Genomic DNA, 72089 nt, shown 5'->3' with positions numbered 1-72089 from the left:
CCTCTACAGCATCCTGTGTTAGAGAATTCTACAAGTTCACAACTCTCTGAGGGAAGAAATTCTTCCTCATCTCAGTCTTGAATGGCATACCTCTTATTCCTAGAGTGCTAGTTCTGGACTCTCCCAACATTGGGAGCATTCTTCATGCATCTAGCCTGTCCAGTTGCATCAGGATTTTATATGTTTCTACGATTCTTCTAAATTTCAAAGTTAAAAATCACACAACACCAGGTTATAGTCCAACAGGTTTAATTGGAAGCACACTAGCTTTCGGAGCGACGCTCCTTCATCAGGTGATTGTGATCACAACCAACTGATGAAGGAGCGTTGCTCCGAAAGCTAGTGTGCTTCCAATTAAACCTGTTGGACTATAACCTGGTGTTGTGTGATTTTTAACTTTGTACACCCCAGTCCAACACCGGCATCTCCGAATCATGACTTCTAAATTTCAGTTAGTGTAAATGCACTCCAACCACTCTTTCTTCATATGTCAGTCTTGCCATCCTGGGAAAGTTTAGTGAATTCAAATACATGCCAGGAACTTAACAACAGGGTTTCTTGTTGTTTATCCAATATATTTACCTGCTGAACAGTTAAGGGTAATCTACATTAATAAATGATGTGGAGGTGCCAGTGTTGGACTGGGGTGGGCAAAGTTAAAAATCACACAACGCCAGGTGATAGTCCAACAGGTTTATTTGGAAGTACAAACTTTCGGAGCACTGCTCCTGACTACAGGTAGCTAGTGGGACAGGTTCATAGGCCACAGAAGTTACAGTAAAAGATCAAAGCATCATTCAACTGATCAATACATCACATCATTTGTATAACACTTTGATCTTTTATTATAACTTCTGAGGCCTATGATTCTGACCCACTAGCTACCTGAAGAAGGAGCAGCGCTCTGAAAGTTTGTACTTCCAAATAAACCTGCTGACCTATAACCTGGTGTTGTGAGATTTTTACTTTAATCAAGCCACATTTAGCGCCACTCATACCAGGCCCTGTGGGTTACTGGCTTATCATTGAATAGACTGCGATGTGCTCGAGTGAGATGCTGCATAAAAGAAGCTTTCACAGTGGATCCACTTTGCAGCAAAGAGAGGCTGCCTTTATATTATTGACAATCTACAGCAGGCTCTTGGGGAACCTTTTTCCCATTATTTGTCCCTAGTGAATAGTTGTTATGTTTTAGCAAATTCTCAGTGGCAAATGGAAAAAAACAGCCAGTAAATGTCATTATTTTAAAAAGACATTGTGAGGAAATGGTGACTTGGGACTTGTTTTTGTAAATAAAAAACATCTATTGTATTTGCCTACTGAGGTTAAAGTTTCCTTTTCCTTTCTTGGATGGGATAGTGTTTCCTATTTAAATGTTTGAGCAATTAAATTGTACAATGAAAACCTATCTTTTTGACGATCCTTTTGGAACGAAGGTTCAGTGCATTTTGACTGGATTGCAATGTTAATATCTTGAACTTATTCCTTTTAAAACAGGATGACTTTCTATTAATTCATTACGATAAAGGACCTTGCCGTAACAAACTTGGTCACACTCGTGCCTCTGTCATTTGGCACAGAACCCAGGTTAGTAGAAAAATTCTATTTCCATCACAATGCATGAGATAGATTTCCTTATTATCCAATGGTGTCAACTATGTCAATCCTGATCAAAGGGAGAGCAGCTTTTAACTACATGAAAGGTTTCTGTTGATTCTGGACAAATTTCCGTACCAAAATCGCTTCTGATATCTTTATTGCCCAATCTTAATAAACGGTTGGTACGTTTAGTTTGCAAGTTTGGGCTCATAATTGAATCATAGAGGTGTACAGCACGGAAACAGACTCTTCAGTCCAAATCACCCATGTCTACCTGATATCCTAAATTGATCTAGTCCCATTTGCCAGCACTTGGTCTATATCCCTCTAAACTCTTGCTATTCAGATACCCATCCAGATGCCTTTTAAATATTGTAATTGTACCAGCCTGCACCATTTCCTCTGGCAGCTTGTTTCGGACACGCACCACCCTCTGTGTGAAAAAGTTGTCCTTTAGGTCCCTTTTGTATCTTTCCCCTCTCGCTTTCAATCCGTACCCTCTAATTTTGGACTCCCCTACCTGATAAAAAGATGTTGGCTATTCACACTATCCATGCCCCTCATAATTTTATAAACCACTAAAAGGTGACACCTCAGTCTCCGATGCTTCAAGTAAAATAGCCCCAACCTATTCACCTCGCCCTGTAGCTCAAATTCTCCAATCCTGGAAACATCTTTGTAAATCTTTTCTGAATCATTTTCAGTTTCGCATTTCACCAGCATTGAAGCTCATCAATTTACTATTACTCTTTTTTTCTCCCAGTACCATTTGCAGGAACCACTAGAAAAATACCCAAGAACAGTAGGTGTAAAGGGCAATAATTTCACCATAAATTACTGTCCTCCTATTGCTCCTCCCTTCCCAAAGAAATCAAAATCGAAGAGAATGATAAAGTGACTGTTATCAGATAGAAATACTCAGCATTTTATTCTTGACTTCCTTTTCCCGAGAAATTTGGTATCTTGAGTCCTCTTGAGTGAGCTACAGAGTTACCAGCAATATACAGGAACACTAGTGTTAGACACAGTACTCCTTATTTCTTATCCTACAGTTTTACCAAGAGAAAACAAAAGCTATACACATTGTTTTGATACTGTTGTTTTCTTCAATTTCTCTACCCTCTGATAAGCAGGAAGTATATTGCTTGTATAGGGTTAAATGTAGAACAACACACTAACACTCACCCTAATGGACAATGGCTAGAGAGGGGAGAACAAAATGATGAATCCCATAGTTAGAAACTATTAATACTTCCTATGAGATATAAGGCTTAATTCTTAAATTCAGTTTTCCACATTACTTTAGCAAGATTCTGGAGAAAGGAATTCTGTATAACAAAAATAAATCTTCCTCCACGTTTCCCTAACCTTAGATGTTATTGGGCATTAAAACTTGCATTAAGGTCTGTGTGATTTGTTGAGAAAGTATTCTATTGTACAAAGAGTTTGGCTCATTCTGAAGCAATATATCACTTTTAAGTTTCAGTCTCTATCTTCAATTAGATAATCAATCTGTAAATTCAGCACTATATCATAATCCGTAAACAATGATGCCCCTGTAACCAAGCATATCAGATGCTGTTAAATTCAGTGTCTGCACTTTGTGGCTAATTGAATACAAATAAGGATTTGGCTGTACTTTAGTGCTTTCCACTCTTTGTTACTACTGATAAATAAGTTGGGCTTGAAACTGTAATGCAGTAAATAACAAAACTGTTTCAATGCAGAAGGAGACTATTGAGCCCATTATGTCTCATCATGAGCAGTGTAATGTTATGCCATCTTCCCACTATTTTTCCATAATCCCACACATTGTTTCTATTTAAAATCATTGTCCATTGCTCTCTTCAATATCTCAATTGAACCTGCCTCCAGGTTCAATTGTTCCTTTGTTGCATTTCAGACCCAAATCCCTTGTTATGCGAAATTTCTTTTTTCTCACATCGCATTATCTTCTTTTCAAAATCACTTTAATTCAATGCTATCTCCTTCTGGATCCTTTTATGAGCAGGAACAGTTTCTCCCTGTGTACTCTATCCAAACTTCCCATGATTTTGTAAATTTCTATCAAATCTCCTTTATCCTTCTCCTCTCCATTGAAAACAGTCCCAAATTCCCCAGTATATCTTCATAACTGAGACTCGTCATTCCCTGAAAACATTCTTGTAATGTGTTCTGTGGTCACTTCCTTTCTAAAGTGCGGCACCCTGAACTGTACGCAATCCTCCAGTTGAAGTCTAACCAGTGTCCGGTATCAGGTCAGCATAACCTCTGTGCTTGAGTATTCCGTATCATAGTTATTCCCAAACAGGTTTCTTGATGCAATGGATTTTGTTTCTACTTTTGTACTTACAACAGTATCTTTTATAGAATACAGTGAAGCCGTTCAAATATTTTTGGTCAAAACTTGTTGTGGACAGAATTTGTGTTCGCTGTACTGCCTGTGGTAAAACTGTGTTTTGTGTGTAAAAGGTGTGTCTTTTGTTACCCTCTTAAGTGTGAATCCCAAAGTGGTAGCAAGCATTTGTAAATTTAAAGCAAAGAGTGTTATTTTTCTGACACACTTGTCCTGAATTTAAAACTCACTATCTTGCACACTTGTCTCCACATGCATGCTGACATGCACATACAGTTTGGTTATTGAGAAAAATCCTATAAAATTATGGTTGACACCTGTTTACAATCCTGTTTACAATTTCCAGTGTTCATGTGGCCGACCTAGTTTCTTAAATGATGTTCTTTAAAGATCAAATGAGCATCTTGGAAAGCGAAGGATTCTCAGCAGGCCAAGAGATTTCTTGTAATACGATTTCCAGAAGGTTATTTCTCTGGCTAGCTTGAGGTTTGAAGAGGTTGTCAGACGTCTGTTTCTTGACTGGGATCTCCTTACAAGCCATACTTGTTCATTGTCTTGGCTGCTTGAACGACTTACAGCTAGTTTGTTGGAACTCAGTCTGCAAAGCAGCTTATAGTTATTTTCGGAAAAAAATACAGTCTTAACTTACCCCACTCCTCATATGACACTTACAACTTCAAAAAACCTATTCCATATAAAGATGGTATATACTCTGAATACAGCATCTTGCATTGTTATCATTTTTTTTAGATTAAAATCTGTCATTTTTACAGTGGAATGATTGAACTGAACAATTGTTTGTTGGGATGGATTTAACAGAAGAGCTTAACAAAGTAGTTGTGACAGTAGTGTTTGTGCTTCTGTTCCTTGAAAGCTAATTAGTATTCATTCCCTTCCGTCTGCCAGAAGTTATGTTTCAATGTGCCCTTTTGTCCAGAATGAAATAGATATACATGCTGGAACTTCTGTAATCTTTTTGTGTTGGCTCATCCAAAAACAAAGAGAGATATGAAATGCTGGTTAGCTCTGAATGTTTATTTAATTATTACTATGCGTAAGATTTAAGATTATCTATACCTCAAATGCTAGAGATCACACAATTGGCAGTAGCCTTTTAAATGATGTGTATCCAGTTTTTGTCATACTAACTGAAAATTCATAATGTATTGTGGCATTGGTCAGCTCAGTTGGCTGGACAGCTGGTTTACAATGCAAAGTCGACCAAGAGTTTGGGTTGAATTCCCACGCTGGCTGAAGTTACCAACAAAGACTCAGCTTCTCAACCTTTCGCTTTGCCTGAGGCATGGTGACCCTCAGCTTAAACCATCGCCAATTGTTTCTCTCGATTGTGAGGGTAGTCTTATGGTTCCATTAGGCTACAGCGACCCTTACTTTTTACTGTGACACTGCACATTACAACACCTGAGATTCTTTATAAAGCTAGATATTTTGTCATCATAACCTGAGCGTACTTTAGTATTTATCCATTCTATTCAAAATGTATTCTACTGCTACAATATATAACTTTAAATCTGACTGTTAAAATTATACACAGAATCAAAAAAAAACCTGCATGGCTGTGATAGAATTTACATGGCGCTCTGATGCAGTTTCAGGGGGGTGGATAAGTTTGAGGTCTGTTGAACAGCAGGTCATTTTTATTTCCATGTGAAAGTATTTTCCACTCAAATCAGAAATGAAGCTTGTCATTCTAAAGTTGGAATAATATGGAAAAGATTTGTGTCAATTACTAAAGTCCTAACTGTACTGATATAATAATTCTCAGTTTTGTAGGAAGATTTCCAACTGATGTTTATCACGTCACCCACAGATTTGTCTGTAAAGTTCCCCATAGTGTCAACACTTGGTAAATGGTCATTTTCAATTGTCTCAATTTTTATTTGTTGTAACTGACAAATCATACATCATTCTGACAATAAAGGAATCTTTGTCTCAATGAAATATTTAAGATTGTGATTGATCCATCACCTTTTGGTGAAAGAAAATATTCTAGTTTTATTACACTGTGTAATAATCATGTTTTTATCTTCTTTCCCCATTTAGGTAGTTGGAATATTTGCAGGCTTTGGTCTTTTGCTGTTAGTAGCGTCACCTTTCCTCCTACTGGCCACACCATTTGTTCTTTGCTGCAAGTGCAAATGTAACAAAGGGGATGATGATCCTTTACCCACATAGACCTGATGCTCGGAAACAGGACAACAATATTTAATGAACATTTTTGTTGTTTTAACTGCAATTTTAAACTGTCTTATTTTAGCCCATCATATATCCCAGTGCCAAAATTTGCTTTCCTGGTTTCCACCATTTAATCACACTCCAGAATCTGAGAGTGCCATAAGTTAAAACACAAAATTTTAAACCCGGTTTCCCAGACAAATTTACTTATTCAAATTAATGAACAGAAATGTGATACTCTGCACGAAGGCTCTGGAATATGAATGGTAAGCTCAGAAAAGTTCTCATTTAAATGGTTTCAAAAAAGCAATATCCTTAACAAGGTACTGCTCTTCACTTAAGTACAAAACATAGGTTATATGAAGGATGGAAAAAAGTGCAATGTTGTGTTAAACAGAAAATGCACAGCAGCTGCTTCAGATTTTGTAAAAGCAAAAGGCACACTAATATTTTAGACCTGATATCAGATTAGAAGGTTGTAATAAGTCAGGTCATCTATTTATCAAAATAGGTGCATTCTTATATTGCAAAAAACACACATATCGCTGACTCTAAAAGACCAATAGTCTAGTTTACTGTATAAAAGCCATCATAAGACATTTTGTTGATTTGAATGAAACATTTAAATGTTTCTTAATTATTAGGTGATTTACAGCTGCTTTTTACCTGAATCCATCTATAGTATCTCCATCTTTATATGTTTTTATTTTTTAACTTTCTAAATTTGTAAAGGTGTGCGGAATCTTAATAGTTACCTGCAATAAAAGGCTGAAGTTTCCTGGTACTGTAGAGATGTGTTTCATGGCAAATGTCAGGGAAAATGGGGGAAGAACATATTCCCAAGACCTTCCTGCCCTTGGGGTGGGGGAGAGGCGTTTGCAGGAGGGAAATGGGAATAAGATGGGTAGCTCAGCCATTGGGGCAGGCAGCCAATTAAGACTATAATTTCAAGCTATTTTCTCAAGATGCAGGTAGGATTTGGCATCTCTACTGCCAACATATTATGTGTCTTACCATGTGGTCTCAGTTGATATTCTAGATGTTGGACATGTACTTCAGCATCAAGGGTTGCAGCTGTAACTTTTGTTACATTTGTTCTCACTCCCTCTCACTGCCTTAATGGTTTCATCCAATGATTTTGAGCCTGTTTCTCTCCTAATCCAGTCCTTGCAATTTACTAATTTATCTGTGGGGAAGAGTTGGAGGAGTGACTAGTAACTGGGAAAAGAAACTAAAGGGAAAGGGAGTGACGAGGACAAGATTCCCAATGGTTCACCATTAGTTTGATGAACCAAATCTTCCGGCACAGAAGAATTGATAATAAATATGATACAAAATAAAAATCAAATTGAAGAGCAAAATCGAATCACTAAGTTCGGTGTTATTGTCAATCAGTTATTTGCTATCAATTTTGCTCTATATTAACATCACATTGTGATATGTCTATGCTGTCAATCTCTACCTTACAAGCCATTTTATTATAATGGCCAAAACTAATCTCTATAATGATTTGTGTAAAACTATGAGTTACAATCACCAGCAAGAAAGAAGTCAAAGTCCTTTGTTTTTATTAAGTACCGAAAGTGCAATGGGCTATTCAAACATGTTGTGTTTGTGCCTTTTTCTCAATTCAGTTGAGTCTTAGCATTTTATTTGTTGTCATATGAAAGAATGGGAAGATGTAGACAAGCAGTTAATTTGTGAGGAAGTATAAATTAAGCTCAGCACCAGGTAATGAAGGAGGTGAGGGACAGTTGCAAAGTGGAGTTGAAATATGAAACGGAATGAATGTTTGAAAGTATTCAGGGACATCTGGCTTTCATGTGTTGAAGCTTTAAAACCTGTCTTCACTTGCTGTCAGAACAGTTCTCCAAAAGAATTCTTATTTAGTAATGTTCAATTAACCATCCAGAAGTGTGCACTGAGCAAGGTAGCATTGTGAAGACCATTTGTTACATTTTTTATTTCCCTGAGTCTTTTTTTTTGGGGGGGGGGGGTTCTCCACCAGGTGAGCCTTGACTCCAACTGTCACAAAGATAGCCTTCACTTGATCAGATAGTCAGATTGATTAATTACATTCCCAGGGATGGAATGGCATTTCACTTTGTTTCAGCCTATTTATTCCATGATGCAGACCATGTTTTGGCCTTTGATGCCAAATGGTAAAAGACTGTTAAAAATTACAGTGACACAAAATACATATTTCAGTAGTTACTAAATACCTTTTGCAAGCAGAAGACAGTTAATGATCATGCCTGTTGTGTTACGATATATTTTTGTATTTTTTTTTGGTTCTACCCTCGACAGAAACTACCTAGTCTGACTGTTCTATAAAGGGGCTAGATATTACTTGCTTCCGCCAATGAGGAGGGTGCCCCCAGCCTTGCACCTTTCCCGTCATCCGTGAGCTCACCTCACCCCCATACTTATGAAGGTTGGCATATGTCAAAATCAGCAAACCAGCTCCTGTATGTGAATAAATAAGAGTTAAGTTCAGTTGACTCCAATATTATCCTGACCAGATGGTCATGGGGCTGATGTGGCAAGAAGGTGGGAGACAACAGACCATTTTTCTTTAGAGAAGTTTGTCAAATGCAAGGAAGGAAGGATGTATATGTCAAGGGCACCACATTCCTCCCAACCCCCACAGACGATAGTGCCGCTACCTTCCTCCCACATGACCTTGAAAATCCACCCTTCCAATCTCCCAAACTGGTCAAAATCTCTCCCAACCACATCCCCCTGGTTTATCTGGGTAGGGATTACATTGAACTGCCTTTTTAGGATAAGTTGCCACGATCAGAGAGTGGGAGTTTCTCTCCACGAGGGGTAATTCTGCACTAATTTAGCCCATCCACAGTGTGATATGGCTGTGACACCCACACGTTCTCTGCTTCTCAGCTGGCTGCAAATGTTTTGCCCCCAGGATGGATCATCTGCTTCCCCTTGACCAAGACATAGTACAAACCTAATTTGAACCAGCCAAGTTAAGAAAGGCTGATTTAAATTAGCATATTAAAAAGGATCATAATTTGAACCAATCTTGAAGATGTTTGTATTTGTATTTAGTGATCTTATTTCCTTCCGTAGATTCCTGACAAATATTGTAATAATCCTTTAAAAAAAAGACATTTTTAAATCTATTTTTAAATCTCTCTCTCTCTACCAAGGTAGAATTGTATAAGTCAATATCTTGCAAATAAGTTTTTTTTTATATAATTTCTTTGGCCTGAAAGGACTAATGACACTATAACCTCCATTGTTGCCCATGAACCGTCTTTATACAATAAGTGTTATTGTTTATTGTTATACAATGTGATCAAATATTGCAATAACAAGTTGCAACACTTATTTGGAGAATCATAAAATCCCTACAGTGTAGAAGCAGGCTATTTGGCCAATCATGTCCACATCGACCATCCAAAGACCATCCCATCCAAATTCAAACCCTACCCCTGAATTTCCCCATTGCTAACCCACCTAACCAACATATATATCATTACAAAAATGTGAATGCAGAAAAGCAAAAAAGTTATTTATGAAAGGAACAGGATTGTGTAAAGCTAGAGATCACAATGTTTGGAAGAAATTCAGCTTGTTCCAGTTTCTAACGTGGAATGGGTAATGTTATCTGAACCTGTGCCTCAATTTTTAAGAAATTAGAAAGCATTAGAAACCTAATGGAGGCCTTGAGTCTTGCCCTGGTTAAAATATTAATGATGTAGAACAGCTATATGAACCATGCATGGGGAATTTATGCCATGAATTTGAATAAACACACTTGCAATGGGGTCAAATGTTGAGAGCTCAATTTACATATACAAGGCCACAACTACTGTTCATGTGAATGCACTGCCCAACACAGTACTCCAGAACAAGCCTCACTAATGTCTTGTACAACCTCAACCTGACATCCCAGCCCCTATACTCAAAGGAGCATTGAACAAAAGTGTGCTAAACACCTTCTTAACCACCTTATCTACGTGGGACACAAATTTCAAAGAATGATGTACCTGAACCCTTAGGTATCTCTGTTCTACAACACTATCCAGAGTCCTACCATTAATTCTATAGGTCATGTCCTTGTTTGTAATACTGAAATGCAACACCTTTCATTTATCCAAATTAAACTCTAGTCGCCCTCTTATAGAAACAAAATTATTAAACTGGAGACGATTCAAAAGATTTACTAGGATTTTGCTGGGAATGGAAGGTTTGATATGTAGAAACAGACTGGATAGGCTAGGACCTTTGTCACTGCAATGTAGGAAGTTGAGGGCTGACTGTATTAGGTTTATAAAATCATGAGGGGCATAGATAAGGTGAGTGATAAAGGATCTTTCTCCCCAGGGTGGAGATTTTCAAAACTAGGAAGCATGTTTTTAAGGTAAGCGGAGAAAGATTTAGAAAGGGCATGAGGGGGGTCCTTATCACACAGAAAGTGGTTCGTGTGTGGAACGAACTGCCAGAGAAAGTGGTAGATGCAGGTACAGTTACAATATTCAAAAGACATTTGGATAAGTCCATGAACAGGAACCATTGGACAGATATGGGCCAAGCGCAGATCGGTGGGGCTAGTTTAGTTTGGAAACATGATCAGTGTGGACTGGTTTGACCAAAGGGTCTGTTCTCCTGATGTGTTTCCTTATATCTCTATAACTGGAAAGCACCTGGGTTCCAGCTTAGCAGCTGCCACACTCCCAAGGAGGATCACTCTCAAAGTTAACAAATCAAGATCCACCCTTCCTGGCTTTATACCTGAATAAGAAACAGGACGTGTTCAACTTCACTCTGTAGAGTCATAAACATGTTGCCCTCCCTCCCTCCCCCCAGAATTGCATCCTCCCAATCTCCTTGGGTTTTATAGTTGCATGCTGTAGGGCTTTGGAGCGACATAAAACTTCAATTTATATTCCCATTAATTTGTATCAATTGGAAGTTGCTAAAACCTAACATATCTTAACTAGGATATCTGCCAGTAAGAAAATCTGCTCAGCACAGCACTTCACCAAACCTCAGATCATAAAACTCAAAACACAAAGAAAAAATCACTGAAGAAAGAAGATGTGTACAAATGGCTGGCTGGGTTTTGACAGCAGCATTGTAAGAATCAGTTCTTTTCCAGTGCTTGGAAAAAATATAGTTTTTTTTCCTGAAAACAAGTAAAAAAGAAATTGAGAAAGTCAACTTTCAAGTAGATGACTTCAGATTGATACAGTTGGAAATCACAGTGAAGTGTTTGAATTCTTGCTTGTCAATATATTGTGAGTCTGAAAATCCACTATTGTGAGAGTGGACATGAAGGAAGTGGGCTTAAGAAATTTCCCAGGCCCCACTTGTTCATTTAGTCATCACTTCAAAATCAGTGTGATGGTCTGGACTCACCTTCATTCAGCACCAAAGAAAATAATCCCTTTTATTTGTAGAAAATATACTGTGGAGTTGCTGCTCAGTTATCACATAAACCAGATGATTCATTCCATCTATCCTGATATGTTTCCCTACTATAATTTTTAAAGCCTTTAGAATTTTGAGAGAATTCTCACCCAAAACAGGAACCTATTGGAAATTCTTCTAATCAGCCTGTTCATTGGTGTTAATACAACCTACGGAGCAGGGAGCTTAAACCCGGGCGTCCTGACTCAGAGGTAGAGACCACTTGATTACCACTCTACAGTGAGAACCAAAGGAACCTATTGGAGGAACTTGTGCAGGATCTCAAAACCTGTGTGCATTTACTCTGGAAATGTCCTATCTTGAAAAGGACATATGATCTCAGAAATTGTGTCCCTATTTCAGACGTACAATTTGCAGAACACAAGCAGACATTCAATTCAACTGTCTATTTCATCTAAGCTTATCAGCAATATTGCCTGTCCCTTTTTCTCTCTCTCTCCAAGTACTTAACTATGCCTTTACTTCAAAATAAAGCCCCTGGCATTACTGAGTTTTCTTTAGTCATTATGCTAAACGTATTTTCTGTACACATAGGTAATAAACAATTTGATTTGTCGTGGATTTTTTTTTGTTTACAATCGAATATAAATATTACTTTAGGGAAAATAAGTACAAAGGTTGTCTGTGACAAACCACATCATTTAGCCTCAGTACTTTTTAAAAACATTGACGTATCTTACATTGTTGAAATTGCCCATTTTTCATTTATTTAAGTTCTATATAATCAGTGTAGCAGAATAGTAATGCTTGTTTTGAGAATGTTTAATGATTTCTTTGTGGCCTGTCGTTTAGTACTGAGATGTTGCAAAACAATGTTTTTTTTGTGCGCGTCTTAATGTCTTTTTATATTAACGATAAGGAATGTATAAATAATTTCAGCTTATTTTTCCTCCTTTCTGAGATATTTCCACGTGACTTAAACCCGGTCTCTCCTTCCAGTTTTGTAATCTAAGTATGTAATCTAAAGGGGTCAGTTATTAATGCCTTAAAATGTTTCTGTGAACTCCGTTAATGTTAGCAGAGCCTGTAGATAAAACCTAGAATGCTAATGCAGAGTATTTGCCTAATCTCATATGTTTGAAGATCTTGTTATCTCTGTCCTATGTATTGCTAAGCATGGAAGAAACTTGTATGTAAATAACTAAACGTATTCCTGCATTTAAAAAATATATAATTGGTATCTCATTTTCTAAAATAAAAGAATGCAAGTACCCATTATTCCTTTGTGTTGCTAAAATTGAATTTAATTATATACCTTTGCATTTCAAATTTGATCAAGTATTTCTGAGGGGTTTCCACTACATAGAAACAGTGGTACACTCAGTTCTGAAACAAGGTCTTGGTCATTTTCCACTTGTGTTTAGCTGCAGCTGAACAATAATGAAATTCTATTTCAGTGAGTCCCTAGACCTCAATCATACCAAAAGCTGCATACTTTATATTGCTCCTGATTTTATGCAGTAAAGGAAGTGCAACTTTCATTGTTGGTAAGTTTCTTTATTCATTCATGGGATGTGGGCATCACATGTGGGCTGGATGAGCATTTATTGCCCATCTAATTGCCCTCGAAAAGGTGGTGGCAAGCTGCTTTCTTGAACCGCTGCAGTCCACATGCTGTAGATGGACCCACAATATCATAAAGGAGGAAACTGCAGAATTTTGACCAGAACCTGTGCAGGAACGACAATTTATTTCCAAGTCAAGATGGTGCGTGGCTTAAAGGGGAGTTTGCAAGTGGTGGTGTTCCCATTTGCTACCCTCTTAATTCTAAATGGGTAATGATTGTGGGTATGGAAGTATATTCCAAGGATCATTGGTGAATTTTGACAGAGCATCTTTTTGATGGTACACACTACTGGTGCTAAGCATCATTGGTGGAGGGACTGAATGTGGTTGTGATGCCAAGGGTTGTTTTGTCCTGAATGGCATTGAACTTCTAGGCTTGAAACTGCACTCATCCATGCAAATGTGGAGTATTCCATCACACTCCCTGACTTGTGCCTTGTAGGTGGTGGGACAGGTTTTGGGGAGTCAGGAGGTAAGTTACTCGCTGCAGGATTCCTACCCTCTGACCTGCTCTTGTAGCATTGTATTTGTGTGGCTAGTCCAGTTCAGTTTCTGGTCAATAGTAATCCCCAGGATATTGTTAGTGAGGCATTCAGTGATGGTAATGCCATTGAATGTTAGAGGGCAATGGTTGGATGAAAACTTCCAAAAGAACTTGGGACAAGAAGTATGCTATTCAAATACAGCTAACATTTTGAGTCTATAATAAAGCCACAAGGATGAAAATATTATTCAGAAATAATAATTACAATCTGTAGACAACCCATAAACGGTGATTGTTGACATTTTTGTATTGGTCTATTTTATACTTACCTGTAGTGTTTGATTTAACACAGTTGATGAAATAATGAAAATGCTGGAAATACAATCTAAAAACAGAAAAATTGTAACAGTATTCAATAACATGAGGCACAGCTGAGGAAAAGAAAAAATTGGACTTTGTAATGCTACACCAACCAACCCAGATTTTGATCAGGACATGGGCAAGGCTGGTAGGTGTAGGGAATGTTGGATGATGGGAGAAATTGAGGTTTTGGTCAAGAAAAAAAAAGTATATGTCAGGTATAGCAGCAGAGATCAAGTGAATCCCTAGAAGATTATAAAAACAGTAAAAGTATATTTGAGAAAAATCAGGAGGACCAAAAGGGAATATGCGAAAGCTTTGGCAAATAAGGCTAAGGAGAATCCAAAGGGATTCTACAAATACATTAAAGACTGAAGAGTAACTAGCGAGATAGATAATAAGGCCCCTTAAAGATCAACAAGGCGGTCTTTGTGTGGAACTGCAGGACAAGGGGCAAGATACTAAATGAGTATCTTGCATCAGTGTTTACTGTGGAGAACAATATGGAAGCTAGAGAACTTGGGGAAATACATAAAGATATCTTGAAAAATGTCTGCATTACAGAGGTGGAGGTGCTGGCTGTCTTAAAATGTATAAACCTGGACAAATCCCTGGGACCTAATCAGGTGTACCCTAGAACTTTGTGGGAAGCTAGGGAAGTGGTTACTGGGCCCCTTGCTGAGATATTTGTATTACCAATAGCCACAGGTTTGGTGCCAGAAGACTGGAGGGTGGCTAACATGGTGATAACAAAAAGCCAGGTGAGCCTGACATCAGTGGTGGGCAAGTTGTTTTAAGGATCCTGAAGGACAGGATTTACATGTATTTGGAAAGGCAAAGGCTAATTAGGGATAGTCAACATGGCTTTGTGCGTGGGAAATCATGTCTCAATAACTTAATTGAGTCTTTGAAGAAATAACATAGAGGATTGATGACGTTAGAGCGGTGAATGTGATCTATATGGACTTCAGTAAGGCATTCAACAAGTTTCCGTATGGTAGACTGGTTAGCAAGGTTAGATCACATGGAATACAGGGTGAATGAGCCATTTGGATACAGAACTGGCTCAAAGGTAGGAGACAGGTGGTGGAGGGTTGCTTTTCAGATTGGAGGCCTGTTACCAGCGGTGTGCTATAAGGATCAGTGCTGGGTCCGCTGCTTTTTGTCATTTATACAAATAATTTCATTATGAACATAAGAGGTATGATTAGTAGGTTTATAGATGACACCAAAATTGGAGGTGTGGTGGACAGCAAAGAGTACAATAGGACCTTGATCAGGTGGGTCATTGGGTCGAAGAGTGCCAGATAGAGTTTAATTTAGATAAATGTGAGGTGCTGCATTTTGGAAAGGCAAATCAGGGTAGGACTTAAACACTTAATGATAAGGTCCTGTGCTGTGCTGCTGAACAAAAAGACCTTGGGGTGCAGGTTCATAGTTCCTTGAAAGTGCAGTCTAAGGTAGATAGGATAGTGAAGAAGACATTTGGCATGCTTTCCTTTATTGGTCAGTGCATTGAATGTAGGAGTTGGGAGGTCATGTCATGGCTGTATAGCACATTGGTTAGACCACTTTTGGAATACTGTGTGCAATTCTGGTCTCCCTGCTGTAGGAAGGAAGTTTGATTAGATTAGATTAGATTAGATTACTTACAGTGTGGAAACAGGCCCTTCGGCCCAACAAGTCCACACCGCCCCGCCGAAGCGCAACCCACCCATACCCCTACATTTACTCCCCTACCTAACACTACGGGCAGACACGGGGAGAATGTGCAAACTCCACACAGTCAGTCGCCTGAGGCGAGAATTGAACCCGGGGCTCTGGCGCTGTGAGGCAGCAGCGCTAACCACTGCGCCACCGTGCCACCCTTGTGAAACTTGCAAGGTTTCAGAAAAGATTTATGAGGATTTTGCCAGGGTTGGAGGGTATGAGCTATAGAGAGAGGCTAAATCAGCTGAGACTGTTTTCCTTGAAGTGTCGTAGGCTGAGGGTTGACCTTATAGAGGTTTATAAAATCATGAGGGGCATGGATAGGGTGAATACCCAAGGTCTTTTCCTCAGGGTGGTGGAGTTAAATGTAGGGGGTATAGGTTTAGGGTGAGAGGGGAAAGATTTAAAAAGGACCTGAATGGGAACTTTTTCACACACAATGTGGTGCGTGTATGGAATGAGCTGCCAGAGGAAGTGATGGAGGTTGGTACAATTACACCGTTTGAAATGCAGCTGGATAGGTCTATGAATAGGAAGGGTTTAGAGTGATGATGGGCTAAATGGGACTAGATGAATTTAATATATCTTAGCTCGGCTGTGTAGATGGACACCACTGCTTTTGCCAAATTGTTGGCTTTTTAAAATTCACATGTGGGACTTGGGCATTGCCAGCTGGCCAGCATTTAATGCCTGTCCCGAGTTGCCTTTGAACTGAGTGGCTTACTCCGCCAATTCTGAGGGCAATTAAGAGTCAACCACATTACTGTGGGTCTGGAACCACATGTAGGCCAGACCAAGTAAGGATGGCAGATTTTGTTCCCTGAAGGACATTAGTGAACCAGATGGGGCTTTTTTTTCCTGACAATCATCTCATGGTCGTTAATAGATTCTTAATTTCAGATTATTATTGAATTCAAATTCCGCCATCTGCCGTGGTTAAATTTGAATCCAAGCACACAGAACATTAGTTGGGTTTCGAGATTAATTGACTAGCAATAATGCCCCTAGGCTATCGCATCCCCAAAATAGTTTAAAATTATTAATATTATTAAACATTGCAAAGAAAAAATAGTGGGAAATGAAAAGCTAGTTTTTTGTCATTAAGCCTGAAATTGGAAAATCATTTGTATTTTTGTTTACCCTATTCTTCTAATCAACCTATTCAGAGATATCATTACACACTTCTGGAGCAGCTGGGAGCTGAACCCAGGCCTCCTGGGCCAGGGGTAGGGACACTACCACTGCACCACAAGAGGGACCTAACTGTGGGACACTTCACAAATTTATGAGTCATCCTTGTGGAGGGGCCATGCTAATCTTCTCTGTATCGTTCCAACTTTAGTATTTGTATGTTAACCTATTTCACACAAATCAGCTAATTCCCAATTTAAAATAGCTGCCAGAGGGACTTTGGATATCTAGTGTACTTGAACTCAGTGTATATTGTATTACTTGAAAGTGGGAAGTTTTTCAAGAAAGCATCAATTAGATGCTAGTTATTCTTTAAAATAGGGTAGCAATTTGAATTTAAAAAGACACTTCCACTGCAGCTTAAAGGGTTTCTTTGTGAGTTGTGCTAAGCATCTAACTTTATCTGCTCAACCCTCCCCCACACACACTCCGAAAATTTCTTCTTTACCATTGTTCAATGAAATGTATGACTGATGATGATAGGTCATTGCACTGAATACGGTCCTGTATTAGAAATGCGCATGTGGTATCCAGGCTCAAACTACTTGAAGCCCCTGAGGACATGCTCCTCTCTCCCCTCTTCTTCCATCCTGTAGATGACTATCTCCATTTACCCAACTCAATCCATGCTTCCTGATTCCACCTCAAAATCATTACAAATTTACACCCTCGGTATATGTGTCCTGCAGCTCCTTTTCCAGTGCACTAATTAAAAGATAATAGCTTTTGGGTTGGCATGGTGGCTCAGTGGTCAACACTGCTGCCTCATAATGCCAGGTACCCCAGTTTGATTCCATCCTAGGGGGACTGTCTGTGTGGAGTTTGCACAGTCTCCCTTTGCGTGGGTGTCCTTCATGTGCTGTGGTTTGCTCCCACAGTCCAAAAATGTATAGGTTAAATGGCTTAGCTATGGGAAATGCAGGGTTACAGGGAAAGCATAGGAGGTGGGATAGTCTTTGGGAGGGTGGGCGTGGACTTGATGGGCTGAATGATCTGCTCCCACAGTGTAGAGATTCTAACTGACTCTTCAACTGATTAGAAAAATGTTTCTGTTAATTTAAAAAGCATTGTTTCCAGATAATAGCTGGCACATCTTCACTGCCTGTCAGAAGTTCAGTTCTCTTGCTCATTAGAAATAATCTTTTCTCTTATAGCATGTCAACTGTTAAAATGTAAGCTCGTAAAAGGCTTCGGTTCTGTTCTTGTATCTTAAAAGTCCTTTTTAAATTTTGCACTTCTGGACAGGATACAAAAAGAAAATTGCATTTCTTGTATTGTGAACAATGTGGTTGATTCATAACCATCCTCTGAAATGACCTGTTAATTATAGTAAGATTCAAGTAAATCATGAAGGTACAACTGAATCTGACATCAATGAGAGGGTGGACGCCAATCTAGAATGAGCAGTGAAAGAGAGAGAGGTCTGAGACACTGCACTAGACAGCTGTATTTGATAACCTACCACATAAAGGTATAAATGAAGGTGTATTACAATAGGAGACAAAGTGAGGGAGTCACACTGAAAGGAGTAAAGTTACTGATCAAAATCATAAGGACAAATTGAAATTTAAGCAAGACTTCTTCAAAAAAAACTCTACAAGCCAGGCCAAGCTAAAAATGTAGTTTCACAGAGTGGAATTCACTGAATGAGTCCCTGAATGTCACACCTTATAAGCTGCTGAGGAAACTTCAAAGAGAGGCACCTAGATTTCGAAGGGCAATGATGTAAGGTTATCTAATTACCTTCTCTCAGCAAGAAAACTCTCTCTTAGAGTATTCCTCTCTTAAAGTAATATTCCAGACATGATATGAATTGAAAGATATGTGCTCTCGCCTTCCAGTAATATACACAAGGGGGGTTAAAGTCAATTGCAACCCCTGGTCTGTATGCATTAGTGGACTGATATACTAATGTATGTTGAAGGACACAGCTTAAAGATGACCATCAGGCATCATTGCACTGCAACTAAAAAGAAAAGATACTTTGTTAACCTGAATGCCAGAAACCAGTCAATAAGCCAGACACTGTCAAATATAAAGAAACAAGACAAAAGAATTTCAGCAAGAATCTCCAAATTGACTGCTCAATTGCCAATGTCTATGCTTCTGGTATTGCTCAACATAGCAGGAACTTTCCAGTACATATAATTAGGAACATGGGACTGGGATATCATAGCAATTGCAGACACATGGCTTAGGGATGGACAGGACTGGCAGCTTAATGTTCAAGGATACAAATTCCACAGGAAGGACAGAAAGGGAGGCAAGAGAGGAGGGCGAGTGGCATTTTTGATAAGGGATAGCATTACAGCTGTGCTGAGGGAGGATATTCCTGGAAATGCATCCAGGGAAGTTATTTGGGTGGAACTGAGAAATAAGAAAGGGATGATCACCTTGTTGGGATTGTATTATTGACCCCCTAATAGTCAGAGGGAAAATGAGAAACAAATTTGTAAGGAAATCTCAGATATCTGTAAGAATAATAGGGTGGTTATGATAGGGGATTTTAACTTTCCAAACAAAGACTGGGACTGTCATAGTATTAAGGGTTTAGGTGGAGAGAAATTTGTTAAGTGTATACAAGAAAACTTTCTGATTCAGTATTGGATGTACCTACTAGAGAAGGTGCAAATCTTGACCTACTCATGGGAAATAAGGCAGGGCAGGTGACTGAGGTGTCAGTGGGGGAGAGTAATTCTATTAATTTTAAAATAGTGATGGAAAAAGATAGACCAGATCTAAAAGTTGAAGTTCTGAATTGGAGAAAGGCCACTTTTGACAGTATCAAGCAAGAACTTTCAAAAGCTGACTGGGGGCAGATGTTCGCAAGTAAAGGGATGGCTGGAAAATGGGAAGCCTTCAGAAATGAAATAACGGGAGTCCAGAGAAAGTATATTCCTGTCAGGGTAAAAGGAAAGGCTGGTAGGTATAGAGAATGCTGAATGACTAAAGAAATTGAAGGTTTGGTAAAGATAAAGGAGGAAGCATATATAAGGTATAGACAGGATAGATCAAGTGAATCCTTAGAAGAGTATAAAGGCAGTAAGTGTATACTTAAAAGAGAAATCAGGAGGGCAAAAAGGAAACATGGGATAGCTTTGGCAAATAGAGTTAAGGAGATTCCAAAAGGCTTTTACAAATAGATTAAGGATAAAAGGGTAAGTAGGAAGAGAATAGGGCCTCTCAAAGATCAGCAAGGCAGCCTTTGTGTGGAGCCGCAGAAAATCGGGGAGATACTAAACAAGTATTTTGCATCAGTATTTACTGTGGAAAAAGACATGAATGATATAGAATGTAGGGGAATAGATGGTGACATCTTGAAAAATGTCCATATTACAGGAAAGGAAATGCTGGATGTCTTGAAATGCATAAAAGTGGATAAATCCCCCTGACCTGACCAGCTGTACCCTAGAACTCTGTGGGAAGCTAGGGAAGTGATTGCTGGGCCTCTTGCTGAGATATTTGTATCATCGATAGTCACAGGTGAGGTACTCGAAGACCGGAGGTTGGCTAACGTGGTGCCACTGTTTAAGAAAAGTGGTAAGGACAAGCCAGGAACCTGTAGACCAGTGAGCCTGATGTCGGTGGTGGGCAAGTTGTTGGAGGGAATCTTGAAGGACAGGATGTACATGTATTTGGAACGGCAAGGACTAATTAGGGATAGTCAACATGGCTTTGTGCGTGGGAAATCATGTCTCACAAACTTGATTGAGTTTTTTGAAGAAGTAACAAAGAGGATTGATGAGGGCAGAGCGGTGGATGTAATCTATGTGGACTTCAGTAAGGCATTCAACAAGGTTCCCCATGGGAGACTGGTTAGCAATGTTAGATCTCCTGGAATATAGGCAGAACTAGCCATTTAGATACAGAACTAGCTCAAAGGTAGAAGACAGAGGGTAGTGGTGGGGGGTTGTTTTTCAGACTGGAGGCCTGTGCCACAAGGATCAGTGCTGGGTCCACTACGTTTTGTCATTTATATAAGACCATAAGACATAGGAGCGGAAGTAAGGCCATTCGGCCCATCGAGTCCACTTCGTCATTCAATCATGGCTGATGGGCATTTCAACTCCACTTACTCGCATTCTCCCCGTCGCCCTTAATTCCTTGTGACATCAAGAATTTATCAATTTCTGCCTTGAAGACATTTAGCGTCCCAGCCTCCACTGGACTCTGTGGCAATGAATTCCACAGGCCCACCACTCTCTGGCTGAAGAAATGTCTCCGCATTTCTGTTCTGAATTTACCCCCTCTGATTCTCAGGCTGTGTCCACGGGTCCTAGTCTCCTCGCCTAATGGAAACAATTTCCTAGCGTCCACCCTTTCCAAGCCATGTATTATCTTGTAAGTTTCTATTAGATCTCCCCTTAATCTTCTAAACTCCAATGAATACAATCCCAGGATCCTCAGCCGTTCCTCATTTGTTAGACCTACCATTCCAGGGATCATCCGTGTGAATCTCCGCTGAACACGCTCAATATAAATGATTTGGATGTGAGCTTAAGAGGTATAGTTAGTAAGTTTGTAGATAACACCAAAATTGGAGTTGTAGTGGACAGCGAAGAAGGTTACCTTGGTTTACAATGGGATTTTGATCAGATGAGCCAATGGGCTGAGAAGTGGCAGATGGAGTTTAATTTAGATAAATGTGAGGTGCTGCATAAATGTGAGGTCCAGAACTAGAGGGCATAGGTTTAGGGTGAGAGGGGAAAGATATAAAAGAGACCTACGGGCAACTTTTTCACACAGAGGGTGGTACATTTATGGAATTGCAACATTTAAGAGGCATTTGGATGGGTATATGAATAGGAAGGGTTTAGAAGAATATGGGCCAGGAGCTGGTAGGTGGGACTAGATTGGGTTGGGATATCTGGTCGGCATGGACGGGTTGGACCGAAGTGTCTGTTTCCATGCTGTACATCTCTGTGAATCTATGACTTCCTTGAGCAATTCATCCCACATATGAACCACCCTCTGTGTGAACAAGTTGCCCATCAGGTCCCTTTTAAATCCTTCTCTTCTCCTTCTAAATATATGCCCTCTAGTTTGAGCACTTTATCTATGCTCCTCATAATTTTATAAACCTCTATAAGGTCATCCCTCAAACCGTTAAGGTCTAGTGATAAAGGTCATGGCAACATCCTGGTAAATCTTTTCTAAACCTTCTCTAATTTAATATCCTTCCTATAGCAGGGTGATCAGAATTGAACTCGGTACTGCAAAAGTGGCCTCGCCAATGTTCTGTACAACCTCAACATGATGTCTCAACTCCTATACTCAATAGTCTGGGCAAGCATGTTTAAGACTTTCTTAACCATCCTGTCCACCTGCAACTTAATTTTCAAAGAACTATGTACCTGAACCCTTCGGTCTCTCTGCTTTACAACACTATGCAGGGTCGAAAAGTGTGGTGCTGGAAGAACACAGCAGGTCATGTAGCATCCAAGGAGCAGAAGAGTCAATGTTTCAGGCATAAGCCCTTCATTAGGATTTTCCTGGATGCTGCCTGACCTACTGTGTGTTTCCAGTGCCACAGTTTGTGACTCTGACTCTCTTGCATCTGCAGTCCTCGCTTTCTCCTAACACTACCCAGGGCCCTACCATTAACTGTACAAGTCCTGCCCTTGTTCATTTACCAAATTGCAATACCTCAGTTATCTAAATTAAACTCCATTGGCCACTCCTCAGCCCATTGGCCCAAATGATCAAGATCCTTTTGTAGCCTTAGACAACCGTCTTCACTATCAACTATATACACTAAGTTGATGTAAGTTGCAAACTTACTAACCATGTGTCCTAAATTCTCATCCAAATTGTTTATATAATGACAAACAACAATGGACCCAGCACCAATCCCTGCGGAACACGGTTGGTCACAGGCCTCTAGTCCAAAAAAATCCTTCACTATCACTCTCTATCTCCTACCGTTAAATCAATTTTGTATCCAGTTGAGTAGCTCTCCCTGAATCCCATGTGATCTAACTTTACTAATCAGTCTAGCATGCAGAACATTGTAAAAAGCTTCATTAAAGTCCATGTAGACCACATCTGCTGCTTTGCACTCATCAGAACTAGGACATGAGACTTCATAAAAAGGACTGTAATTTGTACAGCATGAGAAGACAGTGCTGATTGGTTGGGCCACTATTGACCTGGAGATCCAGCAAGAACTGCTACCTGTCAATTTTAACTCTCAGACTAGGCAGGTAGATTCTGATTGGATAGGGTGTTGCCATGGGAATGGGACAGTGATTGATTATCTCCATGATCATTTCTGTTCATGGCAAAGGCACGATGCATGTACAAATTTGTGATAGGATTCTCCTTCAAATGAAACTCCTTCATTATTAATTGTATTATCACAAACCAGCATTTAACATGAGGCCCTGAAAGCAGTCATCAGTTCAGGCTCATGCATATAGTGGAACGTCTTAGGAGCAGACATATTTTCAGCTGCGATGTGAATAGCAGGTTGTGTTGAGTAATCTCAAAGTTTGAAAAGGAAATATTCACATATCTTGCAGCTGTTTCAAGAAAGCGGTCATGTCCTGCAATCCCATGGCAACACCCTGACCAGTCAAAACCTATGGGAATTAAGACTGACAGTTAACTGGTCAATGATGGCCCGGTCAATCAGTACCCCCTCTCAAACTGTATATCCTTTGGTCAAGTCTGTTATTTGTATCACAACCCTGATGAGTGTAAGTTGAAAACCTCAACTGTTTGTCTTCTTTCAACAAAATTCGAGTTCTGTATACTACCAAACAACAATGTGTTTTGGAGCTAATTTAACCAGACTTTCTGGAATAAGGAAAGAATGAGTTTATTATTTACTAAATGTGAAGAGAAGTAATACTTAAAGACTTACACACAGATTAGAAATGAGAAGTGGGTCCCAAAAATAAAGTAAATGGTATACAGTTTAGTCTCAGGATTGTATGTGAAGTCATAGAGTCTAACAAATGCACAGAAACAGACCCTTCGGTCTAACTCGTCCATGCCGATCAGGTAACCCGAAACAATCTAGTCCCATCTGCCAGCACCCGGCCCATATCCAGATGGCTTTTAAATGTTACAATGGTACTGGTCTCCACCACTTCCTCTGGCAGTCCATTCCATACACATACCACCCTCTGCGTGAAAAAGTTGCCACTTAGGTCTCTTTTATATCTTTCCCCTCTCACCCTAAACCCAAACCCTCTAGATCTGGACTCCCCGACCCCAGGGAAAAGACTTTGTCTCTTTACCATATCCATGCCCCTCATGATTTTATAAACCTCTATAAGGTCTCCCCTCAGCTTCCGATGCTCCAGGGAAAACAGTCCTAGCCCATTCAACCTCTGCCTGTAGCTCAAACCCTCCAACCAAGGCAAAGTCCTTATAAATCTTTTCTGAACCTTTTCATTTTCACAACATCCTTCCAATAGGAAGGAGACCAGAATTGCAGGCAATATTCCAACAGTGGCCTCACCAATGTCCTGTACAGCCGTAACATGACCTCCCAACTCCTGTATTTAATATTCTGACCAATAAAGGAAAGCATACCAAACACCTTCTTCACTATTCTATCTACCTGTGACTCCACTTTCAAGGAGCTATGAACCTGCATTCCAAGGTCTCTTTGTTCAGCAACACTTCCTAGGACCTTACCATTAAGTGTTAAAATCCTAATAAGATTTGCCTTACCAAAATGCAGCACCTCGCATTTATCTGAATTAAACTCCATCTGCCACTTCTCAGCCCATTGGCCCATCTGGTCAAGATCCTGTTGTAATCTGAGGTAACCTTCTTCGCTGTCCACTACACCTCCAAATTTGGTGTCATCTGCAAACTTACTAACTATACCTCTTATGCTCACATCCAAATTATTTAAGTAAGTGACAAAAAGTAGAGGACCCAGCACCGATCTTTGTGGCACTCCACTGGTCACAGGCCTCCAGTCTGAAAAACAACCCCCCACCACCACCCTCTGTCTTCTACCTTTGAGCCAGTTCTGTATCCAAATGGCTACTAGCTTCCCACAGAGTTCTAGGGTACACCTGATCAGGTCCTGGGGATTTATCCACCTTTACCCATTTCAAGACATCCAGCACTTCTTCCTTTGTAATATGGGCATTTTGCAATATGTCACCATCCATTTCCCTACAGTCTGTATCTTCTATATCCTTTTCCACAGTAAATACTGATGCAAAGTACTCATTTCGTATCTCCCTCATTTTCTGCAGCTCCACACAAAGGCCACTTTGCTGATCTTTGAGGGGCCCTATTCTCTCCCTAGTTACCCTTTTGTCCTTAACGTATTTGCAGAACTCTTTGGATTCTCCTTAATTCTATTTGCCAAAGCTATCTCATGTCCCCTTTTTGCCCTCCTGATTTCCCTATTAAGTATACACCTACTGCCTTTATACTCTTCTAAGGATTCACTTGATCTACCCTATCTATACCTGACATATGCCTCCTTCTTTATCTTTACCAAACCCTCAGTTTCTTTAGTCATCCAGCATTCCTTATACCTACCAGCCTTTCCTTTCACTGTAACAGGAATATACTTTCTCTGGATTCTCGTTATTTCATTTCTGAAAGCTTCCCATTTTCCATTCGTCCCTTTAACTGCGAACATCTGCCCCTAATCAACTTTCGAAAGTTCTTGCCTAATACCGTCAAAGTTGGCCTTTCTCCAATTTAGAACTTCAACTCTTAGATCTAATCTATCCTTTTCCATCATTATTTTAAATGTGATAAATGCTGTTACAGTTACAACATTTGAAAGACATTTGGATTGATACATGGATAAGAAAGGTTAGGGGGATATTGGCCAAATGCAGGCAAGTGGGTCTAGTTTAATTTGGGAAACTTGGTTGACGTGGAGTTGGACCAAATGGTCTATTTCCATGCTGTGTGCCTCTATGAATAGTTTCAACATGGTGGCACAGTGGTTCGCACTGCTGCCTCACAGCACCAGGAACTTGGGTTTGAATCCAGCCTCGGGAGTGTGGAGTTTGCACATTCTCCCTGTGTCTACGTGGGTTTCCTCTGGGTGCTCTGGTTTCCTCCCACAATCCAAAGATGTGCAGGCTAGATGAATTGGGAAATGCTAAATTGTCCATTGTGTTCAGGGATGTGTGGGTTAGATGCATTAGTAAAGGGTAAATGTAGGGAATGGGTTTGGGTGGGTTACTCTTTGGCGGGTTGGTGTGGATTTGTTGAGCGGAAGGGCCAGTTTCCACACTATAGGATTCTATGTTTAAAACAAATTTATTTGTTCTCCAGGAAGGTTATCCTTTCTTTTAATTAACCTCATCGTGACTGACTAAGGGGATGGCATTGAATAAGGAGGATAACCTCACCCAGTTTGACATAATAATTTGGGGAATCCCATCTGGAACCATAAGGGATCGTTGGCTGGGATCTGGTCATAAGAGTATGTGCAAACACCCAAAGTGCAGTATCTCCAGACCATGTGTCTGGAAAAGGAGCCCGCAATGTCTACCATTTCGCTTGAGCTGTTCAGGGAGAGATGGGCATCACAGGGAGTGGAGTGTATTATTTCCCCCTCCAACTCTATTTTGATTTAATCCCTGCCCTCCCCTTCACTGTTTGATCACGCAGCATTGCCCTTTGATGCTTATCACTGCTTGTCACTAGCCACTCGGGTGTTTCCTTTATTTGGAATGCAAATAAAGATTTACACACTTGCTTTTCACTGTGTCCAACACCTGCACACACCCAAAGAAAAAATAATACTCCAGACCAGCATCTCAATGTGTAGGCAGCTGTATTGGATTGAAGCACAGGTTAAAGCAGCCTAGTAAGCCTGCTTCGTGATGGACAACAAATAACGCCCACATCCCATGAAAGTATAGAAAAAAAGGTGAATATTACAATTCATCACAAGGTGCTAATTATTTTTTAAAATCCCTTGTTTAAAAATGTTCTTGGCCTTTTTCAGTCTTAACGGTTGTAGTTTTCAGCTTTTAAATTTTTCTCAGGGTGTTATCTAATCACTATTTTCTGATACACCGTTCAGCTTCACACTGTTTCACTTGTTTTGTTTGGATGACACCACCCTGCCCCTTGCCAAGTAAAACAAGGTGTGAGAATTTGCTCTGTCAAGAAAAGTGAAGATGGTGCTGAAATGTTGGTAAGTGCTCCCTCTAGTGTTTGCATGTTACCCAAATTCTGAGCGCATGAGATGACAAGCAGGTGAAGACCAGTTTGTTCATCAAAGCTGCTTGCGTATTATGATGACAACAGAGCTGTCTCCCACTGTACCAACGCCACCCCAATATGCTGTAACCTCTTCTGTTGGAAAGGAAAAACAAGGCCAATAGTGGAAAATTCCTCCCCAAACTCCAAACCAGTCCAGGAAACTATACAACCATGTGTTTTCTCCAGAAAGATTTACATTCTATAATCATGCAATCTCTGCCTCAGTCAAGAACCAGTCTACTTCCCTCTTAAAGTCAACATAAAAATAAGGTTTGATTTGCCAAGGTAGAGTTTAAATTCAATATCAGTAATACATGAAGATTAGTTAGTTTTAATAGTAAAGTTACCATTTGGGTGTCCTCCCTTAAAGTATTTTTTTACAAAAATGGCACCAAGTAGAAACTAATAGTGTTATGCCAATAGCATTAAGGAACGTAACCAACAATATACAGTGCTCATTCCTACACTAGAGCTCGACAAAAAGTAGCTCTGCACCAGCTGTATCTTGCAATCAGTGATCTGGCCTAACCCATTGGTAAAGGAAAATGATTTGATACTGGTGATAGATAGGAACACAGCACAATGGATTTTTACCGGACTGGTGGTCTCTCTATCAGCTTATGAGTGGTCCTGGTCTTCCCCAATCAGCTCAATTATCTTATACACAAACATACACACCACAAGCCCACCACCACTGTCACCATCTCCATTTACTGTAGACCTCTCAGCCTGGTTGTGTGAGCTTTCCCTGAAATGTGACGAAGGGAAGGAAGTGAATGGAAGAGCAGCTATTGATCATGCACAAGGAGGAGAGGGATGAAGTGTCCCCAGTAAGTGAGTAGGGAGTGCAGTGAACAGGAAAGGTTAGTAATGGTAGAGGATGAGATAGCTGGGAGCCCTTGAATGGTCAATTGTTCTGGCTCGTCACCCTTGGTGTGATGGTGTGTAATAGCAGAGTTAAGTGGAACTTTCGAGTATGAGGTAACAGACAGTGCTGAACACAGGAGATGTTTGACCTTCTATCTATATTGATGGACATCCCATTTTATGGTGGGGACAATACTGAACCTTACTGCTATCTCTGCCTACTCTGAGCATATCTGAGGGCGAGTAGTGGTCAACTGGAAGAATATTGACCTTCTCACCACTTCATCCACCTCGAGAGCTTTTTGCATGAATTGGGGAGTGGGTGTATTTTTCATCTGAGCCATGTTGTTGAGACATTAGACATAAACACCCAACGTGCAGAGCAGTTTCTGGTTTGCAGCATCCAAACTACTGTCCAGCTGATCTGAAAATACAGCACCAAAGCCTGGGAAGCTGGAAAGCGCTGGCAGTGACAAAAGCATCCATCGTGCTTACCACCAATAACTAAGTGTCCAGAATCCCATTTGCATAAATAATGAAGTAAGAACCGTGTGATTGCATGAAATAGCACACCCTGGAAGGATGGCATGAATAACACCATGAAACTCACACTTTAATTTCAAATGGAAAAATTCCACCAGTGTTGCTGTTTCCACAGATGATGCGGTTCCCACAACAGCCAGTTGGAGTGACTTTGCTGCAAAATCAAGCGTCATAAACCCAAAAGGAGTGGTCACACATGCTATGTTGTACCAAGGTCTTGTTCCAAAAGGCATGTGATTCAAATGACATGCTATGTTAAATATAGCTGTGACGCTTCTGAATCTAATGAAGTCCAGACCTCTGAATTCATGTCTATTTGTGAAGCTGCATTCAGAAATCAATTGAGGACTTCAAAAGAAATTGTTTCACACTGAAGTATATCAGTTATTTCACAGCGGAGTTGAAAAACCTTTTTCTGATTTCGTGAAGACTCGATAGCTTTAAATTCTTTTTGCAATTCTTCATCACTTGAAAACATTTTCAACCAGTTATGGGTACCAAAGCTTGCATAGCTTGTTAACAATTTTAAATTGTTAAATGCACTGTATTTATCAACAAAAGGGGACAATTCTATTATTCTTGAAGTGCAATATTTAGGCAGAAAACTGAAATTTGGAAACTAAAACTGACTGAGTTTCATATAACCTTCTACTAATTGAGTTTCTGGATGTAACCACAGATGCAATTGAACATTTGAAAAAAAAATCATTGCTCATATAGTCATAGAGATGTACAGCGTGGAAACAGACCCATCAGTCCAACCCTCTGCACCGACCAGTTATCCTAAATTAATCTCGTCCCATTTGCCAACATTTGGCCCATATCCTTCTAAACCCTTCCAATTCACGGACACAACCCGGTACCTTATAAATGTTTTTAATTTACCAGCCTCCATCACTTCATCGGACAGTTCATTCCATGCATGCAGCCCCCTTTACACGAAAAAGTTGCCTTTTAGGCCCCTTTTAAAACTTTCCCCTCTCCCTTGAAACCTATGCCCTCTAGTTTTGGGCTCCCCTACCTGGGGAAAAGATTATGTTGTTTACCCTATCCATGCCCGATAAGATTTTATAAACCTATGTAAGATCACCCCTCAGCCTCTGACACTTCAGAGAAAATAGCCCAAACCTATTCAGCCTCTCCCTTAGTTCAAACCCTTCAATCCCAGCAACATTCCTGTAAATCTTTTTTGAACCCTTTCAAGTTTAACAGCATCTTTCTTGTAGCAGGGCGACCAGAATTGAATGCAGTATTCCATCTTGCAATATTGGCAACATACTTTAGTGTTTATTTTGAAAATATAGACACTGTTTTGAACACTTGCCTAGTGGGAAGTGAGCAGAGAAGCTGGTGGAGCTGTAATGTAACTGCTGACTAAGAAATAAGTTTCCGGAACAAACACCCATCTAGTTTGCCTCCTTGAGGAATCTGGTTCCCAAAAGAGCCACCATTGCCTGTTTTCATTTGGGTTGGCATGGTGACTCAATGGTTAGCACTGCTGCCTCACCAGGGACCCAGGTTTGATTATACCCTCAGGCAACTGTCCTTGCGGAGTTTGTATATTTTCCCCATGTCTGCGGGATTTACTTTGGTTTCCTCCCCCAGACCAAAGACATGCAGGTTAGGTGGATTGGCCATGCTAAATTGCCCATAGTTTTCAGGGATGTGTAGGTTTGGTGCATTAGCCATGGGAAATATAGAGTTACAGGGATAGGATCGGGGAATGGGTCTGGGTGGGATGCTGTTCGGTGGACCGGTGTTGACTTGGAGGACCGAATGGCCTGTTTCCACACTGTAAAGATTCAATGGAAACAGGTCATTTACTTCCTCATGTCGTTACACCTTTGTTTCCCTAGCAATGGATGTTTGTGCAATCCCATTTGCTGGGGCTTTGGAAAGAAAGGACAGGTCTTGCTTGAAGTGCAGAATGATTGCTGAGATTGTCACATGTCACAACAATGATAGACAAACTCAGCAGTGAGAAACAGGTACATGAAAACATAATTAAACACTCATTACGTGCAGCAGTTGGCTTTATGAGTAACTACAGAATTGTAATATAGATGGAGGTCTCTAGTTACTCATGCATTTGAAAAAGTGCCCTTCAGCCAAAAAAAAAATTGAGACCACTCTCAACTCTCAAGGAACCAATACAATGTTTATACTGCAGTCATTTCTTTCTAAGCTATTCATGTTGTGATCAAAAGCCTGTTAATCACCCTGTTCACAGTACGTTCAGCTCCATGTTATATGATTACTGCACTATTCGTTTAATAATGTAAAGGTGCCTACTCTAAGCTTATATGTTATACACTTAAAGACTAAATTCATCCTCTATGGTGGTATTAGTATTATTGTGTTATGTTAGTTATCAAATAATACAGGGTTCATATTGGTTCTGGCTATGTTAAGTGTTCTCACTTTGTTCTGTGTTAGATATTATGAAAGCATATCCATATTTTTACACAGTCCACAACATAAAGGCAAAGTCATCTATTGATTCTTCTGTACAGGCAAAGTTTACTTCCATTAGGACATAAATCAAAGGGGAAGTTTTCCCTTGGATTCATAAGGCAGTGAAGAACCTTTGAGGTAGCTATGGTAAGTTCTGAACTCACATTTCTTGATTTAGCCTGCATTTAGTACAGGGATGCCATTTTACTGAAAGCATGGAAATAGGTGCCTAAAATGGAGCTCATCAAGGCACAACTTCCCAAATGATCCTATTTTAAGGATTCACACATGTACAGGGACCCTAGAGTGAAACTTTAGGGAGGACGAGAGAGGAGAAAGAGTTGTAAGCAGGGGAGGGGTTCAAACAGCTGAGATACAGGCACAAATAACAACTAAAGCACCCAGCATTTTGTACGCCTCAGCAATCAGGCCACAGAACTGATTGGATTGTGCATTTATCAGGGTTAGGTAGCCAATCCTAGACAATAAAATCCAAGTCTCGACTTCATGGCTGCTCCTAAATCAAATTGTTCTTCCCACAATCGCACAGTTTGGGAAATGTGTTCTACAATTTAGGATTTCCTGTCTGGAGTGGTTGATTGACACTCAAAATGCCAAATATCAAGTTTACATTCTACTGGGCAGAGGCACAGGTGGTATGGGTTAAGGAGCTGATTATTAGCATCACACCACCAGCTTGGCTCTTTCAACCCTAATGAGGATCATTTTCTCCTGGAACAGGGAAAAAAGGCAGCGACTTAGTGAGATGAAAGTGACTGCCACAGCTGTTAGTGCTGGTGTAGGTGGGGGAAAGATAGTGACATGCTGAAAATGTGTTGCTGGAAAAGCGCAGCAGGTCAGGCAGCATCAAAAGAGCAGGAGAATCAACGTTTCGGGCATGAGCCCTTCTTCAGATAGTGACATGTTCTGAGTGACCGATTAGGCAACACAGAGGGTGTGGTGCTGTTAGGGGTGTGGGGCAGGGGGTTGGAGTGAGTTGCAAATGAAGGAAGATATTGAAGGGAAGGGAATAGGGAGAGTGGTAGAGCATGAATCTGGGTGGGAGATGTGTGCAGTAGCAGAGATAGAGTGAGTGGGAGGTTGCAGAGAGAAAATGATGGTACTTGCTGTTATTGAGCAAAGAGGATCATTGATTTTCTTTCAGCACTGCTATGCATTGGGCTATGGACTTGGTGACAAAAGTCTCCTCTACTAATCCTGGATGAAAATGATAGTTTTCTTCTGCACCATCTTGTCCACCAGGATCTCCAAGTGTTTAGCCACAAAGCCAAGCACCAATTTACCCTTATCTGCCACTTCTGGGACAGTTCATAGGGATAGTGCAGGGCAGCTCCAGACTGAAAACAATTGACCAGATGTACATCAGCCCTTTTAGATATGTATGTGGCACCAGGGACTCCAGGATATTGCAGTGATAAGTATTTCTGCCTGATGCAACTTGGAGAATGGGACAAGCAGGAAGCTAGAAGGGCTTGGTGCATGGTTAATGAGGTGAGTTTGAGACAATTATGTGAGAAGTAACGTTCTAACTCAGAGAGAAACCTTTCACAAAACTCGCCAAAAATGATACATAGCCGATTTCTGTTAAGATTCAGCCCTTGGAATTGTAAATAATTTTCAGCAAGTCCCAAAAGTGGCAAAATTAAAAATGGTTGCTTTGGTCAAATCTGGCAAATGGTATTATTGTGATTCTCTTTTAATTCAAATATTACATACGGAACTAATTATTTAAAAATATATTCTACTTTATTCATTCATGGTATGAGGGCGTCACTGGCTAGGCAGCATTTATTGCCCATTGGGCAGTTAAGAGTCAACCACATTGCTGTGGGTCTGGAGTCACATGTAGTCCTGACCAGGTAAGGCTAGCAATTTCCTTCCCTAAAGGACATTAGTGAGCCAGATGGATTTTATTTCCCCAAAAATCAACAGTAGATCCATGGTCATCATTAAACTCTTAATTCCAGATATTTATTGAATTCAAATTGTACCATCTGCCATGGCAGGATTTGAACCCAATATCAGGAACATTATCTGGATTTCTGGGTTAACAATCCAGTAATGATACCAATAGGCCATTGCCTCCCCTCTAAACTAGTAAATATTGTTGGCCAACTCAATTAATTTCATTTGTTGGAATGAAATTATAATTTGAAGTGGATTTTGCAATCTATACTTCAATTTTAATATTTGTTTATGTCCACACTGGCTCAGTGTAACACACTGATGTAACACAACCTGTTTATTCATGTATGACTGCATGCAAATTGAATGAAATATTTGATTCTGAAAAATACAATCCAACCAGGCAACAATTAATGGGAAATAGTTTCTTAGCAGACCAAAATTCCACAAAATCTGCCACCAATGCTTCAGGGTTTAGCTCGAAGGTCTTATCTAATCCTGGCAAATAGTTCTTGGTGGCTTTTAACTTACCAGGTTCAGTCTGTTAATTCAGTTTTAAACAGTAAAAATCTAAGCTCCATTTCAGCATATATTGTATCTATTTTTCCAACTGAAGAATAAGATGTGCAGAAGATAGTGCTATTACAATAGGAAGTTCAATAAAAGTATCTGCACTGTACAGGACAAAATGATAAACAATTCAAAATTATCGAATTTTGAATTGTATTGAGAGGTTTAACATAACCACAAGTTAATATATTATGTACTGACTGCTTAATTATTTAAGTTGAGCTCTAATGTAGATATAAATTGCTGTTTAAAACTGATTAGCTAACTTGTCTATCGTGCTTCTCAGAATTCTTCCTCAATCCAACATCGTAAAACGTTATTACTACAGAATGTTTGACAGAGAGCCATTGAAATCTAGCTCCCAATTGCTTTCTCTGCAAAGTAATTTTTAAAATGTAGAAAGCACCTCCCTGTGTATATCATCTGTATAAATTCACAAACACAAGGAAATTCAGAAGTGCTGAAATGAATTGAACAGAAGTACTACGAGCATATGGAGGATGGTAATTAAGTGAAAATAAACTAGAAATAAGTAATGTAATTGATAAAGCAATGGTGCAATCTGTATAATTTGTACCAAAAAGAAATTTCCATCATGAATTTAATTGCCTGTAAATTGGGAGTAACATCTGCCAAAGTCAGGATTACAATGGAAGTCATTTATAATGATAAAAGTATCCATTTCTGCATTAAATGCTGTACAAAAACAGAAATAACTGGAGAAGCTCTGCAGGTCTGGCAGCATCTGTGGAGAGAAATTAGAGTTAATGTTTTGGGTTGAATGACTCTTCCTCAGAACCACAGAATAACATTAAATACTATTGTGTCTGATTTAGAAAAATAAACTAGTATACTAATATTATGCATTTTCCCTGGAAATTTGAATCATTTTGCCTTCATTTTTGTTGAGTTATGTTTTGCCGATAACCTTCAACTGCACAAAATGAATCTGAATGTCAGGGAGAAGCCAAGAAAAGAGGGTGCCTTTCATTTATTTTGGTACAGCGGACAAGCTAAATGGATGCAACATTGCAAGACAGTCTGTGCGATGTAACATCAGACACTAGCTACCGAGATGTACTGGTTGTTTCATCTTCGTCTGTATACGGCAGTCTTTATTTTTCGATGGGAGTAGCAACTGGATTGAGCTGCGTTCGGTAGTGTCGGTGCCCTGTCACAAGAGAAATTATGGAGAATATTGATTACATCAAACTGGTCCTCAGTAATTCCTTTTATGTTCCAAACTTAGTTATTTGCTTCCAGATTTTGTTTCTCACAAAACAGCTGTTAAATCTCAGTTGCTCACAAAGAATGCCAGATTCAACTTCATTTCAACAGAACTAATAAATTACTGAAATATTTAATTAAACCTTTTCCAACACTTAGCATATTAATATTTGAAAAATATATTCCACAAATGAAAAGTGATTGAAGAGATATCCCGCAACTACTGTCAATTGTCAGAACTCATTTGGTTCACTGATCTGCCAATTTTATTTGGTCTGGCATACATATGACTCCAAACCTGCAGCAATTTCATTCATTCTTAACTACCCTCTGAGCAATTATAGATGGGCAAGAAATGCTGACCAAGCCAGGGATGCCCACATCTCATGAAAGAATAAGTTATTGTTTTAAAGAACCTTTGAAAATGACAGTCTCGGACTGTGTTTATGTCATATAATTTAGTGCTTCCCCCTGTACTGGGGATTTCTTCAGATTTTTATTACAGCCCTCTTCATTCTAATAAACAGGGGGAGTGGTAATTTTCATCACCTCATCCCTAAATTATATAGAAATAAACATTTATTTCACTAGCAAGCCTTCTGTATATGAATCACTGACCACTATAAGATCAAGATTCTGAAATTAGTCTGTTATTATCTCCTCTGTATATTCACAACTATATACATATATTTCATATATCTTTCAGGGATCAAAGACAGCTGCTTTTTAATTGGAATTAAGAACATAGATCTATTACACTGGCTGATGGATATTTTCAGCCAATTATCAGCAAAGGACGTCGAGAAGCAGCTGTGCAGGGAAATTATTAAGGTGCAAGAACTAGTGAATGATAATATAGAATGTGACATTGATTATGTTAAAGAAAAAGAAGGGAAGAATTCTGATATTTATTTGAGAGAATTTTCTTTGTCAGAATGTTTCCTAATAAGGAAGGAGGCAGTGCTGGATATCATTCTGAGAAATGAAATGGATCAAGAGGAGAAGATCATGATGGAGAGCATCGGAGGAACAGGTTTATTGTTCCACATGGTGTAGACTAATTATGGAGAAGAGCAAGAAGCAATCTCAAATAAAATACTTAGCCTGGAGGATAACTAATCTCAATGAATTGAGGAGACATCCAATCTTGTTAAATTGGGGTGAAAGACAGGAGGACAGGAGTATAAAAGAGCAATGGATTATACTTAAGTTAGGAAAGAGTCTAAGTACATTTCCACAACTGGAAAGTGAGATCACATTTTCAAAAGGGCAAGAAGGCTTTGAAGAAAATACTGAGGAGATTTATTTTAATGGTTCAAGGGATGTAGGCTTCCAGTTACATGGATAGGCTGGAACAACTCCTCAGAACAAATAAGGTCAAGTTGAAAATTCAGAGAGACGTTTAGAATCATGAAGAATTTAGCTAGGGTATGAAAAGAGAATGGATTCCAACAGCTGAAGGATCATTAACCAAAGAATACACATTTAAGGTGATTGGCAGAAGAACTAGAGGTAACACGACAAGAAACCTACTTGCATGAGAGACTAGGATTTGCAATGTTCTACCTGATTGCATGGTGGATGTGGCTGTCATAAGAGAATTAGGTAAATTCGTGGAGAGAAAAGGAAATTGCAGGGCTGTGGGGAAGAATGAGGAGTGGGACCAATTGGATTAATATTTAAAAGAGCCTGCGTAGAATCGATGGACCAAAGCATCCCTTACTCAGATTTAAAGACTTTTGATCAAGTGGATGGAATTTTCCCCTCTATTGGGTCTTGATAATAATGATGAGCAAGATAACTTAATGGGGAAAGAGTCCAAAAATCTGATTCTCGCCATTGAGTTAAACTGTCACAATTAAGTCCTCCCTCCGAAGAGGGCACAATCACATTTGCATCATAGAAATACTGTGCAAGGGTATGAGGAGAAGACAGAAGATTGGTTCTGGGTAATGATGCTTGTTTGAAGAGTTGGTGCAGTATGGCTTCATTTTTCACTGTAATAAGGTCTGTGATTCTGTTGGAGTCACTGGAACTGCAGCAGACACAATGATGGTGACTGAGGCTCAATGTTTCCCTGGATGAATATTCCACTTGTTGTGGACCAGATCAAACCCCTCAAAATGTATTAAGAAGATTGTCTAGACCCTACCTTTTCTTATTTCAAAGGTAAGTGTTATAAAGGCATTGCACTCCAGATGTAATTTGATTGGTTAAACCACTCAATTTTAAGCAAAACACACTATTTTTACACTACAGTTAAAATACAGATAAAATGAAACTGGAAAAGAATTGGCTTAACTGTAACAATATCAAAATACTTAACAATATATAAATTACTGCTAATTAACTGATCCAATGTAATAGTGTCCCATAAACACACCTTTAGCAAAGGCAAATTCAGATTGTTTCACATGCAACTCTAGAAGAAGGAAGAGAACCCGAAGTTTTAGCGATAACAGAAAGAGGAATAAGAGCTTCCACATCCAGCTTCAAGATCCCAGCGACTGTGACTGAAAGCTTAACAAAAAACCTTCGTTCTATGGGAACTTGACTCCATCCATTCATGCTGCTTCTATTACTCCAACTTTAAAAAATAACCCAAGGCCTCTCAAGCTGTTTACTTTATTTACTTTGAGCAGACCACCTGGCACTTCTGTCTCAACCATTCTTCATAAAAAAACCACCAGGACAAAATACACCAATTGAAGCCATAGGATTGTCACACACTCAACTGGCCAATCTCAATGCACCACCTTCTTCTCAGTTGCATTATAGCACAGGACAGGCAGGCAGCTGCTGCCTGTAGGAAACAGTAAAAAGGAAAAGGGGCTGACATGGCAGTGCAAGGCCTGGTGCTGCATCAATATCAGACCTTGTGCAATATCAGACCTTGTGCAATATCAGACCTTGTGCAATATCAGACCTTGTGCAATATCGAATCTGTACCAGTAGCTTTCATCCCAAACACACTGCATATGCTTGAAGAACAATGTGATGTGTGAAAGGCAAAAGAAAAGGACCATGCTCAGTGAGGTAAGGGTGGATTGCAGTCAGCCAGGGAATCTTCACAGCCAGTACAGCTGCTGGGCTACTTCTAGTCCATGGCTTAGTGGTCAGTACCAACAGTCAAGCAAAATCAGTCCAGTTCCTATTTTAAAGATCAGATCGAGGGTGGGCTGTGATTGGATGGAGATGTCCTACCATGAGAGCGGGACTGCTGCAGAAGATGACAGAGACAACTGATGGAAAGAAGCATCAACAGCCCCCACCACCACCTGTCACACATAGCCTCCAGAGGAAAATACAGCAAGACAGGATCCACCACAAGATCCCAGGAGGAAGAAAACTCTGACACAGAACACAGTCTATCTACAGTATTAACTATTTGTAAATGACTGACAGCCAATGCAGATTACTTAGATGTCATGAGCCATTATATCACACATGCCAGGTGCTGGAGCGAGGACATGTGGGCAATATTCTTTCTCCCCCATCACTCCAACCCTTCCCCCTCAACTACTGCATAAATGCTGACCCTCCAGTTCATTTCAGCTCTGCTGAAGAGTCATCTAGACTCAAAACGTTAGCTTACTGTCTCTATGGATGCTGCTTCACCTGCTGTGATCTCCAGCATTTGTTGTTTTCAGTTCAGACTCCTGCATCTGCAGTGATTTGCTCCTACACTGACTGGCAATGCCACCCTAGTTACCCTAAATGGAACCATTGTCCTCACCATTATTAGCCAGCCAATAATTTCAGGGAGTTATTCGGAATCTCTGTGGCATTTCACAGACATAACTCATCTGGCAAGTCACTAATCCTCTCTTTACAAGAGACCCATCAATTCAAACCTTTCCCCGTGCCACAGGGTCAGGCAGCAAAAGCAGACATTCAGCCAATTCTTTGCTACCTTCTTCCCAGCCTTACCCTCCTCCCATTTATCTCTCCACCCCGGAGGCTCCTTGCCTCTATTCCTGATGAAGGGCTTTTGCCTGAAACGTCGATTTTCCTGCTCCTCGGATGCTGCCTGATCTGCTGTGCTTTTCCAGCACCACTCCAATCTAGATTCAGCCAATCAAGTCTGCTCTCCCATTCAATGAGATAATGGCTAATCTGATCATCTTCAACTTCACTTTCCTGCCTTTTCCCTCAACCTTTGATTCATTTACTGATCAAAAATTTGTCTATCTCAGCCTTGAATATTTTGAATGACATACCTTGACAATTCTCTATGATAAATAATTCCAGATTCACAGTGCTCTGAAAGAAGAAATTCCTCTCTCTCTTTATTCAGAGATTATGCCTGCTGGTCCTAGACTCTCCCACAGGTAGAAACAATCTTTCAATATCCAACCTCTCATGACCCCTATGAATGTTACAGTAAAGTCGCCTCTCATTCTTAACTCCACAGAGTACAGGCCCGACCTGCTCAACCTTTCCTCATAAGACAATCCCTCCATACCCAGCATCAGCCCCATGGACATTCTCTGGTCTCCCTCAAATCCTTGTATATCTTTCCTAAGGGGACCAAAGTTCATAGTTTTCCAGCTGTGGTCTGACTAATGCCCTGAGTAGTTTTAGCGAGACTTCACCGTCAGTCCCACAAGATATGCATGCAGGGTCTTAGTGACCAAAGTGGGGCTATGTTGGATAATGATAGGACGGAGGAAGGAAAGATCACCCACAAGCATGCAAGGTCTGCGAATGGGACATCCTAAGCCCTCGCTCCTCTTCCAGATATTCTTATTGATGTTGATAGCCCCAAGAGTAATCTGTAATACCTTGCCCACAATCCCAATATCTCAGTGTGTTGTTGCCTGACGGATCAGCTTTTCTCCAGTCACACACTTCTGATTCTGAGTGAGTTTGAGATGTAGCACTTCCTTTTGCTGGTTGAAGATGCTCTCCATCTTTCATTTTGAATAATATTATCTCATCCTATTAAGGAGTTGAAAAGTGTGACGCTGGAAAAGCACAGCAGGTCGGATGCTCTCACCCTATTAAGCCAATAAAACTGAAACAGATGTTATAACAGTGCGTGAATATATGTTTATAAATCTGCAGAGTACATTCAATGGTTGAACACCCCCTGTGCCACCAGCGTGTCCTCAGAAGGTTGACGTTTTCCTCTCGTTCCAAATCTGTCTCGGTGTAGTGTTGACTCCCACAGCTGCTAATGCACACTGCTCATTTTGAAAACTTTAGCACAAATCCTTTCAGGGGCCTAGAAACTATTGGTCTGCTGAGAGTCTCCTGCACAGATGTAGGCTCATCCTCTCAGTCTGACCTGCTGGGGCCAATGGGCTCACATGCAGAGAGGAAGTGGAGGGGTAGGCCACACTGAAATATCCAGAGAGGATGTACCCAGGGTAACTGCCTGTCTGTCTTTCAATCTGTCGTTCCTCTTCTTGGAACCTGCTGGCATTACCGTGTCGCCTTGAGAAAGGACACCTCAAGTGAGTGCCTTGTCCTCCTGTTGCTTTCCCTTTATTGCTTAGTACCCGTAGCTAAAGTTATGGAGTTCAGGTCTGTGTCCACGTCTGGCCACTGCTGAGTGTTCTGCTGGAACAGGGTCTCCATGGTAATTGTCACCCTTTCCTGGAGGCAGCAAGCCCCACAGTAGTTCTGAGAATGTGAAAAAGCTCCTCCATTATTGGTTCCAGCCTACTGAGGGCCTCTGACATAGCTGCCTAATGTTCCCCTGCCTGACCCACTACAGGTGAAACAAGTGACTTAGGAGTACACAAGCACATCTTCTGCTGTGGACAAATGCCAATGATGTGCTCACCAGGCTATATCCCTAAGTCTACTCTCACTAAGGTATCCACTGAGGGGAATGCCTCTGAGTTGGTGGAAAGTGCAAGTGAATGTCTTGCCACTATACCCTCCGAGGGTTCTGTCCTCCTCCTCAGGGATGGTGCTGATGCAGAGGGGCTCCATTGGAGGGTGCCACTAGTACCTCTGAAAGGCAAGAGAAAGAATGAGTTGGTGAAGATTCAGAAAACATTACACAGAGCAATATGGTTTTCTTTTCTTCCCATCACAGAAGAGCAGGCAGCAGCGTTGCTTGCTGAGTTGGTGGCCTTTTGGTATTTCCCATCATCACAGCAATGGTCCTAGTATTAGCCAGCTGGTTTGACAGCCCCTTCCTGAGTGGGAGTGACAATCTTTACAGTTGGCAATAACTGCTGGTCTTGGCCCTCTCAGCCCAGTTATGAGCCATTTCTTCCTGCAATGAGATAAAAAGAAAGACTGATGGTGTGATGGGAAATGGGAGTAAAAGCAGTTTGCGTGCATGCATAATCCAACCAGGTGGGAGGGCGTTCCCAGTAAGAAGGTTGGGTTGGGACTGGGGAGTGGGGACAGGGAGGGGGGAGTGGTTTGGAGGGAGAGGCAGAGAGAGGGGAGTGGTTTGGAGGGAAGGGTGACAGGGTTCAGTCATTTCAGTGATGAGGTGGTTGTAAGCCTTGAGTACACATCATGCACATGATGCTAAGGTTCATGGACTGTGCGATGCTTGTGCAGTTGGCAGAGTGAGACTGGATAATGTACCTGTGATTGCAAGGTAGCAGAGAGAAGATGGTCCCACTTACCCTTGCGGAGCACAGGATATTGTTGATTATTTTTCCTGCACTGCTCGCCTCTCCTTTCCTCAGTTGTATTGACCTGCACTGTGATCTCTGACCAGACCAGACAGATCTGATGGTTTGGCCTCTCAACACAATTTCCTGGAGAGGGGATGGAACTTCCTTTGGTCACCCTGTCTAGTAGCATCTGGAGGGCATTATCAGAAAACCTTGGTGCCATCTTAGACATCCTAGGAAGCATTTCTGGGCTACTTGGCGCAGGGGAGGTTCCTGGCTTCTAGCGAGTGCAATCATATTCAACTGGCCTTTAAAATAGCAGCAGAACTTGTGATCCTGGAAAGTCCTATTGGTGGCATAAATGTCTAGCTTACACACCGTGCAATTCGCAGAGTAACCTGCAAAATCTCTCACTCATATAAATAAGGAGCTGAGAAGCATATGATTGCTTGAGATAATATACTCCAAGCCTTGCTGGTTATGATACCATTCAACAAACTCAACTTTAACTTCAAATGGGAAAATTCCATACTGTACATCCAACACAAACTGGACATCTGGAACTTGCTGATAGAAGTCTCATCAGAAAAGTCAATACAGCAGCAGTGTGTAACTGTTGTATTGAGATTGGATAAAAGGGAAGTGAATCATTAATTTGTTGAACTTACCAAGTGCTGGAGTTGGGTGCAAAACTGAACGATTCCTGAAAAGTTGACTGATTTGTGTTGTTTGCACCAAATTGAAAGACGTTATTGGTTGGATGACCAAAAGTACAATTTGGAACCAAGTTACTAGGAAAGTGGAAACCAGCTTCTGTAATGAGATTAATAGCAAACATTGCCATATTTCCAGTTATTTCCACAAAATGCCCATTATATAAAGCATTTTTATTACACTATTAGAGTCATAGAATCATAGAGAATGTACAGCACGGAAACAGACCCTTCGGTCCAACTTGTCCACACCGACAAGATATCCCAACCCAGCCCATATCCCCCCAAACCCTTCCTATTCATATACCCATTCAGATGCCTTTTAAATGTTGCAATTGTACTAGCCTCCACCACTTCCTCTGGCAGCTCATTCCATACACATACCACACTCTGCGTTAAAAAAGTTGTCCCTTAGGTCTCTTTTATATCTTTTTCCTCTCACTCTAAACCTATGCCCTCTAGTTCTGGACTCCCCCACCCTAGGGAAAAGACTTTGTCTATTTATCCTATCCATGCCCCTCATGATTTTATAAATCTCAATAAGATCATCCCTCAGCCTCTGACGCTCCAGGGAAAACAGCCCCAGCCTATTCAACTTCTCCCTTATTGCTCAAGTCATCCAACCATGACAACACCCTTGTAAATCTTTTCTAAACCCTTTCAAGTTTCACAACACCTTTCCGATAGGAAGGAGACCAGAACTGCATGCAATATTCCAAAAGAATTCCAATATTAATAGATTCAATGAATTTTCAATACTACTTAAACATTATATTGCATGAATATTGCAAACTAATTCAATAATGTATGTGAGTATTTAATAACAAGAAAAGTTAATGATGTTAACCACATTTCAAAGGCACCTGAATGAGTAGATGAATAAAAAAGGTTTAGAGGGATATAGGCCAAGTGCTGGCAAATGGAACTAGATTAGGTTGGGATATCTGGTTGGCATGGACAAGTTGAACCAAAAGGTCTGTTTCCATGCTGTACATCTCTTTGACTCAATATGAAGACAAAAATTTGCAACTTTCACGCTCCCAGCATAACCAATCATGTGCTTTGCAGCCAGTTAAAAACTTTGAAGCCACTGTTGTAATATAGCAAAAGTGGAAAACATTTTGTACATGGAAGATCTCACAGTCATCAATAAGTTGGATCAAAATCTTGGAGCTCCCTCCCTAACAGCACAGATTGCAATGGTTCCAAATGATAGATCATCACCACACTCTCAAGGGCAATTCAAGATGGGTTACAAATGGTGGCATAGATTGTATTACCCACATTGCATGAATTAATTTTTAAAAATGTAATAATGACCAGATAGTCCGTAAGCATTTTCTGGTGAACTGACTTAAATTTTATTAAATTTAGGCTGTAAACCTTGAATATTCTTTTCAATATTTATTTTACTTTATTCTCTGCCAAAATTAAGAAAAGGAATTTGAAGAAGCTCTTTTTCCAAGTCTTAAGAAATCCTAATATCCAGAAAATTTTCAAACTTTCACATTGCAGTGCGTACCTGTAGATTGATATGGTGAAGGATTCTCAGTAAGATAAGCATTAGCCACTTCTGTGTTACGTGCCTGTCCAAAAACAGGAAGGAAGTTGAGAGAGGATCCATCCATTCCAGAATTAAAATTGTTGTTGCCTGTTTCATTAGAGCATCCAACAACAAAAGGTGGGGCCTGAAATGGTGTGGTGGAGACCACTGTTGTGTTCATATCTGACCTGGATGATGGAGGCATATTAATCATGGATAGTACTGCCGAGTCGCTTGTTGCATAGACAGGTGGGTCAAAAATACGTGGGAATGTTATAGAGATGGGTGGATCTTGAATCCAGTAGGACATTGTTGCTACAGTTTTATCTGCACATAGATGGGAAAATTCTTATTATTTCAATAAATTGATACATTATTCATGGACAGAAAATACTTATTTTCAGTATCTACATTTATTTTATCAAGAATAATAAAACAAATGAGCATGATGAATTTGCAACTTCAGATTCTAATCTTATCCCAGTTCCAAACTGATCAGTTATTTGTTGCACCACATACATTCTTTTTAATAGGTTGCATTTAAAAGTTATATTTTTTATTTTAATCAAAGATCTTGATTCGATTCTCACCTGCTCTAAATCTCTCCTTAAATTGATCTCCACATCATTATCTTTCCCTTGCTTAACCAAGACCAAGTTAGATACACAACAGGTTTATGCTTTAGAAAGTATCTAAAAAACTTTAACACACTAATTAATGGATGGCATTATGGATGTGTGCTGTCCTAGGATAAAGCTTTACTGGAGCTCTAAAGATGAAACTCCAGCTGTATTTTAACCTTCAGTATATACATGCATCTGAATTTGTCTTAATTCAATGCGCAATGGGTAAGAAAGTTTAATTTGTTTTTCAATTCTTATCCCTTCCAGTTTTCTGCTGACATTAACTTCTAGCTTCATTATAGTTCCAATAATTCCCTCCAACACTTCACTCAAAAGACTGTTCATTCCAAGTCAAGGCAATGAGTGTTAGCTGGGTATTTGACTTTAGAGGTTTAGAAGTAACTCCTGTATGAAGGGTAAAAGCAAATTACTGCAGATGCTGGAATCTGAAACCAAAAGAGAAAATGCTGGAAAATCTCAGCAGGTCTGGCAGCATCTGTAAGGAGAGAAAAGAGATGATGTTTCGAGTCTGACAAAGCTTTGACAAAGCGTCAGTTAGACTCGAAACATCAGCTTTTTTCTCTCCTTACAGATGCTGCCAGACCTGCTGAGATTTTCCAGAATTTTCTCTTTCGATTCCTGTGTGAAGGGATTCAGTTCTTCGAGAATACATGGAAGGAAAAGGAAGTATGGAAAAGGAACAGGGGTAAGAAATGCCAATAATCTCAAGGGAAAGGACCAGGTTCATCTCATATCAGCCATGCCAAGACCAGTGACATAGAATTGCCTATGTGGATATCATACTCACTAGTGAGTGATCGCTGACAATGACAAGGGCATGGAAAGCCCAAGTTTTCCCTATATATTCCAAGTTATTGTATTACAAAGTTATTAACAAAAATTGCCTGAAACTATTGCCTGGAAGAATTGCCTGAAAGTGTGCATCTTCATAGTGAAAGAATCTATACTGAAAAGTACAAAAGGCAAGTTAATTCCTGGACTGCATCTCATCCTAAACCCTTTTTGCTGGCAGGTTTTACTGCAGGTTTTGGCAATTCACTATCAGATACAATTGCATCAGAGGGTTTAAATTTACAAATTTAGGAAAGGCTAAACCATCTGTAGTGGGGGCCTATGCTATCCACTAAAACTCAGAGTTAAATTTATGGCAGTGGTGGGGTTTGGGAGACTGCAATGCAAGCAGGCCAGAAAATAGTTTACCCTTTTAAACCCATCACATCCCATACTTTTGCTTAGCACAATAGACTAAAAATTGATAGCACAAATTGCAAAATTGAAATCAAACTGAGCAGTGAAATAGAATTTAACCAACCTTGGACTTGGGAATCTTTATACTCTTCCGCACTGTCCCATTGGTTCCAGCTTCCTGAGGGGACAATTTCATCAAGCTCAGTTCCAGAAGAAGCAGAGAGCGAGCAAGTAGAAGTGTTTATTTCAGTGGGTAAGGGAGTATTTGCACTCTCTGTGCTAGTTGAAAGAGGTTCATGTATACTGACATTTGAAGAGTCACTCCAAGAGTCACTTGAAGGATCCGTTTGTGTGACAGAACAAATTGCACAAGGAATCTGAGAAGTAGTTAAGATCGGTGAGCATATAGATACTTCTATTATGCTACAGATGATCTGAGGGGTTTCCACTGCACTGCTTTCCACCCTGTTTTTGTTGGTACTTCTCTGTGTCTGGGTGCTAATTTCTGTAAATCATGGAGTCATAGATTCAGTAGTTAGTTTCTGAATAATTACTGTGATTTGTGCTTATTCAACTATCCATGGAAGGCTCTCACTATCTTAGCATTTCTGCCATGTTCAAATTTCTCATTCATTTGCAAATGTCTGTCCTTCAATAAGGTTTGTCCAGATATATTCTAATTGGGTCTAGATTAGGTTAGGATATCTGGTCAGATGGATGAATTGAACTGAAGAGTCTGTTTCCGTGCTGTACAACTCTATGAGTATATGACTATCATTCTTCACCATTCACTCTGTGATTAAATGCTGTATAGATGGAGGCTGCAGTCATTCCAGCTTTAACTACATTTGAATACTGCTATAGGGTTTCATTGTTATACTAGATTACAAGATGCAAGAATTGTGTATAAAATGTATTCCTCCACAGATACTTACAGTCATGTAATGTCTACGCCATTGTGAGTGAACAGCAACAGGCTTCATTAAACATAAGTATATAAAGAGATCATCTTATCAAGAGCTCTGTAACATTAGTTTCCAATTCTATGTGACCCAGAGGTCACTATAGCTCAGTCAAACCAATCTCTCCTCATATGACAGCCCTGTCATTTCACCAGCTAGTGAACGTTGCTACACTTCCTCTGTGCAAATATACCCTCTCTTAGATAGGGAAATCAAAACTGCACACAATATTCCAGGTGTGGGCTTACCAAGGCCCTGTATAACTGCAGAAAACCCTACTTCTGAGTTCAAATCCTCTTGTAATGAAGGCAAACATACCACTTGGAGTCATAGAGATGCACAGCATGGAAATAGACCCTTCAGTCCAACACGTCCATGCTGACCAGATATCCCAACCTAATCTAGTCCCATTTGCCAGCACTTGGCCCATATCCCTCTAAACCCTTCCTATTCATATACTTATCCAGATGCCTTTTAAATGTTGTAATTGTACCAGGCTCCACCACTTCCTCTGTGGCAGCTCATTCCCTACATGCACCACCCTTTGCATGAAAAAGTTGCCTCTTAGGTCCCTTTTAAATTATCTTCCTATTTGCTTGCTGCAACTGCCTATTTTCATTGATTGTACAAGGACACACACATTTCCCAATATGTGACGAAATTGCTTCTAATACCAAAGTGTACAGCAAACTTTTTCTATTAATCAGTATTAATTGAACCAGGAGTGTACCAGCTGATCAAATATTCCAGTTGATTAAGAGGTCCACATAATCATTGTAAAAGCATACACTCAGTAACAGAAACATAATGCAGGGAGTATACAAGTAACTGTTATACTTTATATAGAGCATAAATGCCTCAAATAATAATGCAACTTTGCCTTAAATTAAACTTGCCAACTAAGAGTCTTCATGATAATACAGTAAACTTCTGGTATTTAGGGGTATAAGTTATACTGGTTTATTAATAAGGTAGGAGAAAGTGAGGACCGCAGATGCTGGAGATCAGAGCTGAAAATGTGTTGCTGGAAAAGCGCAGCAGGTCAGGCAGCATCGAAAGAACAGGAGAATCGATGTTTCGGGCATACTGTATTCCTGAAGAAGGGCTTATGCCCGAAACGTCGATTCTCCTGTTCCTTGGATGCTGCCTGACCTGCTGCGCTTTTCCAGCAACACATTTTCAGTTATTGATAAGGTATACTGGTTTGTGGGCGGCACGGTGGCACAGTGGTTAGCACTGCTGCCTCACAGCGCCAGAGACCTGGGTTCAATTCCCGCCTCAGGCGACTGACTGTGTGGAGTTTGCACATTCTCCCTGTGTCTGCGTGAGTTTCCTCTGGGTGCTCTGGTTTCCTCCCACAGTCCAAAGATGTGCAGGTCAGGTGAATTGGCCATGCTAAATTGCCGTAGTGTTAGGTAAGAGGTAAATGTAGGGGTATGGGTGGGTTGTGCTTCGGTGGGGCGGTGTGGACTTGTTGGGCCGAAGGGCCTGTTTCCACATTGTAAGTAATCTAATCTAAAAAATAATCTAATCTAATTGAGAGTGCCGCTTCATAAAGTGCTGGTGAAACCAAAGTTTGCTGTGTAATGTCATAATGATTCATGCTATTCTGCAGCCAGCATGTGTTTGCCCAAATTGTCAACTTGTCTTGATCACCTGACTTCTGGCATCCACCTCAAAATTCCATCCTACTTATTTTTGAGCCGTCAGCAAACTTGGAAATATTGCATTTAGTTCCCCCATCCAAGTAATGTACTATATCATGAATAGCTGGATGCAAGCACTGAGCCTGTGGCCACCTTGTCAAAGCCCCTTTATTTCCAACCCTCTCTCTGGTCTGCCAACCAAATCCTCAGGTAAAAACAATGACTGCAGATGCTGGAAACCAGATTCTGGATTAGTGGTGCTGGAAATGCACAGCAGTTCAGGCAGCATCCAAGGTGCAGTAAAATGGACGTTTCGGGCAAAAGCCCTTCATCAGGAATAAAGGCAGAGAGCCTGAAGCATGGAGAGATAAGCTAGGGGAGGGTGGGGGTGGGGAGAGAGTAGCATAGAGTACAATGGATGAGTGGGGGAGGGGATGAAGATAATAGGTCGGGGGCAGGGGGAGGGTGGAGTGGATACGTGGAAAAGAAGATAGGCAGGTAGGACAAGTCATGGGGACAGTGCTGAGCTGGAAGTTTGGAACTAGGGGTGAGGTGGGGGAAGGGGAAATGAGGAAACTGTTGAAGTCCACATTGATGCCCTGGGGTAGAAGTGTTCCAAGGCGGAAGATGAAGCGTTCTCCCTCCAGGCGTCTGGTGGTGAGGGAGCGGTAGTGAAGGAGGCCCAGGACCTCCATGTCCTCGGCAGAGTGGGAGGGGGAGTTGAAATGTTGGGCAACAGGGCGGTGTGGTTGATTGGTGCGGGTGTCCCGGAGATGTTCCCTAAAGCGCTCTGCTAGGAGGCGTCCAGTCTCCCCAATGTAGAGGTGACCGCATCGGGAGCAACGGATATAATAAATGATATTAGTGGATGTACAGGTAAAACTTTGATGGATGTGGAAGGCTCCTTTAGGGCCTTGGATGTAGGTGAGGGAGGAGGTGTGGGTGCATGTTTTGCAGTTCCTCCGATGGCAGGGGAAGGTGCCAGGATGGGAGGGTGGGTTGTAGGGGGGTGTGGACCTGACCAGGTAGTCACGGAGGGAGCGGTCTTTTGCGGAAGGCGAAAAGGGGTGGAGAGGGAAATATATCCCTGGTGGGGTCTTTTTGGAGGTGACGGAAATGTCGGCGGATGATTTGGTTTATGCGAAGATTTGTCGAGTGGAAGGTGAGCACCAGGGGTGTTCTGTCCTTGTTACGGTTGGAGGGGTGGGGTCTGAGGGCGGAAGTGTGGGATGTGGACGAGATGCGTTAGAGGGCATCTTTAACCACGTGGGAAGGGAAATTGCGGTCTCTAAAGAAGGAGGCCATCTGGTGTGTTCTGTGGTGGAACTGCTCCTCCTGGGAGCAGATACGGCGGAAGCGGAGGAATTGGGAATATGGGATGGCATTTTTGCAAGAGGTAGGTGTGAAGAGGTGTAATCCAGGTAGCTGTGGGAATCGGTGGGTTTGTAAAAAATGTCAGTGTCAAGTTGGTCATCATTAATGGAGATGGAGAGGTCCAGGAATGGGAGGGAGGTGTCAGAGATGGTCCAGTTAAATTTAAGGTCAGGGTGGAATGTGTCCACTAATCCACAACCAAATCCTCAATCCATTTCCAGTATATCACCCCCAATCCCATGTGTTTTAACTTTCCCCACCACCCCCTTAAGTAGGAACTTACCAAAAGCTTTCATGAAATACAAATGCACTACATGCACTGGTTACAGGTTTGGATAGGTTGGGATGTTTTCACTGCAGTGTAAGAGGTTGAGAGGTGACCATATAGAAGTTGATGGAATCATAAAGGGCATAGATAAGGTTAACAGTAGATGTGTTTTCGCTCGGATGGGGGTTTCAAAAGTAGGGGGTACATTTTTCAAGGTGAGAGGAGAGAGATTTAAAAAAGATATGAGGGGCAATTGTTTTTCGCAGAGGGTGGTTCACGTATGCAACAAACTTCCTGAGGAAGTGGTGGGTGTGGGCACAATTACTTATTTGGATAAGTACATGAATAGGAAATGTTTAGAGGGATATGGGACAGGAGCATGCAAGTAGGACTAGTTTAGTTTAGGATTATGTTCAGCGTGGACTGGTTGGACCGAAGGGTCTGTTTCCATGCTGTATGACTTGATGAGTTTATGATTCTATGACTAGTTACATCATCAAAAAACTCTAGTAGATCAGTTGAACACAATTTCTCCTCCATGAATCCATACTTGCTTTGTCTAATTCCATTAATGTTTTCCACATGTTCTGTTATCATATCTTTCTCTTGCATTTTCTCCACTATTGGTATTAAGCTAACTAGACTAATTTGTTTTCTTTTCTCCCCTTCCACTTACAAATATTTGCCTCCCTCCAATCTGTAAGAACTACTCCAGAGACTACAGAGTCTTGGAAAATGACTCTTCATTGACTTCAGTGTTTCCATTTCAGAGGATAGACTGTCAACACTATCCGCCACAAGCCCACCAACTCCCATAGTTACCTTAACTACTTTGCCTCATGCCCTGCTTCCTGCATGGATTCCATTCGATTCTCCCAGTTTCTCCATCTCTGCCACATCTGTTCTGATGATGCCACCTTCTGCCAGGCTGCCTTTGACATGACCTCCTTTTTCCTCAACTGATGATGTTCCCCTACTGTGGTTGACAACACCTTCAGCTGTGACTGATCCATCTCCCACACTCTGCCCTCACCCTTTCCCTCCTTTACAGAACAAAGCTAGGGTTCCTCTTGTCCTTATTTTCCATCCAACATATTTCCTCACTTAAAGGATCATCCTCTGCCATTTCCACCACCTCCAGCTGGATGCCACCACCAAACACATCTTCCCCTTACCTCCACTTTGGCATTTCACAGGGACTGTTCCCTCCATAATACCCTGGTCCACTTCTCCATCATTCCTAACACTTCTTCACTCCCCAATTCACCTTCCCATACAATTGCAGAAATTACCCTGACTTTCCAGTGTGGACCTGCTGCAATGTTCCACTGAAGCATAAGGAGCAACTCGTCATTTTCTGCTTAGGCACTATTGAACCCGAGGGGCAACTTTTTTCTCCAAAGGGTGGTTCGTATGAAGAATGAGCTGCCAGAGGAAGTGGTAGATGCAGATACAATTACAATATTTAAAGGACATTTGGACAGGTATATGGGTTTAGAGGGATATGGGCCAAACGCAGGAAAATTGGGACTAGTTTAGTTTGGGAAACATGGTCGGTATGGATGAGTGGACCGAAGAGTCTGTTTCCATGCTGTATGACTGTATGACTCTATGACTGCATGAATTCTGGTGTCCATTTTCCTTACATTCCACCCCCATCCCTACCACTAACACACACACATCCATAGTCTTGTCTTGCTTGCATCATGTTTTTAACATTCTCCCTTTCACACCTTAATTTACACCTATTTTACAACTCCTTTTCTCTTTCAGTGCCAGAAGCACCCCTTTGTCTTTTGCATTGGGTCTCTATGCTATCTTTGAAGAGAAAATGAGGTCTGCAGATGCTGGAGATCAGAGATGGAAATGTGTTGCTGGAGAAGCGCAGCAGGTCAGGCAGCATCTAGGGAACAGGAGAATCGACGTTTCGGGCATTAGCCCTTCTTCAGGAATTCCTGAAGAAGGGCTAATGCCCGAAACGTCGATTCTCCTGTTCCCTAGATGCTGCCTGACCTGCTGCGCTTCTCCAGCAACACATTTCCATCTCTATGCTATCTGTTCCCTTCACCCCTATTCCACTTCTGTAAAAAGCATTTTTTAACATTTTCCAACCCTTTTCAGTTTTGAAGAAGGGTCACAACTAAACTCAAAGCATTAATTATGTTTCTCTCTCATGCTGCCAGACTTTCTCCAGCATTCTCTGAGTTTATTTCAGATTTTCGGCATCCACAGTATTTTGCTCTAATTTTAATGAGACAATGTGTAACTTTGACAGACTATTTGTAGGATATACCAAGTAGGTAACTATTTCAGCTGAGGGCCCAATTCCGAAATATGAAACCATTTACTGTATTCTGATTCTTTGATGCTTCTAAATCAGCCATAGCATTTTAACACTGAATATTGATCCAAATATAAAATGCATAATCTATTTGTATCGATCAGTACAATAAATGCATTCAAATCACTTTTAATGTTCAATGAGCTCTCTAGATAAAATAGTTAAATCTAAATTGTTCATGTACTTCCCTTGATTTAAGTTTACTCTCACATTCACAGTTCCAGGGATATGGAAACGTTGACCATGTTCTGGATTTCAATTTACCCATGTCCTGAAGGATTTAGAATGTATTTGCAGAGGGTTCTGTCTTCAGGAGGTAACAGTTCCAAATTCTTTTATTACTTTTAAAAGCTCATAAATCTTTAACCAGGCCTCATTACCTACATGGAGAAAGTGAGGTCTGCAGATGCTGGAGATCAGAGCTGAAAATGTGTTGCTGGAAAAGCGCAGCAGGTCAGGCAGCATCCAGGGAACAGGAGAATCGACGTTTCGGACATAAGGGCTGAAGAAGGGCTTATGCCCGAAACGTCGATTCTCCTGTTCCCTGGATGCTGCCTGACCTGCTGCGCTTTTCCAGCAACACATTTTCAGCTCATTACCTACATACCAGGCTACATTGTAATCTCCCATCTTCTCTGTCCAGCACCTCCTCCATTTCTTCCTTTCCCTCCACTTCCTTGTACAGTTGCTCTTCAGCCTCTCATCTGACAAGTGATGGCAAGGGCTATTCCGTCATAATGGCCATGTCGTTTCGAATGCAGTATATTACTGCATGGTGCTCCAAAATGGGCCAGGATGTGAAAGTAGTCTGATGTATGTTCTATAATGTACCCTGTGTCAGTAGGACTCTCGCGCAGCTCTGTTGTACACATGCACAAAATTTCTGAACGAGAAACTTGATCTATGTACCCGGTGGAAAATCCTTTCTACCCAAATCCAGTCTTAAACTCATTGTGGTAGAACAAAAACAACTGGTAAAGAGGATTGTGACAGAATGGGGGATTGTGATAATAGGCATTTATCCTCATTCTGTGATGCCTATGGTCACAAACCAGCTACACGTTAAGGGAACAGAATTCTTCTTGGGGGATTAAGAAAATGGCCAACTGATGTGACATGCAAGGAGGAGGCAACTGTGTCAAATGGTATTGTCACTGATCTAGTAATCCAGAGATCCAGGCTGATGCTCATATGCTAGCCCTACATCATGAGCTGCCATTTTGCATAATAACCATTTATGTGACACCTTGTCAAACATCATGTGGAAATCCAAGTACATGACAGCAATGGGATAAAATATGCTACTTTCCAGTCTGATGGAACATTTCCAGTATGTAGTGAATTTTAGGGAATTAACCACAATATTCTATCTTGGTAGCCACCTCTTTTAAGACTCTAGGATGAAATCCATCAGGATATCATAGATGCAGAGATATTTTAGTCTGCAGCTCAATCAGTTTGTTCAGTACAAAGAAGATTTTAATTTCACCAAGTTACACACTTTCTTCCAACTTCTAACTTACGCTAATTAGTGTCTTTTATATCCTCTATAGTGGAGACACAAGCAAAATATTTATTCATTTTATCCCTCATTTCCTTTTTATTTATTATTAACTCCTCATTCTCGTTCTTTAGAAGATCAATGCTGAATCTAACATTGTTTTGGCGAAGTGCAATGCATGTTGAATTGTGTGGAGTGATTCTTACCACTAGATCCAATGCATTTTCTCACCAAGTTCACCTCGTTAGTTGCCTTCCACACCCCTAAGGCATCTCTCATATTCCATTTTTATCCTAACATTTGGCTTGGACATGACAGATAGGAGAAATTGATGTCTCACTTTACAGACAGGAACCTGGGGGAGCTACTAGACAGATGGTGCTGATACCGGAATTCCTCCCTCCACCCTCTCCAGGGTCAGCAGTGGAGGCCATGGTAACAGACCATGCCAGTCTGATTTATAATACAGAGTAACAACAACCGTGTGGGTTCAATTCCCACATTGGCTGAGGTTACTGGGAAGGATCTTGACCTCTCCACTTGCCGGAGGTATGTTGACCTTCAGATTGCACCACCAAAACTCATCCCTCTTGAACGGGAGAGCAGCCCTATGGTCAAGTAAGACTATGGTGACATTATCTTTACTAATCTTAGACCCTTTCAAACTGAATGTAAAATTCAACCATATTGAGGTAATTGCTACTCAGAGGTACCTTTACTCTGAACTTATTATTTAGTCCTGTTTCAGTACACAATATCAAGTCTAGACCCTGCTTGGGCCCAGAACCCTTTTGCTCCAAGAAGCTATCCTAAAAGCACTCTAAGAACTCTTCATCCAAACTATGTTGTCAATCTAACTTTTCCTGTTTTTAATGTGTATTTATAATTACCCACAATTATAGCAGTCCCTTTATCACAATAGCTGAATATTTCTTGTATACATCACCCTATCTTGGGGTTACCTCTGTGGCAGAAGACCACTCTTACAAGTGACGTATTTTCCTATTCTTCATCTCCACCCGCATTGATACTACATCCTAATCTCCTGAACCAAGATCATCATTTTTGATTAAGAGTACTACTCTTCCACTTACCTTGGACTTGGGAATCTCTATGCTCTTCCACACTATCAGATAATTTCCAGCTTCCTGAGGGAACAGTTTCATCAAGGCCAGTTCCTGGGGACACAGGGAGCAAGCAAGTCGAAGGGTTTATTCCAGTGGGTGAGGGAATATTTGGAGAAGCTGTGCCAGTTGGAAGAATTTCATCTGGGCTGCCATCTGATGAGTCTCTTGAAGGGTCCATTTTTGTGACAAAACACATTGCATCAGTCATCTGAGAAGAAGTGGTAAAGCTTGGTGAACATGTAAACATTTCTGCTGCGCTGCTGGTGATCTGCGGGGTTGTTGTTCTATTACTTTCCACCTTGCAAATATAGGTACGTCTCTGTGTCTGAGTGCTCATTTCTGTGAATAAGAAGTCATGGAATCAATAGGTTTTCTCGGAAATGTAACCATGATGTTCAACTATCAGTGAAAGACTATCATTATTTTAGCAATGTTTTTTAACTTTATTTTTGATTTTTCCCTTTATTTCTTTACCTTTTTCACTTTTATACTAAGAAGACAGCAGTGCCAAACTTTTCAACTTATTTCTTTATTTTTCCACTTCTGTAACTAAGATGTTGTACTAGGTACTTTGTACCTAAAAGAGCGCCATGTGTGAGGAGCAGGAGAATCAACACTTCAGGCATAAACCCTTCATCAGGAAGAGCTTATGCCCGAACTGTTGATTCTCCTGCTCCTTGGATGCTGCCTGACCTGCTGTACTTTTCCAGCACCACACTCTCGACACTGATCTCCAGCATCTGCAGTCTTCATTTTCTCCTACTTTTACATGGAGTCAGGCATGGTGATGGTTGTGGTTTCAAATTTGTTCCATCATATTGATGATACCTTCTTTTGGTGCCTAATAGAAAGGTTCATAATAGTTGTTCGGTAATTTCATGAACACACTTCCTTTGGCCAATCATGTTGTGGTTTGGAACGTGCACTCAGAGCTTCTGACTCAGAGGCCAGGATGCTTCCTATTGTGCCATGAGAGAGCTACTATAATTTATCAGGCTGATCAATTAGCAATATTAAAACAGGTATGTCCAATAACTCTATTAAGAAAACCAATTGTATATAACGCAAATTCTGAGAAATAATATTTACCATTTTTCTGGATCCCTTTAAAATTTGTGGATAAACTCACATCAGCATCTGGAATCCATTCTCTTTGCAGTGGTAATCCACATTTTAGTACCTCACAGCCCCTGCATCTAACTGCTGGAGCTTTATTTGTTATCAAACAAGTGTCGCAAATCCATGTCTCCTTTGAATTGGGAGAATCATTCTCATCGCAGTTACTGGATCCTTTGGGTAAGCTGACTGGACTCTTACTGAAGTGAGAATAAAGCAAAGTCTTTGGGCTCGTTTTTGAGTTAGATCTCATCCAGGTTGCAAAGTGTTTACACTTTTTGCTGGTCTGGGTCGCTCTAAATGGGGAGATGGTATAGCTGTCAATTTGGTTTGCACAGTTGTTGTGGTTCTGTAAGGATGCTAAAAATAAACAGTAAGTAATGTCAAAATGTGCTATCTTTAATACACATTGTAATGTTCAATCACAGATTTTAAGTTTGTAATTTCAAAATGGGGTCATTGTATTTATATAGCACTTTTCATAACCTCAGTTGGTCCCAAAGCATGTAACAATATATTCAAATGCCAGGGTGTGAATCTATCAAAACCTTTAAAAGCAATTAGAAAAATAAAGCAAAGAGAAAACCCAGTAAAACTTAGCAATGATGATAATTGGTTCAGTCCCACATTCTTGCTCTTCCCTCACAGTCATGTGATTTTTGTTCCTTTGGCTATATCTCCAATTCTCTTTGAATATTACAATTGAATCTGCATCGTCAGCATTTCACACAGTAAGCTCCAAATGATAACAAGTCACTGTGTAAAATAATGCTTTTCTTTGTTGCTTCTGGTTAATGTACCAATCATCTTTCATCTGTGTTCTCCAGTTAATGATACATCTGCCATTGGAAGCAGTGGATTACTGTGTGTGTGTGAGTGAGGGATGATGCAGGAAAGTCCATTACTTTCGATTCATCCCTAAGCTGACAGTGGTGTGCATAGGTGCCTTGCTGAAATCAGCAACCCACTCCTATATTTAAACAAATAAATTAAGTTCCAACTGAGCTTATTGATTATATTTCTGAGTTTTTTTTACTTCAAAATTACATCTTTATACCCAAGTTCGATCATTAATATATCAAAAAAAGCAGCAGTCCCAATATGGAGCTTTGGGCACACCACTGTATACTTCCTTCCAGTCGGAACAATAAACATTTATCACTACTTTCTGCTTTTTGTCCCTTCAACAATTTAATATTCATGCCATCCCTGTCCTTCTAGTCACATGGGCTTTAATTTTGCTAACAAAGTGCAGTATTTTGTCAAATGGTTTTTGAAAGTCCTTCATAATAAAAATGACACTACCTTCATCATCGCTCTGTTACTCAATCATAGAACTCGATAAAGTTACTGAAAAACAATTTGTCTTTACAAAATTAAAATAAAACAACTTAGTTCTGTGTATGGAAGAACTGGACCCAAAAACTGTTTTCACTAATACTGCCCAGACCTGCTGATGTTTTCCAGCAATATTATTTGTCTGCCTTTACATATCTGTGCTGACTTTCATTTGATAGAATTCTTCTTCTCAAACCAAGGAATTATGAATTTGTCCTGGATTATCATTTTTAAGAATTACCCAACATCAGCACTAAACTGACTGACCTGTAGCTCTTGAGTTAATCGTTCTTCTGTTTTCTCAGAGATATGACATTTGCAATCTTCCTGTCTGTTGGCATAATCCCCATATATAAGGATGTTGGAATTTCCATCTTTCTTTCCCTTAGCAAAAGAGAATTAAGCCAACCAGACTGGGTGACTTTTCTACTTGGAGAACTATCAAACTTCCAAATGCACCCTCATTGTCCTATCCATTATTGCTCCACACCTCTTGACTGTCTCACTGGCTGCATCCTTCTCTAATGAATGCTAAGTATTCATCTAAGATTTCAACCATGCTTTGTTCTTACACAATATTTTCTTTCGACTCTAATTTGGCCATCCTTTCTTTGATTCCTATTTTACCAAGTGTTTGGGTTCCTTTTATGTTGGTCTCTAATGCATTTTTAACCACCCTTTTTGTCTCTTATGCACTTTTTTTAGAACGCCTCCATAAATTCTATGTCAGCACAATATACCAGTAAGACCATTATTGTACGATTGTTGTATTGTGTAGAAGAAGGAAAGAATGCCAGCTAGGAGGGAATGGCAACAATGGAGCTGTGCCTGGGGCTAATGCTTAGCAATGGGGACAGAAGTTTTGTGGTGACTGGGGCTGGATGGAGAAGGCTGCAAACAGCAATGTAAAGACCAAAGGTTTCATTGATGAGCCAGCGGTTACCTCATGGAGTGCAAAGAATGCTGAAAATGACACAATGTGGAGTCAGCAACACCTCATTTCCCTCAGTGCCAAATTTCTGAACATTTGTGAAACCCAGACAGTAGTTATAAATCCTAATTTGGTTTCCCATTTGAGCTATGAAAACCTGATTTAAGTATAATAATTAAGTATCTCATTACTCCATAACATGATACTCTTACGTCAATCTCAATAAATAAGGAGATGCAATGGGTTGAACACATATTCCCCACATTTTAGCCTTTAGACTTCTTAATGGGAGGTGGGGGTTGCATTTAAATGAAATTCAATATTATTATGAATTCAGCTAAAACATCACGAAGAGTTCATCTGTGCCCTCTTCACAAATAACTGTTCACAGAATGTTCTATAAAAACTGATTGGACTGAACCTTTTTTTTGCTATGTGTGAGTTGCGTTAGGTTTTGAAACGGATTCTTGCAGTAAGGCCCAGTGAGATTTCTCACCATGTCTTACCATATGCACCATTAACTACCTATTCTGCTTTATGGTATCCCTCACATCTGATTCTATCCCCATATTACCACACGCTGTTCCTAGACAACTCACTACTCAGTGGATAGCCACAGAAAGATTAGCCTCCCTTACACCCATGCCATTTTTGAAAAGCCTGTTCTGCACCTGAATAGACACTATCAGTCCAGAATTGCTCTATCCTAGACTATCCATATCAATGTCACAAAAACATACTAACACCTCTCCTTCCTCAGAAGGCTAAGGAAATTCAGCATTTCCACAATGGCTCTTACCAATTTTTATAGATGGACAATAGACAGCATGCTATCCATATGCATCACAGCTTAGTATGACAACTGATCTGTGCAAGACTGCAAGAAATTACAAAGAGTTGTGAACACAGCCCAGGCGATCAGGCAAACCAACCTCCTTTCCGTTGACTCCATCTATATATCCCACTACCTCAGGAAAGCAGCCAACATAATCAAAGGCCTCTGTCACCCCAGTTATACACTCTTCCACTTTCTTCTATCAGGCAGAAGATACAAAAGTTTGAAACACACACTAACAGCTTCTTCCTAGCTGTTATCAAACTTACAAATGGACCTCTCATATATTTCTCTGCACATTCTCTGTGGCTGTAACACTATATTCTGCAGTCTGTTCTATTACCCTGATGTACTTATGCAAGGTATCATTTGTCTGGTTAGTATGGTAAATATGAATATATAACTACAAAATAATACATGTTGGGATGTTGCATAAGTGTAAGGTCTGGGTTGTGTGCTCAAGTCAGCCTTACATGACTGTAGCCTGTCATGTGACAAAAGGTGAAGAAAGATGACCACGGTACAATGTGATGGTCTGCTGCAATCCAGAAGACAATTGTGGCAGAGTCTGATTGGTTAAGGAGATATAATGTAGGCTTAGCGTGATTGGTTATGCTACAGGGATAGGGCATAGCTTTTAGAACAGCATAAACATTACAACACTCTCGCTGTTTGTGGGCTTTCAGGATTGTCTGCTCTGATGGCCACAGCTTTTGTTTGCAAATAAAGGCTTATCATCTTGAGGAATTCTCTGTGTCTCCTGGTCATTCCTAAAAGGTGCTATCAACCACAACTTAGCAAGCAAAATAATACTTTTCACTGGATCTCAGTACATGTGATAATTATAAATCAAATCAAATCTGCCTGGTTCCAGACATTTGCCCCAGACCTGGGAATTTGCATCCCGTTGTGTGGATAGGAATCTGGGGGTCCAGTTGGACATGGCAATGTAAATGTGGGATTTCCTGTCAGCCCAGGGGAGGACATGACACTAGATCATGTCAGCCATCTGAAGGAATGCACAGAACTGTAAGAAGGATATTGGTGATCTTCTGCACTCCACCAACACTGGTGTCACCACTTTCACTCTGTCTCTGATACTGTACCCATCCCCACCAATTCTCATGAGCTACCACTTTCACTATTGTCTGCAACATCTTCCCTCACTCACTCTCACCCGCCCCAAACTCCACCACCATTAACTCTGCATGCACTCTGTACTGCCAACTCACTCGCTTGGAATACCTGTGACCAGTGGTATACTGTAGGCTTCGATGCGGCACCCTTATTATATACATTAACAACTTAGATATGAATGTAGAAGATATAATTAGTAATTTTGCAGATGACATGGCGGTGTTATTGATAGTGAGGACAATGATCTCAGGGTATAGTCTGACATGGAACAACCAGTAAATTGGACAGAACAATAGCAGATAGAATTTAATTCCAAAAGCGTGAGCTGATGCATTTTAGGAGGTCTAATAAGGGAAGGATGTACATAATGTATGGTAGGTCCCTAACGAGGACTGAGGAACAAAGGAACCTTGGTGTATAAATGCATAGATCCCTGCAGGTATCAGCACAGATGGATAGAATACACATGCTATGCTTGTTTTCATTAGCCAGAGCATAGATATAGGAGTAAGGAAGTCTTATTACAATGCTGTAAAACCATAGACAGAATTTTGCTGTTCTGATCATCACACTATCCGAAGGACGTGATTGCACTGGAGAGGGTGCAGAGGAGATTCACTGGGATGTTGACTGGGTTGGAAAGTTATGAGAAGAGATTGGATAGGCTGGGTTTGTTTTCCCTGGAGCAGAGGAGGCTGAGAGGGGGATCTGACCTGCTCCCTTAAAACTTGCCTCTCTCTCATTCCAGGAGGAAAACAGCCACTAATAAGGCAGAAAGAGTTGAGATAGTGGTGGCATTTAGCTCTTCACCCCTAGTAAGCAGAGAATCCTGACTCTGATTGCCCTGTACAGGGCCAGCACTGGTGGCTGGGTGCCCTTCGCTTAACTGTGCTGGGAACTCCTGAGCAAAGCCCATGCTGTTTGAATTGATTAAGGCCTGCTCACAACCATGGAAAGCTTCCAGATTTTGTGTCTGGACTAAACAGCAAGACAAGACAGCAGCAATACAAGTCTGGTATTTCTGGCTGAGAGGACCAAGTGCACAAAGGCAAGGCAAAGCAAGGCACGCATGCTATGAGCATCCAGGTAGGTTCAGAGTGAGTGAGTACTATGACAGTAAGTGAAGAGCCCAGAGATGCAGCCTGGTCGATTCTGTGAGCCAAGTACATTTTCCTGACCACACAGCATCTTTGCTACATCGTTACAATAATAGTTGCTTAAGGTACAGCTTGAAGTGCAGAAGTAGTCTGTGTGTAAATCGAAGATACACCATGTGGGTTCTTAGAGCTGACACATGTTGGATGCTAATGTCTGTGAAGGTGCATGTGACCAGTGCCTATAGAATGTGTCCTGAGATTTTCGTACTGGGTGCAAAACCCAAGGTCCTTTGGAACAAACAGCAAACTGAAGTCGCCAGGTACCCGCTCTGATTTCCATGTCAAGCTTTAATGCATAAGGTAAGAAGCTGTAAATAATGAGATGGGTTGGGCCATTAACAAGGTGAGAAACTCCCCAACGCCTCTCATCAAAATGTATAAAAGGTTGCATAAGATCAGCCTCACCAGGCTTCTCATCTAGTACTGCCACAAATCTCTCCATTGTCCATTAGTCCATGTTGTTCAGACCCTGATAGAATTCCACCCGTTACCTCTTAGAAAAAACAACATAGAATTTCAGGCAAATTGATCAAACTGCTATTCCAAATTATTACTGATAGCCCACACTTTAAGACATTTCACAAAGTAATTCAGTAAGAAGTGATTCTGATACACTTTCAATTATACAGTTAGAATGTATTAAGAATGATAGTGAAAAGAAACATGTCTGTGATCCAGAACAATATGTACAATTCAACATTCCATTCATTTATAAGTTTCATAAGTTTATGGATTAATGTGAAGATTTCAATAACATTTGAGTGGAGTCAATATTACCTTCTTGATAAGGTGTTGGAACAGATACCGGATCCGCAGATTGACTATCTTTCTGTTCAAGACAAAGAAACAGAATGAAATGATCTTGGTTACCTCAGCTGTCAACATTTACCTTCAGCAGATCATTGTCAAAGTTCCATTTTTGTGTATTTCACATCTGATTAATATTTCATGGAACCAAATATTTTGTTCAATACCAACAATACTTTCCTTAAGAGTATGGCAGCAGGGCTGTTGGTAAAAACAAATAGAGTTGAGGTGACCATACAGTCCATCAGATACATACCAGCTCGCTGTAGAGATACCCAGGAACAAATTCTTCTAAAATTTGTTCATTTTAGATACACATTTTATCCTTTTTTAAAATTTTAATTATTTCGTAAATTTTGTAGAATCATAGAATTTCACAGTACAGAAGGGGCCAATGTGGCCCATTGTGTCTGTATCAGCTTCTGAAAGAGCTACCCAGCTAGTCTCACTCTCCAGCCCTATCTCCAACGAGTGTAAACAAAATATCCTTCTTTCCCAAGTAAAAATGGTTCATAATTTTGAATACTTCAATAAGGTCACATCTTAATCTTCCCTGCTCCAATGAAAATAAGCCCAATTTCTCTAATCTTTCCTTGTGTCTAAAATCCCTTGAATTTCTAGTATTATTCTAGTAAATCTCCTTTGCAATCTCTTTAAATCCTTCCTTTAATAAGGTGCCCAGAACTGAACACAATTCTCCAAATGTAGTCTGACCAATGATTTGTAGAGTTCAGCATCATTTTCTTGCTTTTATACTCTATTATTTACTCTGTTATGTTTTATTAATGGCTCCTGTTTAGGGATCAGCAGATTTCCATTTCCCGAATAAACTTTCAGCCAGTATTATATACCTTGATGCAAGCTACACAGTAAGAATTGAGATTTTCTTCATATTTTCATGCTATTCACCAAAACAATCATAAACAATGACTGTTTCAGCTCTCAACCTGGTGTGGCATGTTCCCAATTGCATCAATTCCACACTTCCAATTTTTATATCGTCTGACCACATAGGATCATTGGTAGTCTTTTGAAGTTAATTTGTGGAATATTAGTATCACTGACAAACATGGCATTTATTGTTCATCCCGAGCTCCCTTTGAAAATAATCTGATATCCCTTGCTCTTCACTTGTTGTAATCCGTGCGGTGAGGCTATTCCCCCAAAGTGGATGTTTTCTTTTTTTGATATTCAGTCGTCATGGTAAATATAATATTGTCGATGGAGTTGTGTAAAATCCTACCTTTCAGTAATATGTAATTTGAAACATATGTACTCAAATTAGAATCTGGCAGTTAAGGATCACAACTTTATGTAAACTGAAAGAATCTTTGCTTTATTCCTTTTTAAACAGTATAAATATTTCTAAACATTGCCACTGGTGAATGTTCCACATATAGTGGTGGCTCTCCAAAATGCTGTCTACCTTTACTTATGCTTGTGTGACACATGCTGCTCAGCAGCAAACACCAGCTAGTTACAGAACAGAGAACAGCTCAGTTCTGTCAGATGCTAATCTCACTTGTCCTTTGCCTTTGGGTTGGCTGCCCCACAACAAAAAGAGGAAAAGCTGATTTGACTTTTTGTTGTGTCCAATTGTAGTAGCTTTGATTTGCTGAGATTAGCCGACTCAGCTCATGTCACTGACTGAACATGAGGGTTGTCTGATCCTTCTTGCTCAGAAACAGACAGCGCCTTGTGAAATCACAAAACCGTCAGGATAGCAATTAATATACTTTTCAATACATTAGGAAGAACTCACTTTCCCAGCCAAGCTGCATGTTTTGAAAAAAATAAACTGTCAGTTTGTGGCTTGGAGCACAGGTGCACAAAAAGCAGCAACTTATTTTAATTGAGCCTTATCACCTCACAAAAGGTGAAACAGTTGATTGCCATTTCAGCTACTATCCTCTAATATTACCTGCATGTAGTATAGGACTTCATCATCTTCAACCCCCCATGCTGAGAAATGACCAGTACTTATCCGTTTAGATACAGGCCTACCATTTATCAAACCTGTACACCCTGTAGCAGGCGTGTGTAGTAGTCGTTCTTTCAGTCTTCTGTAAAATAGTACCAGAATCAAAATCAAAATTAGGTGATTGATTGTAGCCTGTTACAAGACTTTTTTTAAGATCTTAAGAACACAACATTTGCAAAAGTTTGTGACAATTATATTTATAGTTTTTCAATAACAAATGACAAGAAATACAAACAGTCAACAATTTATCTTGTGCAACATTAGCATGAGAATATTAACATTAAAGTTATTATAAGACCAACAGATCATACTATTGACATGATGTTCAGGACATAAATATACTCTTCAATTATTATAGACTTAAAAGAGGAGTTAGTAATGTTAAAACAGATTTAGAACAACCAGATCTTCATCAGTAGCTATAAAATTCATACACACAGGTGAGCAGGGAACATGGTGAAAACTATTATAATGAGAGGAGTGGAAATGCTATTTTCGGGTTCTGATACAAACCTTATATTGACTCCAGAGTATCCTACCATCAGATCAAATATAAAGTTCAATTTTGCTAATGTACAGGGCATCCTTGTCAGGCGCATATTTGCCCCTCTCTGATTATGTAACAAGCTTCAGAATATATAAAAGTTAAAATATATTCATTAGGTATAATTAAAATAAATGCTTCCAACAATCAAAACTGAAAATGTTCCAATGAACACGTACTTTATTAACTTTATCTTTCAGCAGCTTTCAATATTTAAGTGCTACTCCAAATGAGAATTGAAAGATAGAATCAAACCTTTTAGATGAGATTTCACTGTTTGTTGTTTCAGCCGAACGCTTGTGTTGCACTTGGTTTGTTGAAACACAAGTGGTGGGTGTTGGATCCTGCATAAAACACAAGTAGAATGATCCTCTCCATGCTAGTTTGGGATTTACAGTCCAGTGGGGGAGAAAATGGTGAACATAACCAAAGAAAATCCCAAAGAACAAAGAGATAGCTAAGGATAGGGTCAATTGGAATTAGAGATAACCTGTGTGTGGAGACAAAAGCCATGAATTTGGTCCTAAAGGAGTACTGTGTGGTATTTTCACAAGGTGCTGAGGGGGAGTTAAAAAAGGAGATAATGTATTTAAAAAGGATGAGAGTGAATTTTTGATTAAGAGGAACAAAATGAAGGAAAAAATATTAAGACATGCAGCATCCTTGGAAAGGATCAGAAGAAATGTAATCAAGGCTGATAATGGAAACATAGCTGCAGGAATAGGCTATTCAGCCCAATGAGCATGCTCTGCCATTCAATATAATTGTGGCTAATTCTCTATCACAATGGCATTCCTCCACTCTCTCACCTTGACACCTCTGTCTAGAAATCTAGTTCTTTTTTTAAATGTATTTATTAACTTGGCCTCCACAACCTTCTGTGATTGAGAATTCCATAAGTTCGCCATTTTTTGAGAGAAGAAGTTTGTCATCGCAATCTGAGATAGTGTACGATGTGCCCTGAGACAATGACCCTATACTTCGGATACCACTAGCCAGTGTAAACATCATTCCTGCGACCAATCTATCCAGTCCTGTCAGAGCTTAAATGTTTCAATGAGATCCCCTCCCATTCTTCTAAACAACAGTGAACATAGACTCAATCAATGCGATCTCAGCTTCTAGACAAACCTAGGAATCAGTTCGAAAAGTATGGCAATGGAAAAGCACAACAAGTCAGGCAGCATCCAAAGAACAGGAGAGTGCATTTTGGCCATAAGCCCTTCCTGACCTGCTGTGTTTTTCCAGTGCCACAATTTTCCACTCTGATATCCAGCATCTGCAGTCCTCACTTTCTCCTATTTCAGGAATCAGCCCAGTGAATGCTCACTAGTCTCCCTTGTGTGGCAATTTCTTCATGCATATTTCACTGGAGTTGAGTTGACCGGACTGGTGTCAGTGGTGATTCCTTTCTCATAGGCCAGATGCGTGGAATGGCAATGGGGCATTGGCTGCAGCGATGGCTGAGCATGAAATCTTTGCTACTGTAGGTCCAGAGCATGGACACTTTCAGTGGCGGCTGGTCATCAATTGCAGCAGTGGCAGTGTCTGGAGCAAGGATTCATGACTATGGTAGCCTAGAGCAGGGATCTTGCAGAAATCCTCAAGCCATGTTTGGAAGCCCAGCCAATGAAGATGGACTCTATTTAAGTACTATACCTTTCATTCTTTTTAGCTCAAAATGGCATTGAATTGTGGCAACAGAATACTTCTTACCATAACTCCCTAGATACATGTGGCAATAAATCATTCATTCAATTAATTATATCCTTTCTGAAGTACAGAGACCAAAATTGTACACAATCAAGTGTGGACATTTCACAGTCCTGTAAAGCTGCATTAAAACTTCTTGCTCAAGTGCTCAAACCATCTTATAATGAAGGACAACATATAATTTGCCTTCCTAACCGTTTGCTGCACCTCTATGCTTACTTTCAGTCTCTTTGTACTTAAACATTTCCCAAACTGTTACCATTTAAATATACTGTGCCATTCAGTATTTCCTACTGAAGTGAACGATTTCACACTTTTCCATGTTATACTGCATTTGTCACTCACTCTTTTGCCTAAATCACTGCAAAGCCTCTCCACCTCCTCTTCACCACTCATTAGCTTCTCAGGTTTTAGTCTGTGTTTTTAATCACTGAACATAGCATTGACCTGAGGCTGTGAAAGTCTCATACGCCACCTTACATTGGATCACTTGAACATGACATACTGGAAACACGTTCCTGTGTTGTAACCCCAGTAGCTTAATATTAGCCTAGACATTTATGTGTCTCAAGAATGTAATAACAGTACATAATTGTTAGTTATAACAGATGCTTGTAAGATTCTTCAAACTTGCAACATCCATGCTCAATTTCTTATGTTACAAGAGATAACACAACCATTACACATCAGGTTAAACAACATATAGGATGTAAACTCATGCTATCAGTGGTGGTGGTCACCTATAAAGGATTCCAGTATTGATATTACAAACTGTTTGAAAAACAATCAGACAACAGTTTTGGACAACAAAATGCCTAGACGAATGAGTGTTTCTCACCTTTAAACAGCATCAGTTTCGGTAAATACACAGAATTATAGAATCATGCCCAGACTAATACCAGTAACATATTGGAGTCACAGTAAATCTAACAAGATAACCTTGAGACGGTGACAGCAGAAGGACTTGTTGATATAGTGGTCCCAAAAGCTTCCACTGTAACAAATTCAGGCTGCACCTCAAACTCATAATACTGTCAAATTTCAAACTCTGTAGCAATGCACCAAGTCACTTTAGAATACAACATGCAAGTCATGGTGGTCAATGTGAGCTGGCAGCAAATGGAAGAAATCGCAAGCTCTTTTCCCAGTGCCGTGTGGCAGAGCAATATCTCTATCTCAAATAAAGTGGTTTCTCTGCCATCATGGAAATTGGGAAACAAAATACTGCCCCCATAGACAAGAGCTGGTAACTACACCAGCTAATAGCACGTTTTACTCACTAATACTTGTTAGTGATGAGCTGCTGCTAGTCTTTGGTAACACTTGGCAAGGTGTTCCTGGACCAGGATCAGTGGGGTCACTAATCCCTTCACATCGGACCAGGATTCCCCAAGAACTTCCATTACTTTGCAGGCTGCCAGTGCAGCATTCCCCAAGATTGTGAAATCCCTCTCTCAGTGGAAAGAACTCTGGGCTTGCCATAAAGAATAGTGGACTGAAATCACATCCCGCTGACTGGGTCCAGCTTTGCCAACAATCTGAGGTGAGGGAGAGAAAATATGTGAAGGAGATAAAAGCAGGATTTGTGATCCATCTTTTTTCTCATTCATTTGTTTCACAGATGTTAAGACAGGACATTTCTCTCCTAACTCGAATTGGGTATGAGCTTCCTTTTTGAATCACTGCAGTGTGTGGTGTAGGTACAACGGCAGTACTATCAGGCAGGGAGTTCATGGATGTTCCACTGGCCAAATCTGTGATCAATTTCCAAGTCAGGTTTATGGCTAACTTGGAGGGGCTGATGTCCACTTAACAAAACCCCTCTTTATCAATATCCTGGAGCTCACTGTTGACCAGAAACATAAGTAGACCAGATATATAAATACAGCATTTACTGTATATGCCATTTATTTATAGATCAATGGCCACCTGAGGAATAAAAGACTATTGTTGCAAATTCTACTTAACTCCATTTTATATTTTCTCTAATTTACGTGAGTTAAGTGTACCTGGCCAAGTGTATCTGGGCAGGGGGGGACAATTTTGGAGAAACCTACAGAAGGTTTAGATAGTTTTAACATGGAAGTCTTAGAAACAAGCAGAATGCTTCTATTCCTGCACCATCCCATAATCAAAGATGTATCAGAATCTGGTCCTAATGCTAACACTGGCTATTTGCTCAAGACTTAACTCCAATTTACCTGCACAGGCATTTCTTCTATCAGCGCCTCTTTCTTTGGTGCACATTCTTCACCTTCCACCTTCTGAACTGCACAGGTCACTGGGGTAGACAGATCTTCAAGATTAATCCCAAGTGAAAGCAACATCTGGAAATGTAAACCTGCAGCACGTTTAAGATCGATTTTCCTAGAGGGAGAGAAAAGGGTCAGTAAATAATATTCCTTTTAATATTAAGTGATGTGGGAAGAAACAATGGAAGTACTTTAATCATGCAATAATGCCTGCAAACAGATTGAAGTGCAACTTTCAAATAAACCATTTCAAGAAGGTGTACTGAAGAGTTTGATGATGGAAAAATACGTACTGGTTCCTTGCTGTATGATCCTTAACTTTTTGAAAACTTTGGCATTTTCTGAATCATGGAGCTGTCGGGGTGCAGTAACATCATCATCCCATCATCATCACGGACGGTCCCTCGCAGATCAGGATGGCTCTTTTCCACTTTCAGTCCATTGGTGGCTGCACAGATTGATGCAGCTGCTACACTTGGGGCAGAAGATGATTGCAGGAAGGCGTAGGTGGGCCATTGATGTAGCATTGCGCTCGTTTACTGTTTTCGCCTGGCTTCCACTTTTTCTGATGGCAAGTCTCAAAATGCTCTTCCGTCACTTTAGAAGGTTTGGGCAGTGGTTCCCAAGTGTCTGTGGAAATGCTGTACTTCACCAGTGAGGCCTTGAGGGTATCCGTGAAGCGCTTCCTCTGTCCACCTGCTGTTTTACAGCTGGGAATAGAGTATCAGCTTGGGGAGTCTCATGATGGTCATGCGGACAACATCCCAGCCCATTGTAGCCAATCAACTGAATTAGTGTAAAAGACAGATGGAGAAACAAGGCAAAGGTGAGGACTGCAGATGCTGGAAACCAGAGTTTAGATCAGAGTGGTGCTGGAAAAGCACAGCAGGTCAGGCAGCATCCGAGGAGCAGGAAAGTCGACGTTTCGGGCAAAAGTCCTTCATCAGGAATATTTGCTTGGCAACATAGACTTTGAGAATTGCTGAGAAAAGGAGAAAAGCTGGTGAAGATTTACATCTTGCAATCATAGAGTCATAGAGATGTGCATCACGGAAACAGATCCTTTAGTCCACCTCATCCATGCTGACCAGATATCCCAATCTAATCTAGTCCCATTTGCCAGCAGTTGCCCCATATCCCTCCAAACCCTTCCTATTCATATACCAATTCATATGCATTTTAACTGTTGCAATTGTACCAGCCTCCACCACTTCCTCTGGCAGCTCATTCAAAACACGCATCACCCTCTGCATGAAAAAGTTGCCCCTTAGGTCTGTTTTATATCTTTCCCCTCTCACCCTAAACCTATGCCCTCTAGTTCTGGACTCCCTCACCCCAAGGAGAAAAACTTTTTCTATTTATCCTATCCATGCCCCTCGTGATTTAAAAACCTCAATAAGGTCATCCCTCAACCTCTGAGCCTCCAGGGAAAATATCCCCAACCCCACCGTGGGCGGCACGATAGCTCAGTGGTTAACGTTGCTGCCTCACAGCACCAGAGTCCCAGGTTTGGTTCCAGCTTCGGGCAACTCTCTGTGTGGAGATTGCACATTCTCCCCATGTCTGCCTAGTTTCCTCCCACAGTCCAAAGGTGTGCAGGTCAGGTAATTTGGCCATGCTAAATTGCCCATAGTGTTAAGTGCATTAGTCAAAGGGAAATGGGTATAGGTGGGTTACTCTTTGGAGGGTCGGTGTGGACTTGTTGGGCCGAAAGGCCTGTTTCCACACTGTAGGGAGTCTAATCTAATATTCAACCTCTTCCTATAGCTCAAATCCTCCAACCCTGGCAACATCTTTGCAAAACTTTTCAGAACCCTTTCAAGTTTCACAACATCCTTCCGATAGGACGGAGACCAGATTTGCATGCAATATTCCAAATGTGGCCTAACCACAGTCCTGTACAGCCGCAACATGACCTCCCAACTCCTACACTCAATACTCTGACCAATAAAAAAAATCATACCAAATGCCTTCTTCACTATCCTATCTACCTGCGACTTCACTTTCAAGGAGCTATGAACCTGCAACTCCAAGGTCTCTTTGTTCAGCAACATTCCCTAGGACCTTACCACTAAGGTCATCAAGACAGAATCACAAGGTTACAAGATCTAAAATTGATCAACAACTTGAGAATTATGGTGCCGTGGATTCTGATTTGTGGAGATATTGCCTTGGAGAATGCACCAGGGAACTGTTAACTGCCAAGTTTTAATTGATCAAAGCATTGCTATGGGAATACAACAGGAATGGCTGGTCCCCACTTTCTGTTCAGTTGCAATAGGTGCAATACACAGACACATTCCTTGTGCTTGCCAAGGCCAGGCACTTCATGTGAATGTATGTAACTTCTAGTACATGTAATCATACTGCGAGTCTGGCACATAACCTTTAATTGGTTCTTAGTGTAATTCTTACCAAGAGTTATTCAATTGCAGAATCACATCGAATGCTGACACTATGTTTTAACTTTTGAAGCATGGGCTAAATGGACACAATCAGTATTTTGGGAGAAAGTGTGGACTGCAGTTGCTGGAGAGTCACAGTTGAAAAGTGTGGCGCTAGAAAAGCACAGCAGGTCAGGCAGCATCTGAGGAGGAGAGTCGATGTTTCGGGCATAAGCCTTTCGCCAGGAAGGGGGCTGAGAGATAAATAGGGGGATGGGGTGGGGCTGAGGAAGGTAGCTGGGAAGGCAATAGGTGGATGCGGGCGAAGAGGCAATAGCGATAGGTCAGTGGGGAGGGTGGAGCGGATAGGTGGGAAGGAAGATGGACAGGAAGGACAGCTCAAGAGGGTGGTGCCAAGTTAGAGGGTTGGATCTGGGATGAGGTGGAAGGAGAGGAAATTTGGAAACTAGTGAAGACGCCGTTGATGCCATGTGGTTTAAGGGTCCCAAGGCAGAAGATGAGATGTTCTTCCTCCAGTTGTCAGGTGGCTTGGATTTGTTGGTGAGGAGGCGCAGGACTTTCCTGTCCTTGGGGGAGTGGGAGGGGGAGTTAAAGTGGTTGGCCACAGGGCAGTGAGGTTGTTTGGTGTGTGTGTCCCAGAGATGTTCCCTGAAATGCTCCACGAGGTGGTTTCCTGTCTTCCTGATGTTGTAGTGACCACATCAAGAGCAACAGATGAAGTGGATGGATGTACAGGAAAATCTCTGCCAGATGTGAAAAGATCCTTTGGGGTTTTGGAGGGAGGTGGGTGGGGTGGGGAGGGGGGGGGGGGAGTTGTGGAGTGCAAGTTGTACAGCTGTTGTGGTGGCAATGGAAAGTGCCAGGTGTGGAGGATGGGTTGGTGGGGGGTGTAGACCTAATGAGGAAGTCATGGAGGGAATGGTCTCTGCCAAACACAGATAGGGGTGGGAAGAGAAATGTACCTTTGGTGCTGGGGTCTGATTGTGAGTGGCAGAAATGGTGGAGGATAATGTCAATGAAAGACAACCAATAGAATAAACATCAACAAGTTTGTGACAAGTGTTTTATCATGGAATCATAGTGCAGTGCAGAAAGAGGCCAATTGGCACATTAAGTCAACACCTACCCTTCGAAGAGCATCCCACCCAAAGCCAGCCCCCTACCCTACTCTTTCAATGTAAATTTTTCTCTGTGTAGAGATATTCTTGAATTTAATATTATTAAATACAGTTCGGAAAGGACAAGTACTGAAATGATTTGACCCCAT

The 72089-nt window shown here is 40.7% G+C and overlaps 2 protein-coding genes and 1 non-coding gene across 8 annotated transcripts in view; 1 reads left to right on the top strand and 2 right to left on the bottom strand.

Annotated features, from left to right (window-relative positions):
* The window catches only part of LOC122541537 (probable E3 ubiquitin-protein ligase RNF144A-A), a 68240-nt gene extending 61311 nt beyond the window's left edge, over positions 1-6929 (top strand). For all 6 annotated transcript variants that reach the window (XM_043678407.1, XM_043678399.1, XM_043678384.1 and 3 more), the window contains 2 exons: positions 1498-1587; positions 6020-6929. In XM_043678407.1, the coding sequence (XP_043534342.1) occupies positions 1498-1587; positions 6020-6151 (222 nt within the window). In that variant the 3' untranslated portion in view covers positions 6152-6929. The remainder of the gene's footprint in view (positions 1-1497; positions 1588-6019) is intronic.
* A 10058-nt stretch (positions 6930-16987) lies between these two features.
* LOC122548709 lies at positions 16988-17096 on the bottom strand. The gene has a single exon (XR_006311320.1). It is a non-coding gene; the product is annotated as a U6 spliceosomal RNA (small nuclear RNA).
* Positions 17097-34389: 17293 nt separating this feature from the next.
* Positions 34390-68944, bottom strand: LOC122548597 (flocculation protein FLO11-like). The gene is made up of 11 exons (XM_043687432.1): positions 68748-68944; positions 68367-68532; positions 64708-64796; positions 63849-63990; positions 61898-61949; positions 55696-56082; positions 54574-54945; positions 45512-45892; positions 43535-43882; positions 41968-42112; positions 34390-34656 (listed from the first exon to the last, which is right to left on the bottom strand). Exons 1-11 carry the CDS (start codon positions 68942-68944, stop codon positions 34575-34577), a joined length of 2361 nt encoding a protein of 786 aa, XP_043543367.1. The 3' UTR covers positions 34390-34574.
* Between the last annotated feature and the right edge of the window lie 3145 nt (positions 68945-72089).

This window comes from Chiloscyllium plagiosum, chromosome 3 (genome assembly GCF_004010195.1).
Source record: "Chiloscyllium plagiosum isolate BGI_BamShark_2017 chromosome 3, ASM401019v2, whole genome shotgun sequence".
Lineage (NCBI taxonomy): Eukaryota > Metazoa > Chordata > Chondrichthyes > Orectolobiformes > Hemiscylliidae > Chiloscyllium > Chiloscyllium plagiosum.
This window is presented reverse-complemented; position numbering and strand designations above follow the sequence as displayed.

Coding starts and splice junctions, on each gene's coding strand:
- LOC122548597 (XM_043687432.1), bottom strand. CDS start 68,944: ATGCTACATCAATGGCCCACCTACGCCTTCCTGCAATCATCTTCTGCC. Junction 64,797..68,366: donor TAGAAGAAATGCCTGTGCAG/GTAAATTGGAGT, acceptor TGTTTTATGCAG/GATCCAACACCCACCACTTG. Junction 34,657..41,967: donor GCACCCAACTCCAGCACTTG/GTAAGTTCAACA, acceptor CTCTTGTGACAG/GGCACCGACACTACCGAACG.